The sequence below is a fragment of the Pinus tabuliformis genome, chromosome 7 (assembly GCF_031772625.1).
Source record: "Pinus tabuliformis cultivar Carrire ecotype Pingquan chromosome 7, CPIR1, whole genome shotgun sequence".
Taxonomy (NCBI): domain Eukaryota; kingdom Viridiplantae; phylum Streptophyta; class Pinopsida; order Pinales; family Pinaceae; genus Pinus; species Pinus tabuliformis.
The window spans coordinates 586503369-586572943 of NC_142293.1; the positions used below are offsets into that span (position 1 = coordinate 586503369).

The following is a 69575-nucleotide window of genomic DNA, read 5'->3' on the forward strand; positions in this document are numbered from 1 at the left end:
TGAGGAACATAAAACTACGTTCCCCACTATGGTTGCCACTATGTTATCACCTAGATTGACCTCATGTTGAAGGGAGGCAATGCTAGGGTAACCACAAACAAAGCTTAGCCAAGTAGCTAGCCCTACTAGGCCGGGAGTGGGATCTCTCCATAAGAATCTCAGTCAAGATGATTGGATCAAGTAAAGGATTTTAGACTAGGTATAGTAGCATGAAAGTTTTGATTGGATTTTGTAGGGGTTTTGCCAGATCAGGAGGAGCTGGGCAGTTTAGGTCTAGGAAATTAGGTTAGAAATGCAGGGTATTCTATGGGGCAAGGCAGGCATAGGCTTTAGCACTCTTAGGCTTGGTGGGGTGAGATTTTTTAGACTGGTGAAAGGCTAAGAAGGGCATGTGACAATCATTGATCCTTCTTGGACTGCAGAAAACATGAAATGGTAAATGGTTTCCCAAGGCAAAGCATTGATGCAATGGATTCTACCTATCAAACTTGAAAACATTCAACTAGAAGCAATGAAATGATTGATGGCATACATAAAACATATAAAAAAATATAATCACAGAAGAAGAAACTGTACTAGAACTCCATACCACATGGATCCCATAAAAATAGCTACAATTCTTATTAATCTCCTGCCAAACTGCTTAGAAAGGTGTACAATCAAGCTCTGAGCATCCACACTGAGTCCAACCAATAAAATGACAAAGAAACTACATTATATAGGCCTCAATATAACTAATCCTAGCCTCAGGGGTCGAATCCATGAGAGGAGGAGAAGTTGCACAAAAGACTGAACTGATAGCTAAAGACTAGGGTGGTCAAACTGACTCATCCCACATATGAGGCAAATTAATTTATTACATGCCACTTAGGCCATTCATCTGATGTATCTACCCTAGGTAACAAAAACACACTTTAATTACATCATCATTATGGATTACATCAGTGAAAAATCAAAATCCCACTGGTGAAAAGTATTTTCTAAGAGAAACAATGAAAAAATCGGCTTCCTGTCAAATGTACAGCGCCAGTGTCAAACGTGCAGCGCCTGAAGGAAGTGCGCGGTGCCATCTTCAGGGTGAGTTTGACTGCCTTCCTGGTGTCCAAATCTAGCTCAGGATAGCTCATTGGAAATATTATCCTATCTAGTTTCCAAAAATGCCCCTAGTTTCCAAATTGAGCTTTATTTGCCCCTTCAAAACTGCAATCTCCAAAGACTTCTCAAACGTGCAGTGCCCGGCTCAGAAAATAGGCAGAAACATGATTTTTAGGTGGTTTTTTGCCTTTTCCTCCTAGTATTTTTGACTTTCAAATCTGGAAACATGGTTTTCTTGAGTGTATATGGTATTCTGAATCCAATGGTGGTGGCCATTCCTCCAAAAGATGTCCCAAAAAAGTGCGCAACACCCTAGGCACTGCACATTTGACCAAAGGATTGATACAAAAATTGCTTGAAGAAAACAGGAAATGCTAAAAAGAAAAAAACTAAGTTTAGGGTCTTCAAAAATGGTTGACATAGCTGATGTTAAAGGTGACTAAGCATGGAGTGAAGCCTCCACCAATAGGTCAAGCTTGTCCTTCTCCTTCTGCCTTATATGAAAAAACCACTTGTGGACTTGTTATTCCGATAACATTAATTCCACTGCAAGTTTTCCTTTCATAGCTTCAGTCGAATATTTTTCCTCCTGAATAGCTACAACATTTTCTTGAGTGGATTTTATCATGGAACACTGGAAAGATAATGACATTTTTGTCCACATGGATGCAATCTCATCGTTCTCATCTTCATCACTTTCACTCTGCACATTTCTCTGCCATGGTAAATCCATTTGGGAATCATCGGCAAAATCAGGTTCCAGCACCATACCCTCTACAACCTTTACAAGCTTCCCCATTTTAATCTCAACTGGTTTCTCCATATTCCATCAATATTATAACAACAAATACAATAGAGACTGCAAAAAGGAAGCCAACCTCCATGTGAAATTTTAGTGAGCCCAAAAGAAATATATAAATTTTGCCTTTGCATCTTTCGTCATCAACATCTACCCCAAGATTCATACTTATAAATCTCCAAGTAATTCCTCTCTAGAACCATGAGACTAGCAACTGTAAACCTTTCACCAATAATATCACTGTCACAGGAGAAGCTAGGAGCTCTTTGAGATCTGTGGGCTCAAACCTATGGATTTTCCCTCCTTTATGTGGTCTTCTCTACTTTATGTTTCATTCTCTGTTTGATCCCTCTTCTTCACTGCGTGGCCTATATTTTGTTTTAAGGCTGACAAGGTATTAGGAATGCTGAAGAATGAATATGGAAAAAACTGGCCAAATACGCAGTGCCCATAGGAAGTGCACAACACTTCTGCAGAGTGCGCAGTGCCCAGAGGAAGTGCGCAGCACCCAGAGGAAGTGTGCAGCGCTTCTGCAGAGTGCGCAGCGCCTGAAGGGAGTGTGTAGCACCACTTCAAGGCAAATTTTGACTACCTTCCTGGTGTCTAAATTAGGCATGGGATAGCTCGTTGGAAAGCTTTTCAAGTCTAATTTCTAGCAATCTAGAGCTCATTTTCCCTGTCAAAAGCTCAATCTCCCAAGACTGGTCAAAATGTGAAGAATGAGGCTGCCAAAATGTAGAGTGTTGTTCCAGTCAACTTTTGGAGGTCTTCCTCAACTCCAAATTGAGCTCATGATAGCTCATTGGAAATCTCTCTATGTCTAGTTATCATTTGACTCATCAAGAAAGTCTTTTGGACATTCCAGCTAGGAGAAATCTTGATTTTCCCAAAGTCACTCCAGAAGTGCAGCAACTCTCCTGAGGCAAATGATGTTTTGGACATTTCTCCCAAACCATGAGACCTGTGTAAAAATTGAAGGACATTTTTCTTCTTGAGTCTATGATGGACAAAAACCTCTCTCACTTTTGTCAAATTCATCTTTTCTTGCTTAGAAACATCATTTTAATAAAACCTATCCCGATGTGTGGAACAGGGGATTTGTAGAAATGAAGGGAAATGAAGGGGATGAGGGGATCTTAATTTCTTGAGAAAAAATTTTGGAAGTAGGGAGGGATGTTAGGAAGCAGGGGAAAGTGGAATTTCAAAGATTGAGTGAGGGGAAGGGGTCCAAAAGGGCAAAACACAGGCCTAACCTAGAAAAGTGTCAAATTGTAGCAATAGGCTAGGGTTTGTGGGAAAATGATGAATTTATTGGATATCAGTGATGGAAAGTGTTTAAGAAGGTATTTTAAGGGTAGGGGAAGGTGTATGAGCATCGGGATATAAGTTTTGTTGATGATTTGACCATCCAAGGAAAATTACCCTCAAAACCCTAGGAGAGGTAAATGAGCCTTACCGAAGCACAAACAAGGTGTAAATGACCCATTGGAACTTGAAATAATGATGACAACTCTTTGAATGATGGTACACTCAGTCAAATGGTGACATGGACCAATATTTGGAAAAATTTGGAAGGAGTGAAAACAATCCTAGACCTAATACCTAGTGACACCCTAAGACCACTTTTTATGAGCATGTTTGATCGCTGGTGGAAGGTTACAAATACTAACTCTAACAGGGGATTGCTTATTTTATGCTTATGTGTTATGGCTTAATTTATTGTCTTCTTGATTTGATATCATTTTGTTTTAGAGTTGTGAACGGTAATGTTGGTTTTTTGTTTTGGCTATCATGTTGGTTTTTCTTCTTGGTTATAATGTTGGTTTTGGTATTGTTTATGATGTTTTTTTAATTATTATTTTGTGAACAACTATTTTTGTGAATTTCATGTCCTTTTGAAATAACTGCCTTTGTTTTCCTCTTGCATTGGTTTTCAATATTTAAATTTCGAATTGGATGCTTTGGGGATCTTGGACTAAAGAGGTTAGAGTGGTAGGAATGCCACAAAATCCTGAAAAGGGTAGTGCTTGATAGGCATGAAGGAGAACATGTCGAGTAAAGTTCCAGGTAAGATGGATTGTTATTGGGAAATGGAAATGAACAGAACAACAAGTAAGAATGAAAACAATATCAATGCGAAGAAATTGTACAGCGTATGCTTGGCCTCAATTAGGGATCCATTTAAACCCTAAATCTATTTGGTCACAAGCTAATGGATGTTGTGGCCATGATTAAGTAATTTAACTGCCTAATGGGCTTATTGGTTCCATGAGAATAATGGATAAAGACATGTGCAACCAGGAAACTGGAAAGAAGGGAGTTCTCTTAACCCTTGATTATATTTGCACACGTACTTATATGTTGCATACATGATTATGTTGATGGACACTTATATATTGCATAATTGATTATGATGACAGATACTTATATATTGAATATGTGATTATGTTGATGGATACTTGTATGATGCATCCATGATTATGCTAATGGATGGTTGCATATGGCATACATAATTATTTTGATATATATATATATATATAGATGAAAATTCCATTTTTTTCTAACTAGGTTGTTAGAGGTCATTTGAATGAAGGCATAACTGCTCAAAAGAAAAAGAAAAATTATTCAAGAATATGGATGGCACGAAAATATTCACACTATGATGAGGAATTTATTGGGTAGAAAAGAGAGTTCTGCTAAATTATAATCATGTGAACATATCTCTTACATTATGCCCATGTCAAGTTTAAGAACATGGGAAAAATAAATGAGGCAGTATGGCCCAATTCACATGCATGGAGGCAAGGTGGTCTCTGGATTATTGTGATATTGTGTAATGTGATATGTTATGTGTATATGTGTTTTTGTTGTACATGTGCATGTACCATGCATGGGAATGGGGTAAATTTGTATTATGTGCGTTGTGTCGTACCATGTGTATAAGTGCCTGTTATGCAATGTGTTCAGGTCAAACATATATGGGGTTGTCTAGACCTATGTGTCATGTTTATGTGTTCAGGACATGCATGTATGGGACTGTCTGGGCCTGTGTGTTGTGTATGTGCAAAAGTGTTCAGACAAGTATGGGACTATCTAGGGCCTTGTATTGCATAGTGCCACACATAGGCGGGTATGGGACTGTTTGGGCATACACAGGTGTGAAACACACCTATATTCCTGTCAACAAAAGACTACCTGGTTTGGTAGTGCCAATAATCATTGGATAGTGATTGGGCTTAAGTACTCATCTTGAGGCCAATGAGTCACTTAGTAAACTTTAAATCAAAGAGAAGAGAAGAGAAGGCATTAGACCAATCCATTATGTGTACGTGGTCAAAGTGAAGAGAAGGCATTGGATGCTTGTGGACTGGCAACCAATATGGTGTGTGTACGTGGTTAAAGTGAAGAGAAGGCACTAGATGTTTTCCAACTGGCAACCAAAATAGTGTGTGTACGTGGTTAAAGTGAAGAGAAGGCACTGGATGCTTGTCGACATGCAACCAATCTGGTGTGTACATGGTTAAAGTGAAGAGAAGGCATTGGATGCTTGTTGGATGGAAACCAATCTGGTGTGTGTGTGTGGTTAAAGTGAAGAGAAGGCACTGGATGCTTTCCAATTGGCAACCAATATGGTGTGTGTACGTGGTTAATGTGAAAGGAAGGAACTGGATGCTTTTCGACTGGCAACCAATCTAGTGTGAGTACGTGGTTAAAGTGAAGAGAAGCCATTGGGTGCTTGCCTGATTGGCTACCAATTCAATGTCCGTAAAGCAACAACAAGAATCAAACCAAGGTAAGTATCAATATTTCATGACTTTTAAGATTTTTTTTTATGAATCTAACTTCAATGATCTGATCTATGATGGTTTGGGTTATGAGTTAACCTGTTTTTCCATGATAGGAATTAAAGGGGAATTCCAATTTCACCTCATGAACGAACTAATAATGAGGTATGATTTAAAATTATTGCATTTCCTTAATGGTGGAACTTATGGAGGCATACATTCTATGATGTAGGAAAGCATGTTATTACCTAATTGGGTGGATGGACTTGGCAGCAAGATAAATAGTTAAAGTTGAAATATATCAAATGTGTAGTGACACATAGATTAAATATTTCAAGTATGAGGCCATTTTGCTACACTAAAACCAATGATGTCAATTGATTACCATGAAGCATGTTATGACTATATGATGGTGTTGAAGGTAAGGATGTACCTTGCATTTGAACTCCTTCTAATGCGAGGAATCCTTACCAAGGGATGGATCACCAAAGGGACTAACAAGTAGAGAAGGGGATGTTTGAACTTGGGAGGTGAGTGATTGCACAACATGGGAGTAATCAGATTTCCTAAGGGACTAAGAAGCAAAGAAGGGAAGGTAACAATATCAAATTTGGGTTTGTTGGTCATGAGCATGGCTACTTGAAATTAGAAGCACATTGGGATTGTATTGGAAAACAATGAGTCGGGAATTGTTCGCTAATGGAATAAGAGCTCAAGGAAGAGAATTGTTGGATATTGGAGGCATACTACCCTCCAGAACAAAGGAAAGAGTCCAAGACGAATTTGTTGCAACAAAAGAACCAAAAAATTTCAAAGAGCCACAGAAAGTGGTTGATCTAATTAAATTTTCTTTTATAATTGCTTAGTTGTAGAGCACACAAATGTATGTGTGACATGTAAATATATGTAAATTTTGTAAAGAGTTGTAAATATAAAGATCCAAAGACAATATGCTTTTGTTTCCATATTTAGTATGTTTCCTCTATGTATATGGACAGAGAACACCGAGGATGGTTTTCCCCCAAGGGGGAGGGTCTATAACATCCCAACCATGAATGGCTCGATTTGGCCATGTAATATCATCATGTAATTTAATTTTAAAAATTAAATGGGTTGAGTAAGGGACACAAATTCCAAGAGGTTTAGGGGAGGTCAAATTGCTTGGGAAACTCAGTTTACTTGCTAAAGGAAGGAAAAATATGAAATATATGACAACCATTAAAGGTTGGTTGTTGAGATTTGGTTGGTTGTTGAGATTTAAATGCATAGGGATGGGATTGTTGTTAGAAATTAATTAGGATGCAACACCAAGGACAAGCCCACGTTGGCTTGGAAACCACAACAAGGAAACAAACAACAAAAAGGACAGGAAAATAATGATACATAAAGTGTTGGCATGGAACTGCATAGTAGAAAAAGACAAGGAGTGGAGGAAGTCACTCTCAGACGGAGGGAGGAGATGGATTCTCATTCATTGAGAGAGGAAAGTGAGCAACAGTGGAAGGAGGCACCACCTTGGAGCATCCAACGAGAGCATTCAATAGGAAGTGACGAGAAGAGAAGGGGATTGGTCATCATATTCCCTTGAGGTTGTGGGTTGAGATAGTAGGCTCTAGAGCCCTAGACAACTTTGGAAGAGGCTAATCCCAAAGCAACATCAAAGGAAGACTTGATTGAATACATTTGGTTATTACCTTATTGTTACAGTGTATTTTCTACTTCCTAAAAGGGATTGAATCACTGTGTCCGCGCGTGAGGTGAGGTAGAGAACCTTTGGACTCCTTGTGTTGAAGAAAATGGTAGCAGTCAGCTTGTGGGATTGACGAAGAGGTCCTTGGGATTTCCTATTTTTAGTTATCAGTTGGTGATTGATTCCCTTAAGAAAACACCTCCCTCAGACTCTAGAATCTTTCTCGAGGGTGGCAACTGCGAGTAAGTGTGGCTACAATTGTCTATGGTTGGGTGGAGTCCTTGTCCTTAACTTAGTTTCCCTGCAGATTTGAAAGATAATTAATCTACTAAACTTGTTTAAATGAATTTATGTTGCATTCTAGCTTAAATGGACTACATCTATGGATAAAAGGGAGACTATCAATGCATGAACATGTGGTTACACCCTTATGGGGATATGGCACTGATGGATATGTTAAATATATATGTTTTTGTGTTTATTCTCTGAAATGAATGACACTGTTAAATAAACTAAGTAATTGTGTGCTTCTGAATTGGAAATGAAGTATTGTGTGAATTGCTTGTCAGTGCTGATCACATAACATATGATGCACAAAATGTGTAATAAACCACGTGATAACGAGGACTATGCTATATCACAAAGTTGAACCTTATTCTGAATGAAATGTGCAAATGTGTTGAAAAACACTTATAAGTAGGTAACACAAATGTATTATGAAATATTATAGGCAGTGCTAGAAGGATCCATAAGGATCTAGAATAAACATGGAAACATTGGGCATATGAACCCGCTTATTATTATTTTCAAAAGGTTACATGGGAGACCGTCTACCTAGTAGGGTCTATAATAGTATACATCAATTTATTTGCCTAAATTACAAGTTGCTAAGTTGCACAACAAGCATTGTATTAACGTTGAGGGGTTTGTTCCCCTTTGGACCCAGTCGAGCCCCGTATGCTTTACTTAAATGGTCTATCACCCATGTATCAATAATTGTATAGTTGTCTTCCACTAGCCTCATGGTGTAGCTGGTTAGGCACATGATGACTCTGTATAGCATCAGAAGACTGTCGATAGGCATGCTCAGAAGTTTGGAGTCCCTTGCATACAGCATGTAAGTTAGAGCTTTTTGGGTGTTCACTACAATTCCATAACAGAGTGTGGCTGCAAGAGTATATACATTGGCACCCTAGAAATTTCCTTATTCTAGTGCAAAGAATATCTGAGGGCTAGGAACTCGTTGGAGAGTCATTTTTATGTCAACATTTCAAGTCTACAACAAGACTCGTCGTCAGGACAAATCCCGAAAGAAGAGAAATGAAGAAGGGAATAAATAGTGAAAGGAAGGATGAGTAGAGAGAAAATGGTTGACCAAATAGCCCTAATTTATTTATTAAGGATATAATGAAGAAATATATATATATAAGGGAAATTAATTAGAATGGAAATGTTAAAGATAATAATAATCATTAATAAATCTTATATCTAGGATAATGGAAAATTAATAAATTTAATAATCATATTATTATGATGAGAATTAATTATCATCATTATTGTTAATAATTATTACTAATAATGAAGTTGAATTAATAATATAATAATTATATTATTTACTAGCTTAATAAACATTATACTACAATAAAGTCTATACTAATAATAATTATTAAAATCAGAATGGAATATAAATATTGATAATAATGGTTTATTTCAAAGGGGAAATAAATGTGGAGCTAGGGATTAATTATTATTAATGTACGTTATTATTAATTATTAATATTAGCCCCAAGGGATAGCTTAGTTGGTTGAGTTCTTGTTGCTAAGTACCTCGCCTATCAGGAGGTCACGGGGTCAAATCTTCTCGACACCCTTGGGGTTAGGCCTGGCAAGTTTGGCCGATGAGTAGATCCCTTTAGGTATATCTACCTGGATTTTCCCGTGGATGTAGCAGCCACTCAGTGTCCATGAACCACCCTTAAAAAAAATATTAATATTAAGGATTAAATTTAATAGTTATTATTAATGAAATATTAACTTAATCTTATAATAAGATATTAGTATATTATTATTATATGGATGAATTATTCATATTTTTAGTTAGGGAAAATTAAGGAAGGAATGGAAGGATTATGGGAAGGGAGTGCAGGGAGAGATTTATGAGGGGAACTATGAGGAAGAGGTGGGAGGAAAAGGAAAATAGGGAAAATACATGAGGGTTTAGTATTGGTTGAGAGCTCTAGTCTTTTGAGTGAGTACAGGAATCCAAATTCTACTTAATTCCAAACCCCTATATCTATTAAGATTGTGAGGATGCTTTATAATTTCAAGAGATTCCCGAATTTTCCGTTTATACTGATGCTTCTCTTTACATATTATTTTGTCTTCAAGGCATATGTGGTGACATGTATTAGTTGAGTTTTCTGCAAGTGCAAAGGACCTAGTTTTGTTATTTTTGGTGTCAACACCATGCTCTTTGAGCCTTATTTTAAAGGACCTTCCTATCTCTCCAATGTAACAATTCCCACATGAACACATGACTTTGTAAACACCTTTTTGTTGGAGGTGATACAGACTATCTTTAAGGGTTTAAAAGAGGTTTCAATACCTTTCTTTCTAAGAACCTTGGCAATTTTATCAGTGACTCCTTGAATGAAAGGTAGATAGGCTTTATTGTTAGAAGCTTGAGAGTTTGTTATAGGGGGTCTTACTTGATTTTTTGTTCTAAATCTTTTGATTGTCTTAATGATGTCTTTATTTTTATACCTAATTCTTGAAAATACCTTTCTTAAATACTCAATTTCTTCTTCAACATGATTGGCATCAGATATTCTTAAAACTATAGTGAAGAGAGTTTTGAGCACCCCCATATTTTGAGTTGGGTGATGGTGAGATTTCGCATGAAGGTAGTTATAAGTGTGTGCTTTCTTTTTTAATACCTTGTGTCCAAGTGATCCATCTTTATTTATAATGAGGAGAATGTCCAGGAACGGGATGTTGTTGTTTTATTTAACTTCCATAGTGAATTTGATGTCATTAGATAAATTGTTAAGGTGGTCTAGGAAGTTACTCAACTCCTTGTCCCCATGAGGCCAATTTACACTAGTGTTATCAACGAACCTGATCCATAATTTAGGTTTCAGTGGGAAGGTATCAAGCGCATTCATTTCAAATTTCTCCATAAATAGGTTGGTTACTATAGGGGAAATTGAGGGTCCCGTAGCTACTCCTGATGTTTGCTCAAAGAGTTCACCTTGGAAGGTGAAGAAAGTAAAACACAGACATATTTCTGAAATCTTTGCAGTTTGGGGGTCCATGACTTCTTTTACCACCTGGACAACTTCATCTAAATGGATCTTTATGAAGAGATGGAGCACATCAAAAATAACAATCTTATCACTGGGATCTAATTTTTCTTTCTTCATAAGTTCTATATAATGGTTGGAGTCTTTAATGTAAGAATTGGTCTTGCCAACCAGAGGTGCAAGTTTTCTAGCAACATATTTTTCTAATTCATATGTGGGTGCCCCAATAGTTTTGACAATGGGCCCGAGGGGGGGGGCTGCTTTATGAATTTTTGGGGCTCCGTAAATCTGCGGGACTATTTCACTGTCAGGGGAAAGGAATTTCTTCATTCTTTTGTCAAGGTTGGAATCTTTGATGGCCTTTTTAACCATCCTAGTAATCTTGGAAATAGGGTTATCCTTAAGCTTCTTGTATTTTCCACTATTGTACAAGTGGTCTCTCATTTAGTAATATATTCTTGTTTATACATTACCACAACCCCCCCTTGTCCACCTTTAAGATGACAATGTTATCATTATTCCTCAAGCTTCTTAGCGCCATTAATTGTCCATGGTTCAAGTTTTTCTTTGGAGGTTTTTATTTTCTTAAGATGACCACACAATCTTGTCTGATTAGCTCTTTATCCTCTTCTCTTAGATTTTGAATCCCATATTCAAGGCTATTAGTGAGCCACTTTTACCTTTATCACCATTGAACGACGATGTTAGTCTAAATGTTTATTGAACCCCTGTAATACATCCCTAGGCAAAGCAACCAGAGAGAAGTGATAGGTGAGGAGCTAAAGTGAACAATCTCAATGCCAGACAAAATCCAGAACAGACCGATAACTCAAAGGTTGATGGGGTTTCCCTGGTTAGGCCATGGGGAAGCCATGAGCAAGCTCGATGTGGTGTAGAAGGGAAATATTTAATCTTATAATGGAATTCAAGTGAACCTTATCCTTGCACAGATTCAAACCCTAACTGTGAAGGCATTTCCTTAGCACATCTTGATTTTTCCCTAAGGAGATTGGTAGAAGATGTGTTGATGTGGCCAGGGGGTGGATCCCAAAGGGTTCACTCCAAAAGATCTTGTTAAGCAGCAGAGGGTCAAGGTCCCAGGATGAGATGACAAGATTAAGTGTGTCTGACAACTATGACATTAGATGGAAAGGTAGCCCACTAACTACATAAGCCTGAAAGCTTAGCCCAGAAGAATGAAAGGAAGGCGCACAAGGGAGCGTCGGGACTAAAAAGGTGGGATGAAATCACCTAATGTCACCCTGAAAGTCCTACCCTAGAGAAATGATGGGGTGAAAGAATTTAATGTGTTGGGCAAGGCCTTACAAGATGACATAAGGTACGTGTGAGGCAAGACCTTCATTATTGTAGTGTGTTATTGGTCGGGAGCTGGTCCACGTGTCAAGTCATTCGACGGGTTCACTCTATAGTATCCATAAGCAGTATCATAACTGAGCAACAGGGCTGACTGAGTGTTGATCCAGTTAGGCCTAAGACTCGGAGGTGAAGGGGAATTCCCATCGGCTGGGAGTGGGGCCACTTGGGACAGTCATAAATGATAATTCATGGAGGTGAGACCCACCAGTACACGTAGGCCCGAAGGTCTCACCTCGGAAGTTAAATGGAGGAGTCAAATGTAAGTGTCGGGTGGAGACTTGCGAGATGACGTAAGTCATACCACGCTGGCATAGCGCATACCAAATTGATGGAGAAGGGGGTCCCACTGGCTAGGTCATCCTGATGTTATGACCCCAGAAAATTAGAGAGGTGTAGTGAATGAGGCACAGGTATGAAGGAGTCAAGATGACATGGGATAGGCCACAGTGGCAGGAAAGAGTGGAAGGGATGAGGTGGCGATACATCCCCACCATCATCGTAAGCCTGTAACAAAGGCCTCAATGATAGCTAAAATGTGCACTTAGGGGATAATTAGGAGTAGGTAAGTAGGGTGTCATCTCCATTAGAACCTTCCTAAGAGGCATAAGGAGAGCTAATGTGAATGCGTGGGATCGAATGGTGACTGTTGGATTCTAATAGGCTGATTAATATGTGTGTGTGTGTCTATATATATATATATATATATATATATATATATATATATATATATATATATGTATATATATATAATCATATAATCATGCAGAGTGAAAGCTCTAATTGTGAGGCTCAGATGATCATTTGGGTAGCCGAATTAAAGATTAGATTGCCTAAAAAAAGGGGGGTTACCCCATTCCTCTAAAGGTAATTGAGGGGTTTAATATGTTACACAATCATTCAATGTATACATAATCAATCTCAGTAACTTGTGCATCCAATAACAAACCCTGGTCAACCCCAGTAACCAATCAATTATGCTCAAAGATCAACCTCATAACAACAACACACTCTTACTTAGCTAATTCTAAACACTAATGTTCATACATGACTCATCTCATCAATTCTTTCTTTAATAATCAATCCACTCATTGAAATATCGCTTGATCATCAATATGTATTTATCTGACAACAACATGTAAAACATCTCTTTGTTCATCAATATAGTCAAAACTATAGTAACCTCATTATAGCATAACAATACCAACCATTCTGCCCATCATAATGCATCAAATCAACATTTTCTCAGCTGCATGCGCCAGCTCATCAATCCAACAACATATATAATGACAAGTCAGATCTAGTAGTTACCTCATCAAGCCCTCAAACAAACTTCAGTGCAATCATTATTAAAAATATTGTCTTTGCATAATATGAATTGAAAAGCAAGGGTTAATCAAAGGCATACAACAAGCCTTTACATAAACATCTCAAGCATACAATACTCAATCTCTGCAAGATAGGAAAATACAAACAACAACAACATGCGAACAATATAAGGTCATAATTTTGTCGCTACAACTATCATCATTAGTCATATCAATTTCTGCACTATTGAACTGATACTTTTCCTCGTATCACTCCAACGCATTGCAATAAAGAAGCCTCGAATCTATGTACTAATTTAACCTCTACATAAGAGTGAGCTCTACAAATAACTTCGTTCTTGCATATACTATTATAACTCTAATAGCCATATAATGTAAATCAACCAACAAAACTTCATTGATCACATATCTCTGCATAAGTTATTGCTAGCATACAAAGTTAAGATTATATGAACATCTCTGCAAAATTTACTACTATCATATAAAGCTAAGAGTATATGAATATCTCTGCAGAACCCTAGTCACAACCTTTTGTCACATACACCAAGGACTTGTCAATGAATTCTCAATGCATCCAAGCATAAACAATGTGCTCATCACAATACTCTGCTCTACAATATAGACAAATTTCCACTACAATGCCTACACTTCTCTCTACCCTAGCAACAACAATAGTATTACAATGCCAAGTTCATGGACCCATAAAATCAAGATTCAATCAATAGCAACAACATATGAACAACATAATAAGATATGTAGAACTTACACTGCATCAGATCCTTCTTTACAAACCAATATATAAAGCTCTATCAAAAACCTCCATGAATATCAACCTCAATTTGATGCAATGAATAAATCTAAGGAGAAAATTAGTAAAATACATGGGGGTATAAGCCTCCAGCTAAAACATGGTGCATAGAACAAAAACATGTCTCTAGTGATTAAAACATGATGCACATAAAGAAAAAACCTCTAGTAACCATGCACATTTACTAAAAGAGTCTTCAATTTTTAAATGATGTGCATGTTGCACAAGAACTCCTACATTCACATTTAAAAAAAAGACTTGTGTTATGGTTAAATGCAATTTGTGAATGAAATCAAATCAGATCCTCCTTCAAACCTTCAATGGTTAATATCTAAAGTGAATAAATGAATTATCTGGTGACAATGAACCTTCATAATATGGACCCTTTAGCAATTAAACACTATGTGCACTTTATCCAAGTAAGGAGGCAAATAACACTTATTGTCTATAGTTCATATTTTTTCCTCAAAGAATTCAGATACCAGATCAATGCATGGTTTGCACTCTAGTGAAAAAAACCACTTCTTACCATATCATTGGATTACTGAACCTTGAGATCGCTTAACCTATGCCCACTGGTGCAAATATCTATTCTAAGAAAAATAAAACACAACTCATCCAATGCATGCATTATTGATTGAGCTCTTTTATTTTTTAGGATTTTTTTTCCTTATGAATACCACAAGAAGATTCGTTGTTGGTATTATTGACCACATCAATTGCTCGTTGAATAAACCATGTGCGTTCAAATTCCATGGGAAAATCATCGGTTTTTCCTTTGGTTTTTAAATTTCCATTACCTATAGGCATTGTTGCTTGGACAATATGACCTCCTAGTGAAAACCATCACATGGTGCTAAGTAATCTCCTAGTGAAAATCACAATGTGCATTGTTGTTTCCCAACGAAGATAGGGTAAATATACCTAAAATATGAGATCCTATCTCCATACTTTGTTATACTACTCCATTAGTTCACCAATCTCTCCCAAACAACCCCCTGCAACTCCTCTGCATTCATTAAATGATTGTGTGATCAAGTCATGATGTAGGTTGACATCAAGGCCAATGCACAAGCCATAATGCCAACATTCTTGTTATGTTATTAACTAATGCATGGTCATGTATGTTCATGAATGAACGTTGGAGGTTCATTATTATATACATGATATACAACTATATTAATATGTCTATGGTTATAATGAATGCTTGAATAGAGTGGTTCACTACCATACTCATGAGTTGTAGGTTAGTGTATGTTATGATTTGAATGAATTACCTAGGTTTTGTTGATAAATACTAGCTCATGAATAATGTGATAATCCACGTATTCATGCTCTAGCTCTCTATTTCTTTATAGTAATGGATTTTAATAAATAGCTCAACTTGTTTAATGGACTTGTGATGTCTAAGGATAGGTTGTAATTGTCCTTGTGTAGTTTATGCATTTATGTGTATTCCATATATATGTGATTAATAGATATACATTTTTGAATATGAATTCAACCAGCCTATAGGAGGTTGAAGAGTTGGCTTGATCAAGAATAACTTCCTGGTGTAAAGCTGTGAAAATTGGTGTTGGTGCTCTATTACCTTTCATCTTTCTAAAATCACATAGTGGGTGTTTAGCATCTATCTTCTATTAGTGGTTATCAGGTAGAAGTTGAGGTTCAAGACCATGGCACCTCGTGCTTGAAAACCAAGGAAGTTTGGCATTCAGGTTGTCGCCCATTTTCTTTGGAAGAATTTCCCCTTCTTTCCTTTTTCCTTCGTTCATTATTGAAATCTAGGAATCTAGAAGTCTGGGGGTGGTTAGCAAGGGTCAATGTCTTTGTGTAGTTCATATTGCTCCTAGGCCAAATTTCCTTCAAGCTCACTTGTATTTGAGGATTCGAGTGTGACAAAGGGTGTACACCTTTTGAGGTCCCAAATACATCCTAGGGTCAGATAAAACCTTTCTAGCATTTGTATGGGGCTTGCATCATATAAGTGTTGTTGGGCCTTTTGTTGGTTATATTACATGTGGATTAGATCCAGAAATCTAAGGTTATGGGGTGGCGAGGGTCCATACCTTTTAAAAACCCAGATTAATTTAATCTAGATATTTCTCTCATTTCTAAAGTGTTGGTCCACCAATAGAACCTTCTTATGACATAGTCCTTTCACTAGGCCATCAAAGGAGTCCAAGGATATGTGAGTGGTAAGGGACTTACACAAATGTGCAGGTTTGAATCTATCTAGAGACAAATTCCCTTGCGACATAGCAAAGGACTTTGTGACCTCATGTGGTGTTAGCATGGTAGTGCCGCAGGGCCAAGCAAGGGCCATGTGGATGCCACATGGAACAATTTAATGGGAAAAACTCTTAATAGGCATAAATTTAAATCTAAGATTCAGGTTGAAATAAAGTTTATATCGCTGGAAAGCTCTAGACAAGTTGAACGCAATGGTGGTATCCAGATTGAATTCCACAGACTTTGAAAAATGAAGTTGTTGTAACATCATCTTCATAACAAACCTTGGAGGTTGGGTTAGAGAAAATAAGTAACACCTCCCACAACTCGAGATTGGACAAGGGAGTGGGAGGGTGGTTACAATTTTTTGGTATGAGGCTACCAGGTTTGGTACCTTGACCTGATTATGATGGTATTAGATGGGTACCTTTCTTAGAAAAGTTGTTGTCCATGTGGAGTCGAGGCCCCAACTTGGGGGTGACTCGCTGCCAAGAGATTATGAGCAACATGATCTATGGTTGGGTGGAACATATGGGGTTTGTGATCTAAAAGAAATCGGTCGAATCAGAGTCCGAATGAGGGAGATATCGTTGATTTAAAATTAGTTGTGTTGCAAAAAATTTTCTGATGACAATTCGTGGACAATGGCTCTCCTACCATTTTTTGTAGTTTTTGTGCATAATTTAAAAAATGATTGCATATCTGAGCTCCTCTTAAAAATCACCCAATTTCAAAAAAGAAATTGATCGAATCAGAGTTCGGATGAGGGAGATAACATTGATTTAAAATTAGCTATTTTTTCAGAACATTTATGACGGCGGGACAGTTGCAGCATGAATATGAGTTTCCAGAGTGTCCAGATAGGAATTTCAATCTCATAAGAAGATGCAGAATGGTCATTCTATTTCCAAAAACATGTTATAGTAAATATTTTGAGTTATATTGACCGAGTTATGTCCATTTTAAATTAGTTTTATATCTAGAGCAACATTCGGAGCGGGTTCCCTTTGGAGACGTGCCCTCCTACCCCACTTTAGTAGGCACCTGCTTCACATTCATCAGTTTCAGCATAACAACATCCGACTTGGATTATGTTATGAAACCAGCTCACAAAAAGATAGAAAAGATAGATCAATGCCTTATAATTCAGCCTCTTCGAGGGGGGCAACCTCCTTTACATTATACAAATGAACAATTCTTGGATGATACAAATGACAAGACCTCCTTTCTATATATAGGAGTCTAAGGGGTCATAATATAATCAGAGCCGACATAACAATAATAATGTAAGGGCACAATAATAACAATAGTGGGCTTCTATGGGGCACAATAATAACAATATCGGGACTACATGGGTACAACGATATAATAAGGGGGTTGTACTAATAACAATAAGGGGTTACACTAGTAGTATAGGGGCCTAACATGCCCCTCTCATTCAAAAAGTGTTGTCCTCAATGTTTGAGTAGTTTTTGATGCTTCTGTATAAAGTTCTTGTCCTCCCATGTGGAATATTCGACCGGTAAGTTCTTCCACTTGATGAGATACTCTGAAATTGATCGATTTCGTAGCTGTCGGGTTCGTGTTTCTGTGACTGCTCCAGGTTCCAATTTGATTTTTCCTTCCTCTTCAAGTTCTGGCAATATTGTTTGAATTGGAATATTCTGCAACTTTTGAATGAGTGGTCACACTTCTTTGTCCTTCTTCCATTCATCCCTTGCTTCGTTTATCCAATCTGGTTGGATAATAGAAATAGCACAAAACAATGCTTCCACATCCTCATTATTTCTTGAAAGTGCATCTGCAACAAAAATTTTCTTCCCTTTTCTGTAGATGATGTCAAAGTCATAACCCAACATATTTGTGACCCATTTTTTCTATTCTTCTAAAGATAATATTTGTCCTAAAAAGTATTTAAGACTATCATGATCCATTTTTATCTTGAAGTGTCTTCCCATTGGGTAAGGTCGCCATTTCTTAAGTGCATGTAGTATTGCCAACATTTCCTTCTCATAAATAGCTTGCTTGAGATGTCGCCATAAAAATACCCAATCACCTACATCAAAACTTTTTTCATTGCAATTTTGATCTACCTATTGTTTCATTCGATTCTGCACCAAAGTGGCATTATCCTTTAAAAGTTGGAGAACTTGTTGTTGATGCTCGATGTGATCTTTCATTGCTTGAACCTTTTTCTTCTTGATATGTCCTATCTTAAGAGTTTGAGGAGTGGTAATTTCTTCCAATGCTTTACAAGATATGGTCGGATTCATTTCTTGATGCTTGATGTGATCTTTCACTTCTTGAACCTTTTTCTTCTTGATGTGTCCTTCTATCTTAAGAGTTTGAGGAGTAGTAATTCTAGCCAATGCATTACAAGATATGGTTGGATTCATTTCTTCTTTCTCGATGTGATCTTTCACTTCTTGAACCTTTTTCTTCTTGATATGTCCTTCTATCTTGAGAGTTTGAGTGGTAATTCTTGCCAATGCTTTACAAGATATGGTCGGATTCATTTCTTCCTTCTCGGAGGTTGGGTCCTGGCATATATCCTCTTCTTTGATGTTTCTTGATCATTTTCTTCTTCCTCTTCATACTCTATGTAAAATAATTTCTTCTCAGCACACTTATGACCTTTAGTGCATTTTCTATCACAATTGTAACAAAGCCCTTTTTCTCTTTGTATCCTCATAATGTGCTATCATTTCCTCCGTGAAAATTGACCACGTGACAAGTGGTTGACGAGAACAAAGCCCTTTATACCATAAAAATTGATTCGGTTCTAAATAATTAGATGCAATACATACCTTTTGTAACAATGGTACACCATGTAGATCAAAATATTTCTCCATTTGTAGTATCCAATTTACCGGATCCTTGCCATCAAACTTCCTCATCTCGCTTTTTCTTGATTTTAGGAGCTCGATCTTGAAACGACTGTAACTTTGTAATTTCAGATCTTCTAATTCTGGAATCGCGATTTGCAGTAGCCCTCTGCGTCCTGTTTCCAATGCCACCAGTCTAATCCAAATTTGATTCTCCAAGGAAGAGTTATGCCAAATCTCCCATGGTGACCTGATTATAGACTAGTTCAGTAGAGCAAACTTGTACGACGTGCCACATGTCACTGTTTTGACCTTTGGATCTAAAAAAATGTACACAAGAAACTATAGTCCATCCTCTTTCTGTAACTTCTGACGAAATTTCAATGTAATGCTCAGAGAGAAAGTTATGATGAGTTTCCCTAGGTCACCTGTTTGGAATGTAATTCAAGAGTCTGCAAAAAGACCAACTTCCTCATATCATATCTCCACAAATATTGTGTGAAAAGCTCTGAAATTCAGACCCGAGGTTCAGTGCAATTTTGTCTCAAATGGGTTTTTTTTCGCTTCTGAAACGTAGCAAAAAAAAAGCTATAGTGAAAATTCCATGATGACCTATTTGGAGCAGGAAAACCCTAGAATCCAAAGCTCTGATACCAAATGTTATGAAACCAGCTCACAAAAAGATAGAAAAGAAAGATCAACACCTTATAATTTAGCCTCTTCGAGGGGGAAACCTCCTTTACATTACACAAATGAACAATTCTTGGATGATACAAATGACAAGACCTCCTTTCTATATATAAGAGTCTAAGGGGTCATAATATAATTAGAGCCGACATAACAATAATAATGTAAGGACACAATAATAACAATAGTGGGCTTCTATGGGGCACAATAATAACAATATGGGGACAACATGGGTACAACAATATAATAAGGGGGTTGTACTAATAACAATAAGGGGTTACACTAGTAGTATAGGGGCCTAACAAATTATTTGGAGATGTTCCCTCCCACTCCAGGCTATGTAGACACCTGCTACATTAACAATCAACATCACGGTTATGGGTCAACCACACAAACTCCTTGTCATTGAAGTCCATTTACAAGGCCGCACAATGTTAGTATCACAGTCGGTCATAAGAATTACAAGGTATATTTATCCTTGGATCTTCATTTTTCATGGTTATGGATCATCCACAAACCCACACTTCATCGAATTCCATTTGCTAGGCCACACACTGTCAGTATCTCAATTGGTCACAAGCATTGCAGGGTATCTTTATCCTCAAATCTTTATTCATCACGGTTATGGGTTAGCCACACAAAACCCTTCTCTCCATTGGTTCTTCATAGTTAACAAAGGCTTCTTAGGAGGTAACTTCACACAATGGGGACCATTGCTTCTTAAGAAGGGAGGAATGATCCGAATGGAAATTGGCATCCACCCATGGTATTCATCGATCCATGGTATTTATACACTCATGGAATATACCCATGGTATTGTAAGTGGCATCCACCCATGGTATTAGTCCGCCCAATGTATTTATCCACCTATGGAATTTACCCATGGTATTTTAAGTGGCATCCACCCATGGTATTCATTCACCCATGGTATTTAATCACACATGGTATCTACACACCCATGGAATTTACCTGTGGTATTATAACTTAAAAAAGACCATAAGTAACAAGTCACATTTTGTAAAAAGACATATTGTCTAACACAATGTAGCTTTTACAATTATTCTCTATTTTAATAAAGAGTTTCTTTGTGGTTTTGTTTAATGTGTGTTCTCCTATTTTCTTCTCGCATTATAATTTTTTAGATCTTGGGGGTCTCGCCCCCAAGATCCATTTCATTTTTTAAGATCTTGGGGGCCTCCCAACAAGATCTGGGTCAATTTGTAGCTAGTTGATGAGTTCTTGAAAATATAAGTATTTATTTTTAATGTTTATATGTTTTTTTTGTAACTATTTATGTATTTTCATGTGGTGTGCATGAATTGTAATTTAAATGGTGTTATTATGTAAATTGCATTTTGGTAAATGAGTGCATTGCATGATAATATGCATTAGCCATCTTTAACCATTATTATAGAAAATTGATTAAAAGGTAAAATTGTAGAAAAATCATGTTACAGAGATAACAAGGGTAGTTATATGCCCCAGTAGGTGGTTGGGGCATTATATAACTAGGGTGGTAGCTCCCCCATTCAAGGGAGTCATAGTGGGGGGAGGAGGGGTGAAGGCCTCGGTACTCGAGGTGTTCATAGGGGTGACAAAAGCCCCCTTGCAAAAAAAATGGTTTTTTTTTGCATTTGTTTTTCGTTGTTTTTTTACTTTTATCATTTTTTTGTGCATGGTGGTTTAGCCTATGGTTTTGTAATTTTGGTTAAGGAACTACGATTGTATTCTAACATAAGGTAAATGTATTGGTGGTTTATGGATGGAATGGGATATAAAATATTTTCAATATATTCATATTTACACTACTACAATACCATATATATATATATATATATATATATATATATATATATATATATATATATATATATATCTGTCTGTGTGTATGTGTGGTATTGTAATATCGTAAAGATGCATATATTGAAAATCTTTTTCGTTTTCCCAGTCTAGGTTTCCAAGCTAAAATCTCTATGTTAATGTGTGTATGGTATTGCATCTTATCTATATTATTAAGAATCTATTTTCAACAATTAATTTTACGAGGTTAAAACCTGGACAACAAACACACACACAAAAACTTTACAAATCTCAAATTTATGTGATGAGTATTTTCCAAGTGCAATTTTTTGGATAATAATCCATAATGGTTGATTTTGCATCAATGTTTTGAATCCAAATCATGATTTTTCATTAGGACAACAAGCTAAAGGTGAGGAATAAGGATTTGATCAATTAATAATAAAGGCATCGGATAGAAAAGGAAGAATATACTTTTAAAATCTATGCTAAAGAATTATAATTGGAAACTTGAACTTCTTGAACGGGGGAATAACAATATGACATGAAGGAAGGTGGTTGGTTGTTTCTTAACATGAATAACGTGAAAAGGTGGTGGTGAGATCGATAGGAGGGAAGGATGATGCATCAAACAATGGCTTAACTAGAATAATCTACGTACACACTCATCATCTAATCATTGTTGACCTAACAACACAACAAGTTTTCATAGCTAAGGGTGACATCTAATGAGCAAGAAATGGAGTCATGGAATCTTCAACAACAAAATCCCCAATGCTTAGCTAATACGTTCAGGAAGGTATCAGTGATGAATCATGACCTTTCTATAAAGAAAGGATTGAATTTATATACTAATGAAGATATATCTTAACTCCAAATCTATTAAACATTAAAAGAGATTAAAAAAAAACTAAAATACAAATCTCTCAAAACTTAAAATATCTAAAATTAAAATATATTTATGTTGATTCAATATATGTTAACATCAATATTATAAATATGTGATAAACATTATAATCTCTTAAACGCTAGGTTGTAAAATACAACTCACTTTTTTTTCACGAAATTAAAAACATAATTTGTAGTAAAAAAAAACCAAATAAAAAAATTGTTTGTAAAAGAAAAAGAAAATGAAAAGAAACTAACCATCATTATGTGTGAATATTTTTAATAAAACACATTTTTAATAACATTTTTAAACTAAGATTTATAATTTATTTTTATTTTTATTGTATTCAAATTTTCAATAATAAATAAAAATGATGTAAATAAATTATAATTATATAATTATGAGTGGTAGAATATCGTAACTCAATCTTAAAAGATTTTAAGATCGATTCCTTAGATGGACTATCTTTAGAATCGTAAGTCTCTCTCAATAATCCCTTTCGAATCAAATATCGTGATTATATACGATTAATCTACTCACCATTCAAAAGTTGCAAGGAAAAGAAAATTCAATGAAATTTTTGCGCTTTTAAAAGCCCTTGACTTTACCATTCAAGTACAAATTAACCTAATATTTGCAATTGATTGAGTGATATAGATGTTTTTACAGAACCATTTAATTGTGACATTGACCTACTTTATTCCCTTGATACATGGAATTTTTAATTGACAAATTTATATTTGTACATTGTGTTTAAAGTGCATACTTTAAAATTACCGAGTGGATGTAGTTATTTTTAAAAAGAGTTTACAATTTTTAGAGTTTTACTTGAGGTTGTTAATTATCATTATCATTAGGAATTAGGAATTAAAGATTTGTTATTCTTAATTTTTTTTATGTGTATGTGTTATATATGTTAACAAATGTGATAATAGTTAGGTGATAAGATGGAAGGAAAGTATATGAGTTGCTATAATGGTATTCTTTGAAGGTTTTTTCTTTGAAGCTTTTTCATGAATGGAATTGAATTTTTAGGGGTCACTTGAGATCATATATGTGTGGTATGTTTAGTTTTTTTTGTTGTGATTCATTATAAAATTATTCGTTTACATTGAAGATTTTCAATTTTTTCTTTCCATTTATTGTAGTTATTTTTTTAGGGGATTCAACTTAATTGGCAATCCATGTTTTTCAATAGAACATTTACCAAGGTGTTTGGTAGGTGAGGATTCATGACTTATGTCTTTTAGACATAATTATGGTTGGTATTCTCAATCCTACATAGTTATATTTTGGTATAACATTAAATGTAACACCCCCTCCTCCCAGGTCTACCCAAACAATCGGCCAGCCAGGTTAAACATGTGATGGGAGAGGCCACTATAAGGGATTCAACCTCTTTGGTGACCTTAAGGAGATGGAATCAACGGAACACCTTAATCAAACCCATCCACATCAGCAACAACACCCTCAAGAGACATGTCAGCCACTCAGACATCATGCCCCTGGGTCCCACTGGTGTTTTAAACCTTTTAACCCTGGTCGATCTCATGTTATAGGCATGACATTGTCCAAAAACCCAGAGTCGCTCTCACAGGCTTGCCTGCCAACGTCCAGAGACTCATTTTTCCAATTATGTGTAAGTGTCCCTGAGATTTGAGCCACTTTTTCAGTCCCAAAGCCTAGGTTACTACCCAGAATGGAATGATAACTTATGGGCAGTAAAAGAACAGGGAAACAATGATGCAAAAATAATAAGTTAAACAAGACCTTAATCAAACCCCTACTAGTCATGACAGGGATTTCGTCAAACATGTCGCAAACATGTAATCTACAGGTGTAACCAACATAATTAAACATAAGCATCGTGTACTTATATGAGAATCACTAAGAACCATTGTTCCCTCATGTCATTTGTTGTATTACCATCTATTATACCATAGATACAATATCCATTCATTTACACATAAAGACATGCTAGGAGTCATACATAGATGATGTCATAAAAAACACATATAACCAACATAATAGCAACAAAAATACTCATGAAAGTACATCCATATAGACCACATATAATCCATCAAAATACTCATAGAAATACAAGGATAAATGACCTTTCATTAATGATGCAAAAACCAAACTCGAGATAGGACTTCCATGTTCCACCCGACCATAAAATGGCTAAGACAAACCTCTCCCTAGCCATTCGCCCCCTGTGCCATATTCCAAGCATGAATGTGGGACTCAAACCAAAAGAACCAACTAGGGCATACCGAGGCTAAACCACCTCACCCTCATCAGTAGAAACCAAGCTTTACCATAATCCATCCCGGATCACTAGGCCAACACAATGAACACATCATAATAGGCTTTAGTGTGATCTCCACCCGATCACTATGTCAAACAAGCATGGATGCCACCAGATTTCTCCACCTACGTCGTGAGGAATTTTTGTGCCTCCTAGTCTCTCAGGCTTTACCGCAATACAAACCTGAATCACTAGGCCCTAAAAACGAGACCCCACCCTCTTAGGCTTTACCGCAATCCACACCTAATCACTAGGCCCTAAACTGAGACCCACTCTCCAGGTTTTACCACATATCCCAACCTAGGATTATTAGGCCCAACGGAGAGCAAACCACCTCTATGTTTTACCGTATATCCTGCCATTCACCGACAAGGATTCCTAGACTATCCAAGGCAACACAAAATACGACTTTACCACAACACGCAGTCCGGTTCAAGGGTTACTAGGCCATGTGTTCTAGCATTTCAAAGATCCACCTCGCTTAGCTTCGAATCCAACCATTGCTATTCAAAAATGGAAAGGCTAGGTTGAAAACATTGTTACACATGGAAAAACCCATGCCATAACAACAAAAGAACCACATGCAATACCATGCATGGAAAATATAGCAACGAAATCACACATGCAAAGTGATACTTGCAGAGAACCATGTTGTAGATGCTTGATCTGACTCTTCCTTGCTTTCTCCTTCCTTATTCTTGCCTTCTTTGCCTTTCTTGATCCCAGACATAACCATAGAAAAATCTTGATCCAAGAGATTACACTGACTAAGACCTTGCCCACTGATCCTCGGAAGCCTTTATATCAATGAGGCCTCTGTTTTCTTCATTTTCCATTATTTTCCTTCAATTTCCTCCTCACATGCAACCTATGACCTTTCACCTTACTTTTCTCCAAATTTCCTTTATTTTCATAAATAAATGTGCCAAAAATGCCTTTTTTTCCTTTTATTGTCTTTGCCTTTGCCAATTTTCCTTAGCCAAAACACACATCCAATGATGCCCACTAGGATATCTTTTCCCAACATTAAGCTTGCAATACATGTCCCTTACCCATGGTCATATTTTGCCTTTATTAACTTTTATTACATGAACTTTTCACCAGGGTTGTTACATTAAAGTTTTACTTATCTCAAGATCATCTTGGTGTCGCATATTGTACACTTTATTTAATATAATTTGGTGGGGCTTCAATTTTTTTGATGGTGGATTTATTATCTTTCCCATAATTTGATATGTCTGGTCCTTCCATTTATTAGTCGTGGTTAGAAAATTTAAATCGGCAAACCCCCTTTTCTTTTGTTAGTGTGCCACGTCGATGGTCTCATGCTTTCACCTATTCTCACTCCTTATTTGGGGGGTCCTAAGATTTTTTGTTGTGATACTTTCCTCATTAATTGTCTAGCATTGATTCTTTTCTATCTTCAATCTGCCAATAGAGAAAATTTACACTCATGTCTTGATATGAGGAGTCATTTTCTCTACCACCTATGATTTTTTGGGTTTATAATATTCTCTCCATAACAAGGGATTGTTTCTGAAAAGTTTCGGGAGGGGTCACATTATCATTTCTGGTAATTTTTGGCATTCTTTCCTTTTGGATTTCGGGTGTCATTTAGTTGGACTAGTGAAGTTGTCATTTTTTGTGTGCCTTGGGTTTGTTGGTTTCATATGCTTCTAACACCTGGAGCGGTCATGTAGGGTACCAACACTCTAGAGCTGGATGAGCTTATTGAGATTACAATGGAAGCGGAAAAAAAAACGAGGAGTTTTTCAGGGTGCCTCTTTTTCGACTCATCTCTGGGTACAAGTGATAGAACATGTTTTACGACTAGTTCTGCTGGTGTTGAAGGTTGTTGCAAGTCACAAAATATTTTATAGTCTAGTCTGATTGCGCATGGTAGGAGAAATAAGATGGTAAGACTTGTAGAAAATATACAAAATCTTATTTTTGGCGTGGATGTATATTGGGACAAGGTGGAAAGGCTTAAACAAAGGGTGCTTATTGGGCTTTGGGAATTTACACAGATGAATGGAGTACAAATGAAGGGTTGGGTGGAAAAATCTTGGTCCCCTATCATAAATTATAGGTTGAAAGTAAGTATTATCTTTAATGGATGATTTTGTATCCATTTTCTACACACTGCAAACATGGAGAAAATTGTTGCAATCCCTTGGGTAAGGGTATGGGCTTCCTATCACTTCAACACTAGTATGCGGGTTTCAATCCTTTTAAGGAAGTCTCGCAAAGAAAAACATTATGGGTAAAGTTGTCCAGTCTTCCCTTAGAGCTATGGTCCAAAGAAACATTTATGGCGATTGTGAATTCTATTGGAAAATTCTTCTATATGAAGGAATCTGGGTGTATTGGATAAGGATAACATTGATGTTGGTTGAGGTGGATTTCATTAAAGGGTTACTAGCTAGGATAGACCTATTTTGGGACTTAAATTATTTCCAATAAATGATTAAATTTTGGGGGATCCCCTTTCATTTCTTGTGTTGTCACTCGACAGGGCACTTAATTGAGGTTTGCTCTCATCAGTTTGAGGTTTCTCGTCGATCGCAAGGTTTCCAATTTGATACATGGAACGATATATTGGAGCTTGCATAATTGGAGTCATCATCGATTCAGGACACTTACAATCCTTGTCGCTCAACCTCAAGTACTATTCCTAAAGATCCTCCCTCCCTTCATGAAGGTGGTTGTGTAATTGATCCCGATAAACATGTGGCTTTTTATTCAAATGAATCATTGGAAAAAGATAATTTACCTTCAATTTTTTTCGAACCTTGTAATTCGAGAAGGAAAACATCAGATTTATTTTATATTATCTTTTGTCTTCTCTGCAATTTCGGGCTCTAGATCTTCGACTCTCTTTTGCACTGAGACCTCCCCGGTGGCCACTAATCTTCACTTGAAGGTGGGGGTTCATCATATGTCTGCTAATATCCTATCTACTTCTATATGTTTTGGGTCCTTCTTAGGAATTCCCTCTTCACCTGATTCTAATAATTCGAATTTGGGCTTTTTGAAACAAAATGTGTTTATTTAATTAGAGCCACTCACCATTAAAAAAATAGTTTTCCCTTCAGAGGACATTCACATTAGCTCTAATTCTAGGAGGAGTGTTACCATCAAGAAGAAGAGGGGATCAACATTCAAGAAGGTGCCACAATGCTCTCCTCTAGCATCTGCTTTGACCTCTACATTCCAGGAGGTTCAGGCTAACCCTATTCTTTCTCCTAGTGCATTTGTGGGTTTTGTTGCTTCTGGTTCCCGAGTATGTAAAGGGATTTCACTTGTTTTAAACTCCCCCCATGACTATTTTTTTCCATTAAAATTGGGGTTTTGGTAATTCCTTGAAAATATGTTCCCTGTGATGTCTTATTCAGATCTAAAAGACTGCGGTCATCCTTATACAGGAGTCTATGGTGCCTCTAGAGAAGGCATGGGCATTTTTATTAAAAAAAATTCTCGAATGGAATGTTTATGCAACTAGTGATATAGGACATTCGAGGGGTTTGACAACGCTTTGGGACCCTCAAATCATCAATCTTCGAGCTTACAACTCTTTTGCAAGAATAATTTTTCTAGGTTTTACTATATGATCAATTATTTGTCTTCATATTCTCAATATTTATGCTCCTTATTCCGTCATAAGGGTTTTTTGGGATCACATTAACTGTAATGGTTTGTTGAAGTTGAGCTTTATCATATTGGCTAGAGATCTTAATATGACCTTTTTTGTAGATGAGATTTAGGGAAATAAAAGCAAATTGGATATGATGGGATATTTTTCCAAGGAGGTGTTTTCTCACAATATGTTAGCGGACATCTTTCTTGACCCAAAAAGGCCTACTTAGTGGAATGGATGTATTGGGTCAGATAGGATCTCTAAGAGGTTGGATCACTTCTTAATAAAAGTGGGATTGGTTAAGAGGTTGGGCAATATGCGATCATGGGTTAAAAATTCCAATATGTCAGACGACGATCCTATTTTTCTACAATGGATTGTGTTATCACTAAAAATCCTAATGCCAAAATTTCTCAGACTAGCTTGAAGACAGTTTCGCAGCGCAACATCTTCTAGGTGATTTCGTAGCGCATAATCCATATTTTGCACTGACTGCGCTGCGAAATTGGGGATTTGTTCGAATCCATAGCAACTGTCATGCAAAATAGCTCTGGGGTGGATGCATCTTACAGGTGGCATGTTCTCAAGCTCCTACATGTATGCTTGTCATCAGTTCTGAATCTGAAGGGAAGTATTACAGGTGAAGGAGTGTTTTGAGTGGGATGGTAACTTTTATGCTTTGCATCCACCACTGTTGCCAAGCAGAGACAAAGGAAAAGTCTGAGGTATTGCAGCTGCAAAACAACCTAATCCCCAAAGGTGCAGACATAACAAGATACAGGGACTACATTAAAGATCTTGGTAAGAATGAAAGGGTTGAAGTGATTGCACTGCCGAGTTCCTTAGTGCAGCGTTCTGTTTTTCAAGATGCACTAGATTTGTCGGTTTCTTTAGATGCTCTGAAGGCACCATCTCATCATAGGGGAAAGTGTGAACCAACATTATATGGCAATTTGCTTGGGAGTCTTCCCCTTTCTTTGGAGGCATCAATGCTTGTCATTAAGTTTGGTCAGTGTGGGTTTCTTAGAGAGGGTGCAATAATTGGTTTATTGATGGATGCATGACCAATGCCTATCATACAGCCATTTGGGCAGCAATCTTTGTTCAATAAATATGTGGACAGCTATTATAATGATGCTAATGGATCTGTTGGTTCTTCATATCATACAAAGACTCTTATGGCAAATTTTTGTGCAATTCTGTTTTGGCAACGGATTTTGAAGGACAAACATCGATTGCAACGACTCATTCAAGTGGCTGGCAATGAGATCTTCACAACTCAGACACATGATTTTGCTTCAATTTCTCCTAGGCTTGAGTAGGAGTGGTCTTCTTTCCACCATTTGGTGCCATCATCACTTCGTGCTATTGCTGAGACATGCCCAAGTTTCTCTGCATTTTGGAAGGTTCACCATTGTATTACAATGATTATGATTTCAAGCACACATGCTTTCTCTCTCCAAGACAACGTGAAGCAAACTTGAGTTTTGACCGTTGGCACTGAACTAGCAGATGATATTGTAACAAATGTTTGCATTCAGGCTTCATGTGTTGACTCAAGGTCTTGTCATCATGATATTGAAACAAGGCAAATAAGGCATATTTCTCTGTTTTAAGTTGTCAACTTCCAGGAGGTATTTAGAGCAGCTGAAATAATATTTTCGAAAATTGAAAGAGGTTTTTATTCCTAACATACTGAACTAGAAAAACCTCTTTCAGTTTCTTCAAATTGATTATGAGCTGGGAGAAACAAGTGACTAAAGTTGCGCTACGAAACTGCTGTAGATGCAGTTTTTAATTTCCTGTTTTATACATAGTCTTCAAGGATCGATTCTGGGCAGCTGGAGTAAGGTTTCAAAAAAATAAAAGAGGTTTTTGTTCAGAACGGATTGGTCAACAAAAGCCTCCTTCAGTTTTTCCAAATACGTTTTCTGTGAGAAGTTATGAGCTCTGTCCCAAGAGCTATTTTCAGGCAGAACAACAGTTTCGTAGCTGTAAGGAAAGGTAGCAAAAGCTTTGCTAGTCAGGTAGATGCAGTGGATGAGGTGTACACCTGGACGGTTTCAGCCATCAAACAAGCCAAACATGTCAGAAAGATGAACATAACCCTGAGAGCTAGAAACAAAGGCTTTGAAGAAAGAGGTTAGCAGTTTGAAGAAGAAACTAGGTAAACTAGCTGATTAATCCAAGGGGAAATTTGCTTTTCAAGTTTTGATAAATTTTGGCTGTCATCATTTTGAAACTTTTTGGAGCCTTTACACCTGTACAAAATAGCTGAAGAGATCACGGAGTTAAGTCATCAGTGCTTTAAAACTCATATGCTTTGTTTTGATTACCTACAGCAGTTTCGTAGCGCGCTACGAAACTGCTGTAGATGACTGTTTATGTGAAAAAATGAAATTGATGCTGAGGTCAGCAAATCTTAAAGGGATGACTCGAGGCCAGCATGAAGATTATACAAATCTATTCAGATATTCAAAAGGTGACAGGTGTGAGTATTTAAGGAAAAGGTGAAATTTTTGTCTTTTGTTAAAATCTTCCTAAAGTCACTTTATGACCGAATTATTAGGGTTTTGGTTATAGTCTTCGGTGATTTGGTTTGAACACATGTTCAGCTCAGAAGGCTTCCATCTCATTGAATAAGTATGATGATATGCGTTGTTTGGGAAGAATTAAAGAGCAGGGGACATGTGATTAAAGTGATGAAGAATAATGGGAGACAAAGACCGTAAAAATAGAGCACTTCTCTTGGTTAATTAAATGAGCCATCTACGCAACTAGAATCCAAAGCTAGCTCGTGCAGTATATTCTCCTTCAAGATACCTCAACCAAAACAAAAAGAGGACATGTGGTAGCATTCACAAAGGAATCAAGCATACGAGGAGAATGGAATTAGTGTTTTAGTTTGATTAGGATTGTGTGCAATTACAGTTCAGCACTTTGTAATTAATGCATTAGTTAAATAGCATGTAGGAGTAGTTAATAGGGCCTTCGAGCTCCCTCTAGAAAGGGAGGAGTGTATTCCTATAAATGGAGGAAATTAGGATGTAATAGAGGTTGGACATTTTATACAAAAACAGAGTTATTTGGGCCAATGTAAGACTTGTTACAGTAATAGTAAAACAGTGGTTATTTCTTCTCAAGATTCTCAATGGATTATTTTGTTCAAATATGATGGTGGTGTTTTATCTTATATGTTCTTTTACAGCCTTGTTATAGCACAATCACTCAGAATTCATATCTTATGCTCTGACTTCCTGTGTGTTTGGCAAGCTGTGGTTTTTGTGAAATATATTTGGACATCTAATGCAAAGAGCCTTGACTTCCATGAAATGACTGTGCTTTTGTTTATTAAATGTATAAGACTCCATAGCCCAATGAAGACCAATTTGATATGTGTTCAACCAGCTGTTGTTTTCATGTATGAGTGAAGAGTTAGCCATCTTTTGTTCTAATTGATTTCTATTATAAATCTGTGAGAGAGCCCTCTCTGATTAGGAAGGCTAATTCCTAGTCTAAAGTTTGGTTGAAAGAGTTACATAAAATCTTACTTGGTTGCAGCCCTTAGTAGTGATTTTGTGATAACAAATTGGGGAAGTGATTAGAAGGATTTTTTGTTCAAATCTAACCATTCTTGGTTAAAGGACAAGGCTTTTGAAGGTTTGGTTAGGGATTCATAGACCAAGTCAATTCCTTCTATAATGACCTCTAGGATGGACTTCGTCTGTCACAAGTTACAAAATTTAAAATAGGAGGTGCATAGATGGAAAGGGGAAAAATTGACCATTTAAAGGAATTGATCTTTGTAGACATTAATATAAGGGCATTAAATGATCCATCAAAACTAGAAGATTTCTCTTAAGGTTCTAATTAGAAGATTATTCTTGAGGAGCACAAATGATATATCTTAAAGTATCAAGAGGAGGAATGACAGTTGAAAAGTCATGCAATATGGGTTACCAAAGGAGACAAAAACATTAATTTTTTTCAAAATCATGCTTCAGAAAGGAGAAAATAAAATTCCATTTGGGGCTTTATGGATGGCGAGGGAAGTTTTATAGCTTTGAAAAAAGATATTCAACATGAAGTAGTGTGATATTTTAGCAACCAATATATAACAAAGGAAGGTGTCAATATAAAAAGCTAATTGGAGTACATTCATCTATGTCTAAAAATGTTTAATGTAAAGGAAAGTGACCATATTGGGAGGCCAATCATAAAGAGGAAATGATAGGGATTTTGAAATCATTTGTCAGGGACAAGAGCCCGGGCCTAGACGAATGGACAATTGAATTATTCCTACACCTTCTGCATATTATGAGTAAAGATCTTCTTGACATGGTTGAGGAGTTGTGGTCTCTATGTTCGATTATTGGCTCTCTCAATGCTACTTTCATAACTCTTATTCCAAAAGTGTCAGTTACATCCACTTTTGCAAATTATAGACCCATTTCATTATGTAACAATACATACAAAATTATTTCAAAGACATTGCCTCCTTGATAAAATCATCACTGTCAAATCACATTTCTTTAGAGAAATTTGGGTTCCTGGACAACAAGAAGATACAACATGCAGTAGCTATTACTTAAGAATGCCTTCACTCTATCAAGGTTTGTAAGATGGATGTGTGTCTTATGATAATTAACTCGATAAAAGCATATGATTGTGTTGATTGGGATTTTTTAAGACTGTTCCTTCATAGGATAGGTCTGGAAGTGTGTGTAGTGGACTGGATAATGGCATGTATCACATTTGTAAATTTTGCAATCATAGTTAATGGGTCTCCTATATGTTTTTTTAAAGTATTAAGAGGCTTAAGACAAGGTTGTGCTCCTTACCCTCTCTTGTTCATGTTGGTCATGATGGATTGAGTAGGAGGATCTTAGTGGCCCACTTTATGGGTATTATCTCTAGAGGCAGGGTAACTAAAAATATAATCATTACACATCTCATGTTTGTGGATGATGTCCTTTTAGGGGAGATATATGTTCCTGAATGATGTGCTTTTCATCAAATTATTTCCTCATTTGGTGATGTATTGAGCCTAATATGAAAAAAACTAAATAAGCTCATATCGTAGCATCATTGGATGAGGTATCAATATCATAAATCTCAATTTTTTTAATGTGGAGATTATCTCTATGAATTGTGGTTTCAAGTATCTTGGTTTCATTTTAAAACCGAGTAATATGGGATTAAAGACTAAGAATGGCTAATAGGAAAATTTGAGAAGAGGTTGTCTCTTTTGTCACATAAATGGCTCTCGATGGGAGGGAGATTGGTTCTAAGAAAGTCAATCTTGCATAGTATATTAATATTTTGGATGCACCTCTTTATGCTGCCTAAAAGCATCATTAATCAAATTGATTCCATTATCGCTAAATTCTTATGGGTTAGGATAAGGGATGTCAAAAAATCCACCTCATTCTCCTGGAAGACATTTCTCCACATATGGAATATGGTGGATGGAGTATAAAAGATACCGAGTGTTTTAGTTGAGCTTTGCTGGTCAAAAATTTATGGAGGGATTTGTATGGAAAGGGTATTTGGCAACTGATAATTAAAGAGAAATATGTAAGAAACAAACATTATGTGACATGGATAAAAGAAGGAGAAAAAGTTCAAAAATCAATTGTGTTCATTTGGAGGAGCTTTATGAAGATTAAACAATGGTTGCTAGGGAACCTGCGGTGGAAGGTTGGCAAGATGCATCTTTGGTGGAGATCAGATTATACCCATTACTGGATTTTTTGGTGATCATTCGCTATTTGTCCCACTCCTCAAGTATATTCATAATAAAGTTTTTTTTTTTTTTTTTTTTTTTTTTATCTAAACCAAATCTATGGATTAGGTTTCTTTTTTACTTTCACATTCATGGCTTAAAACTAGGGATATTGGCCTATCTGGGATGTTGGTAGAAGAATGGGAGAAGTATATTCTCCATTTAAACTTGGTAAGTTTAGGTCTGTCAGGTAATGTGGAGAATATTACATGGGATGGCATATCTTACAATGGACAGATCCTGGTAAAAGATGCATACAACTATTTATCTCCCATTTGTAGCTCTAAGGTGGGTCATTTATGGTTTCAAAGAATTTGGAAGTAGGATATCCCTCTAAAGCTAAAATGTTTTTCTTGGCTAGTTTGGCAGGACATAATATTTACTTTGGATAATATTATTAAAAGAGGCTTCATAGGTCCAAGGAGATGTGTTTTATGCAGATCAGATCGCGAAGATGTGGTGCACCTTTTCCTATCCTATCCTTTTACAATATATGTTTGGCATGGGGTATTGAATATGCTTACTATTTCAGCTGATTGGGATAAATGTTCTATTGAGAAATATCTCAAACAATGGTTCACGAACTATAAGGAATATAATGCACTGCCTTTTTACTTTCTATGGAATATTTGGAGATGCCATAATGCTTACATTTTTTAAGACGTCACGAAAGACATTAGAAGCACATGCCTAAAAGTAACAACTTATTATATGGATATTGGGCCTAAATCGAAGCAACTATCAAGGAGGCATTTCCAGCTTATGGATGTGTGGTATAGATTTCCAGTCAGCTTCTTTGACGGGGTAACATCCAACAATGTTTGTGGCAGCAGGAAATATATTGTTTTGAAGCTTGGAAACTATTATATCTTTAGTTGGAATAGTGGGATTGGATCTAATAATCGAATGAAGATTATAGTGATTTGGGGGGTCTTAATATGTGCAAGATGGCTTGTTATTGGATCCATGGATGTTTTTGGAGACTCCAAAGTGGTTATCGATTAGGTTTCGAAGAGATCAAAATTTGAGTCGTCCATGCTCATAAATTAGATGCAACACATTAGAATGTTGATCAATAATTCCCATAGACTAACCTTTTCACATATCTACAGGGAGCATAATATTGTAGCAGATTCTCTATCCATGGAGGGATGCAACAGGGTACCGAGGGAGATAAATTTCTCAACTTTTTGCAATGAATCTCTCCAAATATTTGGGAATATTAATATCTCATAGGTAGTCATTGAATTGACGTTTCAAGCGTCATGGTTATGTTGTTTTTCTGCTTATTAGTTTTTGATGGAAACATTCTTATCATGTAAAAAGATAGAACATATAACATGATAAACGGTCAAAAGTGATAGACTGAAAATTAGATAGTCATACAATTTTTTGTAAGAAATCGAAGAATCATTTCTAGATGTATAGTCTGCATAAGGGACAATATTTTGATGCCCATATTTTCCAAAAATTTGGATCATAGGAATATGAGGAAGATACAAGAAATCAAGTATATGTAAACAACTTTTATTCCAATGAAAGCTTGTTGGTTTTTTCTTATTGAAAAAAAATAATATATATCCATATTTTGTCTTCAAATAGAGTAGTCAAAAAATAGGTTGATATGTTAGAGCCTCTTTATTCTTTCACCTCATTGACCATGATATTAATAGACCATCCCATTGAACTTCTCATTGAATGCTCCCATTCTCTCTAAGGCTGAGATAAACAAGGGTATTCATATTGATACTTATGGAGCTTACCTTTGGTCAACATAATTTGAGCCTAGAGGTACTTTTTCCTAAACTTCATTGCTACTAAAATTTCTATTTCTAACATAGAGATGAACTCATTCAACCCCTTGAGTTACACCATATTGACTACTTTTCAATTAGAGGGCTCCTCTTACCCAACTCAAATTTTGCTCCCACTAGTTTAGTAAGAACATATGTAACCATATTCCTTAAGAGCACCATATTTTATAAATTAGCTCCTTAGAGATTGAGAACGGGATCAATTATATAATGAAACTGTCCTCATTGCAAGATTAAAAATGAGCTCTTTTGTCTCTTGAAATATTCTTTTGGCTCTCTCCAAACACTTGTTGCATTTAAGGATTAAATATGCTTAACCCTTTTCCTTTGAGGGATGTTAGACCTTCACCAACAACTTACCAAAGTCCAATTCCCCAAATTGACATGCACCAAGTTGATTAACTTTTACTTCCAACCCTTCAATACTAGTAGGAAGAGGTTCCATGGCTATATTCCAAACTCACATGATAATCTTGTGAGGTATCATAGACCTTATCACTATGATGGCCTCATGACCATGATGCCTTTCCTTGTGGTCCAAAATATTACAAGTTTTTTTTGTGGAGAAACATGTCTAACTAGGGAACCTCCTTCTTCTTGAGCTTCTTCATTGTTCCTCATCTTATTGTGCTAACGTTTCCTAGTTATCTCTTCTTTTTTTCTCCCTTTAAGTTATTTTTCATTGAAGATATTTTCTTTGTCATTTTTAAATATTACATATCTTATAATGTCATAGGACAACTTTGGTTTTTAATGGACATTAATATCTAAATTAAATAAAATCATGTTTTGGAGTTATGAACCTTAGCTCCACATTAATCTAATACAAATACCTATTTTAACATCAAGTATGTTAATAAGTGGACAAACTCAACTCTTTTTTGGTGTAAATCTTCTCTAAATTTGATACAAATTTTATTAAAAACTATTGGTCTCCTAATTAATAAAAACTTTAAACATAAAGCTTTACTCCTAAACATTTCAACTTATTTTTAAAAAGATTTGCCTCATCCTAAAGCAAAAAACTTAAAAATTTGTTGTAGTCTCCTTTAAATATGGGATGAAATATTTGGCACATTGTGATAAGGCTCAAGGAATAGGCTCCCTCACCTTTGTGAAGTCTCAACTCTTGCTAAGTCATGAATTCTTGGTATATCTAGATTACAGGTTGCTGAATATACTCTCAGTGTTATAGTGACAATTTGATCCAAAATTAAACCGGAACGCATCAACTTACATATATAATCATAAATATAGAGATGCAGTAGAAAACACTTCATTTCATTGATAGAAAAATACCGAACTATGCTTACAAACATAATGGAAATAGATAGCTTCGACGATGGTAGCTTATCTCTGAGAAGAGATGTGGTGGCTACATGTCTCTAAATTGCGTTACTATGAGGCTTAAGGGCCTATTTATTATTGGAAAACATGAGAAAACCCTAAACAACCAAAACCCTAATCCAGGAGATGTAACACCAAGAGTTTGTGGGCCCTGTTGGGGTTAGTTTGGCAACCAACTTCCCAGGGTCATAACTTGGTCATATTATCTCTGTTTGGAGCGTACGTTACCTTGTTGGAAAGGTCTCTTCGAGTACTATAGGTTTTTCCGCAAGCCCACACCTACAATTATGGGCTTGCCACAAATCCCAAAAAAATGCCTTTTAGGGGATCAAAACTGCTTCGGAAGTTCAGGACCCAGAAAACTGCTAAAAATAGTAAATGCTTAAATGAATAAGGAAATAGATGAAACTGACTAGGGGATCTAGGTGGAATAGGTGGGTGGCCACCAATACCCACCTGGATCACAATTGTTAGGTTTTTTCCTAAACCTTGTCTAGACTACTCTAACAACTTATCGATTAACCATAATTAAAAAAATAAATAAAAACAAAATACAAAAATATAGATTAAACATACTAAAAAAAGGGGGAAACGAAATTGGAAAATTTACACACAATTTTTCATAAAACAAATAATTTAATAGAATAATCATACTCGTAACCTTAGATACTGCAAATTATAAATTTTAACATTCCAACTTCTTAGATATCATTTGTTTTTTTGCGTCGTAATAGAAAATTCGTTGTCACATGTTATCACGTAATAGGATATTTTCCACAAGGGATCAAAGTATGAACCATATTTAATAAGTAGACATGGATGATGGCATAACATTAATATGACACCATAAAAAACATGAGTTTAAGAAAGGAGAAAGAAATGGAAACTATGGGGGCGCTTTGATCCCTATTAAGCACATTTACTTTCCTACAAGAGGCTTCAAGGGCATTGGTTGGTAATTTACATAAGTGTTACATGCATTATGTATAATTGCTATGGTGCGGCTCATAAGATATCTAAAAGGAATTGAGAAAATGGGAGTAGGTATATGGCCTAGTGTTATCTTCAATGAAGGCATAAGTGAAAGATCGAAAACATGGATGAGACAAAATTATGCATGGATGCAAAAATGGAATATCTACCTCAATGCATGTCCCACAAATAGCAAGGAGCTAAAGAATTTTTCTATGGAGAAATTTCGTAAACGGATATGGGGAAAAGAGTTGGGTAGAAAGAAGAAGTACTACATTGAGGAATTCAGCCCTACGTGTGATCTCCAACAAAAAGAGTACATTGCAGCTAAAATTTCGTGAAGGGAAAAGGTTCTTATTGCTCAAGTAAGAACCAACTCGCATCAACTTCGGTGTGAAACAAGATGGTGGAAAGGGCCTAAAGAAGCTTGGGAAGAACGGGTGTGTACATTTTGCACATCTGGGGTAGTGGAATCAGAAAAGTATTTCATTTTGGAAATTGATGTGTTCAAAGACATCAGAGAAAGTTATGGGAATATGTTAGCATTGATTTCTTAGCATTGTCTTTTCAGCGAGGGAATTGTTGGAAGGTTGGGCCAACTCATCATCAATTTGAATAAGAAAAGGATTGAATTGCAAAAGGTGAAAAACATGGAATTGATGGTCCCATAGACTATGTTTAGTCTCATGGAAGTTAAAATATCATTTCATTTCATTTTATTATGAAAAGTAATATACATTTTATGCTAGGTGAGGTGAGGTATAGAGTATTTTTAAAGTAATTACATTTATAAATATGATAATGGAGTATGATATAAGTAACTGTGATATAATATGAGTATTATGTAAGTGAGTGTTTAGATGTATTTGGTTATATATTTTTTAGTTGATATGGGTATATATAATTTTTGGTTAATTTGGGTGCATATAAGTTTGGAGGTCACAAAACATGGGATGATATTATTTCAAGTTAATTTAGTTTTTTATAATTTTGTTTCCAATTATGGTACTTATAATCTTTGGTTTATTTGGTTGATTTGAGTGTATATAATTTATGAGGTGCCATATGATGTAAATATGTTCTATTTTTCTAGTCCAAGAAAATTGTGTACCACCTTGTTACTCTTAGGATCATTGTAGATGAATGTCAAAATAATGTAACGTATCTTTTATATTATTTCATTGACTTTAGAAAAGATTTTGACATCATTCTTAGAAAAAATTATGGAAGAGGTTGGAATAGATAATGGTCCCTCTTGAATTGAGGGTTGTTGTGGCAAGGTTGTATGAGAATGTTATTACCAAGTGTAGGACCATTTAAGGTTGGTAAGAAGAAATTAACTACAACGCCAGAGTCAAGTAAGGGTGTCCCTTATCCCCTACCCCTTTTTTCACATATACATAGATAAGCTAAACGTGTGTTTAGAGGACATAGGTTGTGTTCCCCCCCCACTCATTGCTATAGTCATAACTTTTTTTCTTTATATTAAGTATATTAATTTTTTTGGCACAATTTCACTATGATCTTGGCAAGCAATTAAGAATCCCCCAAGATTGATGTTCCAAGATGGCCATGATTGTTAATTCCAACAAAACCAAAATCATGATAAATAAATCTAGAAATATCACATATGTTACTTTCATATATGGCGACAACAATTTGGAGGAAGTTCCTTCTTACAAATATCTTGGAATAAATATCCATCACAAGCTCAATTGAAATTATAGCATCAAGAAAATGATAATTGGAAGAAGGAAAACTTATTATGGGCTTGAAAACAATGTAAGTTATAGGATCTTTAGATATAAGATTAGAAAAAAAACTCCTCTTTGGGACTCTCAGCCCTCCTGTTATGTTATATGGATGTGAGGTTTGGGGGTGCAATATCTCCAGAGAGTCATGGATGTAGATAGAAAAAGTCCAAAATAAGTTTATAACCTACAATCTCAATATTAAAGGAAATACCCCCTATCTTATCCTCCTGATTGAAGCAACCCTTTCAGTTGGCATTGATGTTAATAAGGCCATGATGTTGCTCATCATATGCCTTATGTCTACATGATGATATTAGTCCTCCTCATGATGTGTGATGAGTGTGTTGAGTGTTTGACTTGGTAGTCCTATTGGTTGGCATTGATGTCAACATGGATTTGGAGGCTGAGTAGAGATGGTTGTTGCTACATGTGTTGAGATGTGGCTGCATGTGTTGGAGGTGCTTCTATCAGTGTTGGAGGTAGTTGGATGACTTGATGTTGCTACTGTAGGTGTTGAGGATGCTTCTATAGGAGATAGAGATGTTGCTACAAGTGTTGGATGTGTTTAGACAAGTTGACACCGCTGCTTGAGGAACTGGAGGTGTTGGTCTTGGTGATGAGGTTGGCAGACTAGGGATTGCTTGTCACTGACTTGTTGTAGGAGTCCTTCACCTATGTCATCAGTTGTATACTCATCACAAAGGCTTGGAGGTATGTTTCAGAGTTGATGAAGGTGCCCTTGAAGTTTGGCAGAGCTTTGAGATGTTTTTATTGTGTTTTCACTTCATCCTCTACCCAATCGTATGGATGATGAGTCATGGGAGCGACTGAAACTTTATAGACGCTGGAAGGAAAGCCCGTGGGAATGACTAAGGAGATCCATTTGAGTTTGTGCAATGTTGTGCGTGTGAACGAGACTTTCACGAGTTTTTCTCTGCATTCCTCGTGCAACTCAGCTAATTTTGGTATTATGGCGACATTCTTATTCAGAACTTTTCGGCATATTGGCGGAAAAGTTAGTGGGACCTCCAGAAGCTAATCAAAGTTGAAAGTATCAAAAGGCAAGTGGAGTTAGTGGCTTGATCAAGCCAATGAGCTGAATCCAGATCAAATCAAGCATATGAACAGAGTTTGTGGAGCTCAGTAGTTCTTAGTAATTATTGAGTTGAGAACCTCAGTTCATTTATATATTGGAGGAAGATCAATGATACTATGGTTGATTCTCTTATGTGTGGAGTCAGCTTGAGTTTAGAGGATTGTATGCAAGCTATGAGAGTTGTCTAATGCAGAATTTTTGAAGTAGTTTGCAGGTGTTGCAACAGTAACCAAAATATGTTTCAACCATCATGTTTATGTAGTGAGTGAGAAGATGAAGTGTGGATTGGAGAAGTGTTTGGTGAGATTGTGATGCAGTTTTTGGTGTAGTCTTGGATTTTGATTGTGCTTTGATGATATGTTGTTGTAGTGCTCATGTTGAGAAGTTTTCAGTTCCAGTCTGAAACATTTTGAAATGAGAACCACATAGAGGAGAGGAGTTGGAGGACTCCAACGAAATCAATATAAGTGAGTATTTTTCTCAATCCAATGGTGGTTGGATAGTTCGACAGAAACTGGGTGAGGCTCGTTGGTCATGGTGGCTTCCAACATATCGAAGTCTGTAGAGTCGATTGATAGTTCAGGAGTAATCGGGCAAGGATCATTGATCATGGTGGCCTTCAGTGGATGATAGTTCATAGATCCACATGAGAAAGTGTCTCCATTTTATAGTAGCCATTTATATCTATATGTAAAGAATTTGCTTGACTAATAGAATATTTGAGTAGCGCAGTGACAACAAATGTTTTTTGCCTTGGAGAGGGTTTTCCACCAGAAATATCTATGTCCATTGTGTTGATTTCTTTCATGGTTTCATGTTTGTATTTGATGCTCCGATCTCTGCTTTTGTGTTTCAGTTTATGCTTGATTAAAGAATAATTAATTGGAAAAAAGTTTATAAGTGCCTTCACTACTGATTCACCCCCGCTCTCAGTAGTGATCTAGTTTCCAACGCTTCCCCCCATTAAAATCATGGTTATGGCTAAGTATTTTATGTAAAAGAAGAAGCTAAACAACATATAAGACGAGGTTTCCTACAATTGCTTCTAACTCTAGCCAAAATCACCACCTCTGACTCGGGAGATGATAACATAAGGATGCTCAATATTGGCTAGACCATTGGGGGATTAAAAGAGGAAATAATTTTGCAGAGTAAAAGATAATATTAAAAATATTATTACATCAAAATTTAAGGAGAAATGTGGGGCGATAAAGAGCTAGAAGGAACAAGGAAACTAAGATATTATAAAAAGGTGATCGACTCCGATCTTGAAAATAAAAAATATCTATTTTGTCTTAACTGGTACAAAAATGAAAATAAACACTACTAAAATAAGGAGAAATTCTCATGAGTTTCATAGTGAAATTGGACATTGGCCAATTCCCAAAACATGATTGAATGAAATATTTATCACCTTTTCTACACTAAGAGGGTTGAAGATGAAAATCACTTTCTCTTATAATGTCTAGCCTATACACACATTTGATCTAAAATTCAAAATATTTGTCACACTACCAACCTTGTTGACCTTTTAATTCAACAAAACTCTGGTGCACTTAGAATGATCCTCTTAATGCTTCTAAAGCATAGAATTAAATTGCTAAATATTTTTGAGTAATATTTTACCTTCTTAAGGTCTGCTAGACCATTTTAGGTCTTAGTGGACATTAATAATAATAATCATCATCATCAATAACAACAACATAAATACATGTAAAATAAGTAAATATGATAAGCAAAAATAAAAATAAAAAATAACATATAGGATGCTAACAAAAGAGTCTCAAGGAATGCGACTTGAATAAGAGTACCAGGAAAAGTCTATGTGGGTAGAATGTACATGACATGAGAGCACATGACATAAGTTAGGTACACTAATTATGGTTTAAGGGTATTAGAGACAAGTGTGCATGATAAATGCACGATAAAAAGCATGTGTGACAATAATGAGCACGACAAGTGCACATGACAGAGGAATACCTCTAAGGGACATTGAAAGATCACAATGATAGTTGAAGAGATTTGAATGAATATGAAGATCTATGAAGGAAGGCTAAGAGCTAGTTAGACATGAAGAGATGCAAAGGGGAAATGAAGACTTGGAAGAAACCAAATAATTAATCAACAAAGTAATTAAAAAGCTATGGTGGTCGTCATTTGTGTTGAGTTAGCTCAACACGTATCCTAAGAATGATAAGTTTGTAACCATAGAGGCTCAGTTAAGAGTTGGAGAAGAGCAATAACACATAGGCTATAATATACATGTATATTGGTCTCTATGGATGAGAATGAGTATACCTAATCCCCTCACCACTATGATATGATTATGAATGTTGTCTAAGTGACTTCTATGATCGTTTAATCCCCATTACCATATCTATGTTCTACTACATGCGTCAAAGACTTTTAGCCTTAGTTTGTAGAATTCAAAATATTGGATAATTGGGCCCATTTTGTTAGGGTGAGAACAATTCATAAACTCTTCATATGCTAGTGTAATGATGCATTAAACTTAGGAGCTATCTAAGTTTGTAACAAACTCCCTCTAGTTGTTGGAATATTGAAAGTTAGACTTTTCATCTATTCATATTTTTAATCAAAATTTTGACAATCTTAATTAATCTAGAATGGAAAGAAACCCTTAAAGACATTGTTCTACCATGCATAAAACTTAAATCATAGTATAACTTTAAATATACATAGATTCTTATCAAATTTGTGATATGAAAGATGATATTTTTATTATAAAATTAAAGTTCTCAATAATAAATAGATTAAATATAAACACTTAATCAAATTCATCAAATCCATATTTATACTCGCCTTAAATTACAATTATGCATATTTCAATTTCCACCATGTCATATATAAAAAATTAAGCTTATAGTCTTGATCGCCACAGCAGGCATATACTAGCTCAACAACAGGCATATACTAGCTCAACAATATAGGTTAAATGTGCCATGAACGTGGATAGGCATAAGGTTAATGCACGCAAGAAAGACAGGGTGGGCAATAATTCAAATTTTAGGGTTGGAAATCTATTACATGGCAAAAACAATTTTTAATAATGGAAATAATCATAGGTTAATGCAAGCAAGAAATTTTAGGGTTGGAAATCCACTACATGGTAAGAACAACTTTTAGTAATGCAAATAATCACAAATTCCTATTAATAGAATGCAAGTAACTTAATAAAGCTAGGAGTTGTCTTTTGTGCAACTTGCCACTGAAAAAATTGCCGTAGTCTAATTAGCTGGAGGAATTTCCTGGAAAGTTATGAAAATTCCGGTCATATTTAGAGAAAATAAAAACACGATTGAAACACCGCCTCTACAAGATTTTTTGAAAATTTTTTGGCGGATTCCGACACTTTTGGCCGTTTGCCTCTGCAGACCACTCCAAAAAAATTGAGGTGAAATCTTGATTTGTGTTATTTAAACTAGTTTTTTGACAATATATATGGATTCAACACCCTGGAAAACCATTTGGGCACTTCTATTGTGCAGGGGTTACCCATCAAGCTTGTGATTTCAATGAATTTCTGCTGGATTTTAGAGGAATTAGACTGGAAAAATTCGGGAAAAACTTCCAAAAAATCACACTAAACACAACTCGATAAATTTAATCACAACCTTTCATTAAACATGACAACAAAGAATATTCCTTTTTATTAAATCTTAAACATACACATAATATTTGTAATAAACGAAACTATTAAATCTTGAACATACACGTAATATTTGTAATAAAAGGACTATTAAATCTTGAACATACATGTAATATTTGTAATAATGCAAATCACAAATCCCTATTGATAAAATAGAAGTAACTTAATAAATTTAATTACAACCTTTCATTAAACTGTGACAATGAATAATATTCCTTTTTATTAAATCTTAACCATACACGTAATATTTGTAATAAAAGAACTATTAAATGATGATGAACCACACCGATTGGTTGGAAATGCGTAGACAAATGAATTTTGATATGATTATCACCGAAAAAGATTTATCAGAAACTAGATATGGATCACAGAAGAACTATAAAATTTCATATTTGTAATAAAATAACTAGTGATAAAATAGAAGTAACTTAATAAATTTAATTACAACCTTTCATTAAACTGTGACAACGAAGAATATTCCTTTCTATTAAATCTTAAACATACACGTATTCCTTTTTATTAAATCTTAAACATACATGTAATATTTGTAATAAAAGAACTATTAAATGACTTGGTTCGAAATGTGTAGACAAATCACAGAAAAGATTTGTCAGAAACTAGATATGGATCACAAAAGCATAAATTCGATCAAAACCATTAAATCTTGAACATACATGTAATATTTGTAATAAAAGAACTATTAAATCTTGAACATACACGAACTATAAGATTTCATATTTGCAACAAAAGAACTAGTGATAAAATACAATTAACTTAATAAATTTAATCACAACCTTTCATTAAACCATGACAAAAATTTAATCACTTTCATTAAAGTGTGACAACTAAGAGTATTCCTTTTTATTAAATCTTAAACATACACCTAATATTTGTAATAAAAGAACTATTAAATGACGATGAACCATATGGGTTGGTTCCAAATGTGTAGACAAATGAATCTTGATGTGATTATCACCAGAAAAAGATTTTTAGAAACTAGATATGGATCATAGAAGCCTAAATTCGATCAAAACTTTTCATTAAAGTGTGACAACTAAGAGTATTCCTTTTTATTAAATCTTAAACATACACCTAATATTTGTAATAAAAGAACTATTAAATATTGAACATACACGTAATATTTGTAGTAAAAGAACTAATAAATCTTTAACATACACGTAATATTTGTAATAATGCAAATCACAGATCCCTATTGATAAAATACAAGTAACTTAATAAATTTAATTACAACCTTTCATTAAACATTACATTGTGACAAGGAAGAATATTTCTTTTTATTAAATCTTAAACATAAATGTAATATTTGTAATAAAAGAAAAATTAAATTAGGATAAACCACACCGGTTGGTTCCAAATGCGTCCACAAATGAATCAAATGATTCTTGATATGATTATCACCAAAAAATATTTCTCAGAAACTAGATATAGATCACTGAAGCCTAAATTCAATCAAAGCTATTAAATCTTGAACATACATGTAATATTTGTAATAAAATAACTATTAAATCTTAAACATACACATAATATTTGTAATAAAAGAACTATAAAGTTTCATATTTGCAATAAAAAACGGAGTCGTCTACGGGGCGGAGGAAGGGTCAGAATCCGGGCAAAAAAATTTCAAAAAATCTTGTAGATTTAATATTTGAATCATGTTTTTGATGGTGGAAATGGATTCAGCAACGTCAAAAACGTCTAGGACACCTAAAATTTTGAAGTTTAACAACTATACCCTGGATTTACAAAAATACTTATCGAATTTTCTTTAAATATGACCGAAAGTTCCATAACTTTCCGGGCAACCCCCCCCCTCTTTAGACTACGGCTAAAAAAACTATAAAATTTTATCTTCTTTTCAATACTAAATAAAAATTCACTTTTTTTTTTTAATTATCTATTCTCCATCAAATGATAAAATTATGAGATGTTTTTTTTTCAAATAATTTTAATTATAATATGTAATTTTTCTCTGGTTAGATTTATATAGAATTTATATTTTATTTAAAAGAATTTAAATATTAAAATATAAACTATTTTGTAATAAATAAAAAATGGAATTGTCCTTAATGCGAGTTTTTGGAGTTTCCGTTGCAAAATTTGGGGAAACAATTATTGTTAAATCTTGATTTGTGTTATTTAAACTAGTTTTTCACCTATCAAATTTGTGATTTCAATAAATTATTCCAAAAAATAACACTAAAAACAACTTGAATAAATTTTTTAAATCCTCACTATTTCTTTAAAAAAATTTAAATATTAAAAGATAAACTATTTTATAATAAATAAAAATTTTAAATCCTCATTGAGATTAAAATTAGAAATAATCTAAAATATAAATAACATTTTATTATAAAATAAAATTTATATACAATAAAATAATGTTTTAAATTATTTTTTACTTCACTTTAAATTAATTTAACTATAAAAATTAATTTTATTAATTGAAATTTATAATTAGATATATATTTTTTTAATAAACAAAATCTAGTAATAAAATAAAATATAAATATAAATTAATTTTAACTGTAAAAATTAATTTTATTAATTGAAATTTATAATTAGATATATATTTTTTTAATAAACAAAATCTAGTAATAAAATAAAATATAAATTTAAATGCATACATAAATAGAATATAGATCTCTATGTACCCTCTTTCACCCATAACCAGGTGTGATATACCAATTTAATTATAACATTTAAATTGAATTATTATTTATTAATATTATAATAAATTAAAATATTATTATTTATTAATATTATGATAAATCTCACCATGCCCACCATTTTCATATGGAATCTAAAGAGCAAGTGGGATTAAGCACTCACACACATTAATAACCGTAATGGTGCACCACCTTCATCAAATTAATACCAAGCTGAAACGAAAAAGACATGGCCATACCACTAAGAGATTTGATTACGTGTAATAATAGAATTACCGATATTAAATAAGTAATTAATGATGTACCATGTATGGTCATGGTATGCATAAATCGTGTATTGTCCCTTTGCCTACGTGGACTGCCCGCGGGCAGCAGCTCAAGCGGTCAATCATGTGATCCGCGGGTCATTTGGAGGACTAAAACGGCGGTATCTGGAAAGGAGGTCGTGGGTTCGGAGATTTAAAGCAGGTTTGGGGCCAGGTTTTGGGGTGGTCAGGATTGCTTTAGAGGAAGAGAGTAGCGGGGATTGGAGGTATGTAAAGATAGGGGCGGTATCAGGAAGGTGGGTCTGGAAATTAATGCAGGTTTGGACCCAGGTTTTGGTGTGGCTGGGATTGCATTGTAGGAAGAGAGCAACGGGGATTGGTGGAATGTAATGCATAGGGATTTGGAGGAGGGAAGGGAGGGGAAGGTTTTGGAGGGGTTTTGGTGGAGTGGGCAGCGAATCAGACGCTAGACGCGAGACGCGAGGATGAAGGTCCAGCTATAAAGGGGTTGTCGTATTTTAAGGCAAATGGGTGAGCCCTGCAGGAAATTCGCGAGCGTGGAATGGTGGGATTGCGATTTAGCCGTGTAGCCATATGACCGATATCGGTTTAGCTGCGATTTAGCTACTTTTAAATACCCGCCGAGAACTTGGGGCAAAATGTGTGCAGTATAGCTGCAGAGAGGACAATACCATAAACATACGCTGATATAAGGTTCTTTGTATTTCTGGGTCTCTGGAATTTAAACCAGTTCAGATGCTGTGGGCTTAGAATTTGGAGCTCTGATAATGGCTGCGGTTGTTTTGGACAGTGAAGCAGCCTCAGCGTCTGCGTCTGCGTCTGCCTCTGCCTCTGCAGTCAAGGAACAAGCAATAGAGGAAGTGGGTACCTTGAAAAAGGGCCCATGGACCTCTGCAGAAGATGCGATTCTGGTTGAGTATGTCAGAAAACACGGTGAAGGGAATTGGAATGCAGTGCAGAAGCATTCAGGGCTGTCCCGGTGTGGGAAGAGTTGTAGGCTGAGGTGGGCTAATCATTTAAGGCCTAATCTGAAAAAGGGTGCCTTCACAGCGGAAGAGGAACGCATAATTCTTGAACTCCATGCCAAGCTTGGCAACAAATGGGCTCGTATGGCTGCTCATGTGAGTATCCACTTCAGCCAACAGCTCCTTTATGTGCATTTAATATTAAGTTATTGTTTAACATCTTAGTACTCACTTCACTCAACAGTAGTTCTCATGCATATTCAATTCGAAGGTCTTGTCAGATGACTTGTGTTTCTTTTATATATTTTTTATCAGCTACCTGGGCGAACAGACAATGAGATAAAGAACTACTGGAATACCCGTATCAAGAGAAGGCAAAGAGCGGGCCTCCCTCTGTATCCGCCAGATGTACAGCTCCAGAATTCAAATCAAAAGGCCCCACAAACACCGTCTGAGCCTAATCATATAGATTTACCATATGAGAGTCGCCCTTCAAATAACCCCTTGATCTTCAGCTCTAAGGTTGAAAATGGTACTCCTAGCTATGATGGTCTGAAGGATGCTAATACGAATCCTATGCCATTTTCTGGGTTGGGTAATGTTTCCATGGGCCCTGTGTTTTATCAAGCAAATCCAATCCAGCGTCTCAAGAGACTTAGGGACACTAGTTTCATCATGGGACCCCCTTCCAGCCCTTTCGGTCGCATGGGGGTGAATGGTCACATGGGGATGAATGATGTCAGTAAGAGCTTGCAGCCTGGTTTTAAGGCCAGATTTCCTTACCCCCTCCAAGCTGCTAGATCGGATTCATTTGTTGCTCAAGGCTGCTTTTCCTATGACCATAATCTCAGCAGCACTAGTAATTTGCCCCTGGGAGGGTTTTCATCAGGCAGCCATGCCGTTATGAATGGTACTTTCTCTGCTTCTAGGCTTTTTTCTGGCCAGAAGCTGGAGCTCCCTTCAAGCCAATTTGCTGAGTCTGTGCAGACAGCAGGCTCAAGCATCAATCCAGTTTTAAATAGGAGCACTCCTCTTTTGCTGCCGCCCGTTCCTACTCAGACGATCAATCAAGTAGACTACAGCTTCCCTACGCCAAAAAATAGTGGGTTGTTAGAATCTATGTTCCAAGAAGCTCAAACAATGTGTGGGGTTAAGGCTCATTCCTCCTCAAATTCCTCGATTGACCTGCAGGGGGGCTCCAAAAGCAGTATCAGTAACCCACTGGACAATGGGTTTCCTATGCAGATCAAGATAAAGCATGGCGATAACAGTGACCCAAATACTCCCTTGGATGGTCATACTTTCTCCATGTTTAGCGAAAGCACTCCTCCTTTGGGTACTAGTCCATGGGATGATTCGTCATCCGCACCGTCACCAATTGGTATGCAGCTTATTCTTAATCAACCTGATTTTTTTTATTTTATTTTATCTGAATATTTAGAACATAATTCTAACAATTTCTGCAAGAAATATTTGTTCTCACCAAATCTTTCCATCCATGGTATTCTAATCTGGAAGCGCATTCATTCAGAAGCACTTTTTCCTCCTTCTTTTTCTGCCTTGACAATATTTTATGTAAAAACTAGAGCTATGTCGATGCTACTTAAAATTCTGGATCTGGAACAGTATTTAATAGTATTACACCAGTCTAGATAGTCTGACGATTATTTGTCATTATTTTAAGCAGGATAAAAGCAAACACAATTGATCTTAACTGATAAGTTTGTTTTAATCTTTGTTTGAATCATTTTTAGCAATCTGTTGGTGTTAATAGTTAGTCACTAACTGTAACTTTAACTTCCAATGAATTATTTCACACTAGCTCTTGGTAGGAACAGTAATGCCAATATTGGATTGATATATCATTGGATAAATACTTTGTTGTGCATGGCTATCTTCTGTTGAGATTTCTTTTTCTGAATTTGAAATATCATTTGTTAATGTGAGAAATCTGCTGAATTTAAACTATAGGAATCCTGATATGTTAACCATATTTTTTATTACAGGAAAGGCCATGAAGTCAGAAGAGCCAAATGAGGGGTATATTTCTAGTGGTAGCTGTGGAGATGAAAACGTTTCTTCAATGTTGGATTTAACAGCAGATGTATTGCCGGATACAGATTGGAATGCTCAAATTTCTGGAATAGAGAAAGACCAATCCCTTCTTAATGAAGCCCTGACTACCATGTTCAATGATGATTTGGGCATGGGTGTTCAACAGATGCCATCTGAAACTTCACCTTCCAATCAAACATGGGTACTTGGTTCCTGCCCTTGGAGTAATATGCCTGGTGTTTGTTAAGCAGCAAATCTTCATTGACTGTTCAAGTACGTTGGTAGCAAAATGACATTTTATTGAGAAGTCATACTAAAGTAGTGTGCAAATATGGGTTAGTATTTTGTGATTTTTGATGAATGGTGGAAGTTTTGATGGACAGTTAGAGCTCTTTGGAGGGCCAACTACCAATCGTGCTTCGATGAGCATAGGGAATTAAGGATAGGTGTCGAATACTATGCATATTTATGGTGTTCTAGTGTTTTACTCATGTGGTGCAAGTAGGCTGAGTTAGGTTTTCACCAGCAGAGATGCATATTATGTAGGAAGTTTGGTTTAGATATATTGTGACTAGGTAGCTAATGTGAACTTAAGCGGTGGTAAATTCTAGTCAAATTTGAAGGTTGTGACTACCTCAAACTTATCTGGGGATAGATATCCTACCATTCGTGCTTTAAGGAATTTGTATGGCTATATTTTTAAGTGGCCACTCTTTCAAAGCTGATATAACAGACTTTGACATTTGATATGTTATGCTTGAGTTTTTGGCTGTTTGCCTATATGTTCATTTTTGTCATTTTTGTTTCGGTCATACGCTTGAATTGTATGAGAATTTAGATTTGAAGCAGATTGCATATGATACAAACTATGAAATGTTGTCTGACTATGCAACAATCTTTTAAAATATTTGATTTGCAAGTTATGTGTAATGCTTTGATGCTTGTAAAATTTTAAAAGGCATATGTATTATATTCATTTATCTGAAGATTTTGTTGCTTTGTTTATTGGATTGTGCTTAAAACTATTTCAGAGTCTTCGAAATCAATCTTTAAGTATTAGGTGTAATGTGTACCATAGTAATTTTTCAATCTTTAGTAGCATAATGTCTAAGAAGTAAATATTACATTTATGATTGGTGAGTCAGTCAGTGCGCTCTTCTCAGGAAGGGCCCCCCAAAGAAATCTCAATTCCTCAAAATTAGAGGTATGTCAATATAAGTTCCTCAGTTGGTGCCCTGAAACAGGATTAGGACTGCAGCTCTGAGCAAACCTTCCTTCTTGTAGTCAGTGCGCTCTTCTCAGGAAGGACCCCCCTAAAAGAAATCTCAATTCCTCAAAATTAGAGGTATGTCAATATAAGTTCCTCAGTTGGTCCCCTGAAACAGGATTGGGACTGCAGCTCTGAAACCTTCCTTCTTGTAGTTAATAATACGAAAAATGGATTTCCCACTGCTGAAACAAAATGGAATACGTTACACACAATGATTGAACAAGACCTCTTGGAATAGTATAACAAAGCCTGAGGTGAAAGGATACATGCCTAATGTAGCCCAGAAACTGATCGACTCCAAAACAGCAAAGATGTAAAGGGCCAGTCTCTTATACTTCTGACAGTGATGTCTAGGTTGTACAACTCGAATTCTGTTGAAGATTCAATTGCCTTTGTCTGCCCCCATGCATTAGGAATTTTCACTGTCAAACTACCTAACCCAGTCCTCACATGGAGAAAGTTTTGCAAATGTAAAAAACTAACCTTGCTTGATGCCTAATGAAGACTCCATTTGCTTTGGCTCGAAAGTGATCTTATTTACTAGGTATTATTTTTAATTTGTGAAAACTTGGACACGTGATTAGGACTTGGGCTTTCTAAATATTTTCAATTTTCATTCCTGGAAGTTAAGGGGTCCATGGAATGAGCATGTTTTACAACAGCTGAAAATAAGCTAGTGCAATATTCTTCATTATGATTTCATTCTTGCATTATTTCTTAAATTTTTATTTGAATACTGATGGCAAATCTTCATGATGATTTCATTCTTGCATTATTTCTTATATTTTTATTTGAATACTGATGGCAAAGATGTGCTTCTGACATTTTAGCAACAGAGGATAGATGAGAATGACAAGGTTAATTATATAGCTGTGAATTTAAGGTTTAGAACGTATGAATTCTTTTTTGGAATCAGTAATTAAGTTGGTCTTGTGCTTGTGTAATACAAAATTGATTTCAATTCTTACTATTATATGAAATTTATTTTTTTGGAATCAGTAATTAAGTTGGCTTTGTACTTGCGTACAATACAGGATTGATTTCAATTCTCACTATTATAACTTCTAGGGCTATATTGTTAAGATACAAAGTTTCTAAGGGATGACCATAAAGCAAAAATGTTTTATTAAATTATGCTTTTTAATTTTAATTTAAGATATAAATAGAAATATTAATATTATTAATATAATGGTAATGGTAATGGTAATGGTGGATGTGTATAGTGTATTAGAAATATATTCTTAATTTTAAATTAAGATATGAATATTCGTTATGGAGATATTGATATTATTAATATAATGATCTTCTCACTTGTAAAATAAATATATATACTTGATCGGAGTGTTATTTATTTATTTTTACTTTGTAGGTCAAACATGTGTTAGGTAGATGCGTATCATTTATATTGAACAATGAGAGTAGTTTTACAATTTAAAATTCTCATTTTTATTTTTTTAAATTATAATTTATTAGTGTTAAAACTGATAACGGTTTTACCATTTAAAATTCTCATTTTTATTTTTAGATGATAATTTATTAGTGTCAGAACTGATAACCATTATAAAAGATTGTCTTATTGGTTTAAATTTTAGTTTTAGATATGGGTGATTATTTTTAATTTTAATTTGAGATATGAATCTTTATCTATAAAGATTGATATTGATATTATTAATATAATTAGTTGTTTTTAGAATGATTTTTTTGTAGTTTTTCTTGTGGGTTTTTGCAGTCTAATATTTTTGGAATCCGATAGGAATTTATTGAAATCATAAGCTTGATGGGTAATCTCTGCACCGAAGTGCCTTACTAGTTTTTCAGGGTGCTGAATCTATATATACAGTCAAAAAACCAGTTTAAATAACACAAATAAAAATTTCATTTCAAATTTTTCCATAAAATTTTGGTACAAGAAAGTTCAAAAAATTACACTAAAAACGACTCTTAATATAATAATATTTTAATTAAAAAATAAATATGTATATTTTAAAATTTTCGTATCTCAATCTAAAATTACTATATATATAATTTTAAAATTTATCTATTTTTTTATAACAGAGATTTTATTTGTTATTTTTTAATTGCTTAATAGATTTTGAGGTTAGCATTATTCCTTGTTGTCAGCAAATATTATAATTTGCCCTAATCCACATTTTGACTGAACTAGCATATTGAATGCGACACTTCAGTTTTTTTCATGATCACCATAATTTGACAAAAAATCTAATGAAATGATCACGGCTCAACTTGGAAATGCCCAAAACCCTAGGGCAGTGAGGAATTATGAGCACATCATTTCTGAGGTAGAACAACATTTGGCTACTGGATTTCAGTGGAAAATGTGCTGGAAAACGCTGTATTCATGTTTTTTTGAGAGCCATAATGCCATGTACCTGGTACATGGGATTCTGAAAGTGAAACCTGGGCAAGTCCAACCGACAGAATGAAGACACCATGATACTGGGCATATTCTCTGAAACAGGCACGGAAAATCCATGTGGACCAACTAGCGGTGATAAAATGGATCTGAGTGGGGGCTAACGGTTTTCTTTCTATAAAACTGGGTAATGATGGTTGTCATTTTCTATTTTTGCCACACTGGAAATTTAGGGGAAGAGTTGGGCAAAGTACAAATGGACAGTCACCATTGGTGAGGATATATTGGTTTGAGCATAATTTAGGCGCAGGAAAATGCGGGATCACCAAATTTGGGTATTCTACAAAGTTGGGGAAAATGCAAGTCCCCGTGGGGAGCGCCCCTCTTAATTTGGGAGATGCCCTGTCGGACCATTAATGGTGATCGTTATGCATCGACCGCATGATCATGAATGCCCATGTGGAGATATGTATGGCGGCATGGGATCAATGCCCATGGTTTCATTGGCACAAGTCGACAAAAGTGGAGGATTATTTAATAACGAATCAAATTCCGCCAGTCGTCTGTGTATTTTGACAACGAGAAGTTCACTGAGGGCAATGTAATTGGGCGGGGATAAAGTTAGTTAAACCAGCGTGGGAGGCTGGCTGCCTGCCACTGTACTCACTGTACAACAAATGCTGATGTTTTTACTGTGGGCAGTGCAATGTGTACTTCCTCTTTTTTTTTTTCCTTCACATGCAGTGGATTTCTTAAATCATACAACTGTGGAAATCTTTACTCTTAAAATTTGTAATATTCAAACTAATACAATTTTAATGAGATTTTTTTTATAATTTTGCTTAAAAAGCATTCTTCATTATTAGCCCAAATATTTATAATAGCCCAAATGTTTACAATGCTCTCTAGCCAAATTAAGAGCTAAAATAAAGGAAACACCAAAGCAAGGCACTAGTACAATCCGTTTATGCTTCTGTTGTTGCTGTTACTATTGGGGTTGAAGATGTTTATGGAGAGTGAAGAAATTGATCTATATGATAGTTTTGTAACTTTTATTAATGATCTTATTTTTAAGAATAGTGGTTATGATTTGTTATTAGTGATCATGTTGGTTTATTTCTAGTAAAGCTAATAACTTGTAACATGGTTTTGAGTTATAGAGGCAATTTAGAGCTTCACTATTTATATATTTTGCTATTGATATGTATAATATTTGATGTTATTTTGATATATTCATTTTTTATATACGAGACTCAAAAATAAATTTTGCTTATCTTTTTTTAAAGTGATTTTTTAAAAATATAAATAATTTAATTATTAACATAAGAGGTTTATTTTACAGATTAGTGTGAGGGGATGTGTAAATTTGTCTGTGCCCCTTTAAAATAAAATTATAAATTATAAATTATGTTCTAAATAGAAATATAATGTAGGCTATAATTTAAAAAAATGAATATGCTATAAAGTAATTAGAAGTAAAAAAAATATTTTTCAAAAATGAAGATCTATGCTAACTATATTATGTTGATATCAACTTCATATATATCTATATATTGAAAAAGATAATTTTTTACGGTTAAATTTTTTGTTTGGTCATGTATATACTCTATTTAGCATTCAAAAACACAATATACGCTGGTAACTTGCAACATGACTTTTGGGTTTTGAGACAATTTAGAGCCTCATTATTTATATATGTTGTTATTGATATGTATAACATTTGATGTCATTTTGATGTATTCACCTTTTATATACAAGACTCAAGAATAAATTTTGCATATCATATTTTTAATGGTTTGAAATCTTTCATATATATAAATAATTTGATTATTGAGACGAGAGGCTCATTTTACAGCACAGTGTGAGGGGATATCAACTTCATATATATTTGCATATAGGAAAAAAAGTTTTTATGGTTAAATTTTTTATTTGGTCCTATATATTCTAGTTAGCATTCAAAAATACAATTTAAACAATGAAAAATAATACATTGTATTTTACACTTTAAAAAAATTTACACGTGAATAAATAAATCTATGCTAGTTTTATAAAAAATCAAATTTTGTAAAAAAAGATATTTAACATTCTAATTTTATTAAGTGTTTGATAAAACCTTAAAAAGGTAAAAAAAACCAAAGTAAAAAAGATACAAGTTTGAAGTCAAAGAGAAGGTACTTTTAACATTTCTATATAAAACGAGGGAAGTTAAGACTCTGAAATAGGATGGAAAAAGAGATTTTTGAAAATGTTAAAACAATGGGTTATATATATTATAGATGAAATTTATTATTTATTTAAAAAATATATAAATATTATAATTAATATTTTATTTAATTTATTTAAATAAGAAAATTATTTCTTTTAAATAATAATAAGAAATATATTTTATTTTTTAAAATTAAAATAATTATATTTTAAAATTATTGAGTCTAAAGGTTTGTTTACAATTTAATATGAAGGGATGCATAAGTATGTCTGTCTTTTAAAAAAGAATATATACTTTAAATAGAAAAATAATGTAGGCTATAATAAAAAATGAATATGCTATGTTTGTAAAGAAATTTCATGTAAAGTAATTAGAACTAAAAAAAAATGTGTGAACAAGATGTTTAAACCTTGTACTTAAAAAAAAAAATTTCAACACAGGGTTTAGTAAAAGAAAATTAACTAAATTATGTTGATATCAATTTCATATACATCTATGTGGAGAAATTTTTATTAAAAGAAAATATTATAATGTTGTATATAATAAAATACTCAATGTGGGTTGTCCTTAATTTTTTTTTAATACTAATTAATAATGACCTATACTTAAAAATATAATAATAATAAAAAACCATTTTAATTTGTGTTGATAAAATATTTTATCAGCACAAATTATGTATATATCAACTCCGTGCTTAAGATGGATCTATGTTGGTTTTATTAATATTGCAATAACAAAAAATTATTGTATTTATACCCTTCATTGAGATAATGTCATAAAATGCATTTGAAAGCTCCACATATTTTACTGACATCATTGCGCCCAAAGGCGCTCTAGACCAGTATGGGATAGATCTCACTTAAAAACATAAACGTAAACATTTAACATGTAATGTTCAACCTTTAACATTTTTAATCTAATGCCAATCCTATTTAAAAATCAATCTAATTATTATTATGTATAAACACAATATAAATTTAAAATACAAAGAGGTTTTGCTAACACTAAAAAAGAGGTATGGTAAATAAATAAAAATATAAACAAGCTAGAGGTATGGTAAATAATTAAAAATATAAACAAACAAGAGGTATGGTAAATAAATAAAACTTATTTTTATATTTACTTTATAAAGCTCTTTATATTTACAAAAACTTAAAAAATAGGTTTTATTTAGGTGAAGCCTATGGACCAAATACCCTGGGACAAATTATTATTAATACCATGGGCCAAATACCATATTTATAAAAGATGCATGGTAAATAAATAAATACAAAAAAAATATAAAGAGGTATGGTAAATAAAGAAAAATATATCAAATAGGATTAAAAATCAACATCTAATTATATACCAAGCTTATGGGCTGAATACCATAAACCAAATTATTATTAATACCATGTAAAAAAACATTATTAACCCTATTATTATTATTATTAAATCTAATATTCATATTAATATATTATAATATTAATATTATTAAATTTAAAAACTTTGGATTAATACAATATTAAATTTGTTATATATATATAAACTTTAGATATATATGGGAGGGAAGAACAAAAAGATAGAGTGATAGAGGTTGAGAGATAGGGGAAGTAACAAGGGAGAGATGGAGATAAAGTAAAGGGGAGAGGAAAAATGAAGAGAGAGAGGGGGAGAGGAGTGAGAGAGGTAGAAAAGGGTAAGAGAGGGAGAGAGGGACATAAATATGGAGGTGGGAGAGAGGGAGGGCGAAGGAGATAGGGAGGGTTATAGTGAGAGGATTGGAGGGCAGAGAGAGAGAAAGAGAGATGGGGGGAGAGAGAGGGAGGTATGAGAGAAAGGGAGAGAGAGGACTTGAGAGAGAGGGGGAAAGGGAGGGATAGAGAGATGAAGTTGGAGGGGGAGAGAGGGAGTGACAAGGGAAAGATGGAGAGAGAGAATGTATGTTTAGTGGTGAGATAAAGAGACAAAGGGGAGATAAAGATAAGGGGGGAGAGAAGGAGAAAGGGAGGGATATAGTAACACGGAGGGAGAGAGAGAGAGAGAGAGAGAGAGAGAGAGAAATGGGGAAACAGAGAGGGAGGTAGGAGAGAAAGGGAGAGAGAGGAAAGACGAGTGAGAGGACTTGAGAGAGAGGAGGAAAGTGTTGGAAAATCAAAGATATTATTAGGGATGGATTCTCCTTTCTTGATAATTACTTGTGAGTGTGTTGGCTTCTTTTACTTTTTTATTATCTTATCTTTCATCAAGCAATTATACATATATGAAGACCACAAAAACAAGATACACAAGATATAGGAACATGCCAGGGAAAACCTTCCCTCGAGGGCAAAACCCAGTCAAGATAAATTTTCTTTTCAATAGTATTATTTGAGACTCTTTACCCTAGACCAGGACCAAAGTTTCCCTCCACACCATCTCAACCTCCAAGATCTTCGATACCTTCTAGAAACTTCGACTAGGCAAAAACTTTCGGCAACATGCAACTTCCGATAACAACGAAATCTTAGGAGACTTCGATCTACCAAACTAGACCACGAAACAGAGAGAGAGAGGCACCAAAAACTCGATTTTCTTCTTCTGAGATTCCCCCAAACTTGCACTTCTTTTGTCCTCCTAGAAATAGACTTCGCACTTCCTTAGCTCTTCTTGAGATATCGAACTACCTTGAGTGAGTGATCCAAATGATTTCAACCTCCTTCAACATATAGGCTTCTTGTGGGTCGAATGGGGGTCCTTAGGCCGACATGATGTGGAGGACACATAATTCATATTTGACTTGATACAAAACTTTTTTACATGATTCGAAAGCCCAAGAATGGTCTCTTCGAATATACAATGACTCTATAAACTCAATATTAATCCTAGGTGTCCACAATGGGGACTTTGACTAATATAATGATGACCCAAGCATGAAACTCATGCTTTAATAAGTCATTGTTACAATAATGAAAATTCTTTTCTTTATTCTTTTGAAAAGTACATTACATAACGACTCAAGTACATTATTGAAAACTAAACATAGTTACATTTTCTAATACTCCCTCTTAACTAGGGAGGTATTCATAATGTACATATACAATGGAAGATCTCAAACTATATGAAAACATGAAGAACTTTTAGGCACTGCAATGCCATGGACTAGATTCCTGACCAGGGAAATCTATCCAACCAATCGATCAACAATTTAGGTACCGTAATGAAATGGATTAGATTCCTGACTAGGGAAATCTATCCAAGTGAGACTAAGGTGGACTAAAGCATTCAACCCCTCTAGGTACCATCAGGCTTACTTGCTAACCACCAACCCATACATACATGTGTGTATCCAAAACAAAGCTCAATAAACAACACCACCGTTTCAATTTCGGGATTCCAGACATCAACAAAGAGCACCTGCCAGATGTCTCCCTAGGCAATGCTTAACTCGCAAAGCCTCAACAAATATCTTCCAATTCCTTATCATCAATACAATCACCAATATCTACCAAACCTAGCAGGTTTCTTAGATATTCAAACTTATTATTAGGGAGATCCTTTGTCAGAATGTTTGCTACCTGTTCATTTTCCAGAACATACTCTAGCTTCACGATCCCATCCTGCACCAAGTTCCTAATAAAGTGGAACTTGTTATTGATATGTTTCGTCATAGAATGAAACAAAGGATCTCAAGACATCTTGATACAACTTTGATTATCACAATTAATCATAGTAGGACCTAGAGACTTCTCGAACAAATCTGTCAGTAGATTCCTTAACCAAACAACCTCTTTTCCTACTTCACATGCATCCACATATTATACCTCAACATTACTCAATGCAACAAGATCTTGCTTCCTACTAATCCATGAGATCATAGCAGCTCCTAGGCTAAAGCATCCTCTGGTAGTACTCTTTCCATTGGTCTCATTGCCACCCCAATCAGAGTCTATGAAGCCAATTAGCTTGACTTCCTTACTATCATACTTTAGGTAGTGATGTAAAGTGCCATGAATATACCTCAATATATGTTTGGCAGCTATCCAGTAATCATGACGAGGCTCCAACTAAAATTGACTAAGGATGTTCACTGCAAAACATATATTTGGCTTAGTATTTACCAAATACATTAGGGAACCCACCAATTATCGATATGAGGTAGGATCCACAAGACTAAAGTTGGAGCTCCTCAACTTCTTGAGATTGGTGATCATAGGAGTAACCATCAACTTGGAGTCCATCATCCCAAATTTATGCAATAACTCAATGATGTACTTTCCTTTCCCTAAAGATATCTCCCTAGGTCTCTGCCATACTTCTAGACCTAGGTAGTCGTGCATCAATCCTAGATCCTTCATTTAAAATTCAACTTCCAACATCTTCTTGCATTCTTGAATTCTTTGTTCTACACCAATGATGAGTAGATCATCCACATATAGTATAATAATGACAAACTCATTATTCACAACTTTGATATATAGATTCGGATTAGCAATACTCTTCACGAACACAATTCTGAGAAGATATGCATCCATTCTTGCATACCATGGCCTCGAAGCTTGCTTCAAGCCATATAGGGCCTTCCTTCTTGAGTCTGCAAACATGAGAGTCCCTACTATTCACTTTAAATCCTTCAGGTTATTTGATGTATACTTCCTCATCAATGGTCCCATTTAGAAATGCGGTCTTAACATCCATTTGATGGTTATTCCACCCCATTGTCGCAACCAATGAAACCAATGATGTAATGGTAGTGTACCTTGCTGTAGGTGCAAATGTTTCTTCATAGTAAATGCCTTCATTTTGAGGTAAACCTATTGAGATGAACCTTGCTTTGTACTTAACTATATTTCCATCAACAAATTGTTTGATCTTATAGATCCACTTTGATGTGACAACCGATTTTTCACTAGGTCTAAGAACAATTTCCCAAACCACATTCTTCATGATGGATTGATATTATTCCTGCATAGCTTTCTTCCAAACCTCTTCATGCTCAGCTTCCTGGAATGTAGATAGTTCGGTTTCAATCAATTTTGTCATATATATGCAGCATAACCAGAATACCTTTCTAGTTTCTTACTTTCCCTAGAGGACCCTTTCGCAGCTTCATGTACTTCAACATATTCTAATGTAGATCTCAATAAATTTGGCATCTTCCTTGTGGTTGGGATAACCACCGATTGAATAGGCTCACTTGGTCCTTCTTCTTCACATTAGTAGGGTTCTCATGATGAATTTCATCTTATTCAAATACGAGAAATTCTTCATCATTAGAATCAATAGGAATGTCCTTTGATTTCCTGTAAGCTTGATTCTCATAAAATATGACATCCATGATTACTTCAACGTGTCTTCCTTCCTTTATATAATTTTTATATGCTTTTGAGGAAATAATATAACCAACGAATATTCCCTTGATGCTTGTCAAGTCCAACTTATTGTGCTTGTCTTTCGGAACATGGACATAGGTTGGACTTCCAAATATGCGGAGATGATCCACACTTAGCTTCTTTCCTGTGAATACTTCTTAGGGTGTAGTATTATCAAGAATCTTATGAGAACTTCTATTTTGAGCCTACATGGCAATAATCATTGCTTCACCCAATAAGAACTTCAGTAGATCTTGATCAAGGAGCATAGTTCGAATGCTTTCTTCAATTGAACTATTCTTCCTTTCAGTCAATTCATTTTGTTTAGGATAGTAGGGAACAATGAGCTCCCTCTTAATACCTGCATCCTTACAATATGCAATTAACTATTTAGAGGTGTATTCCCCACCATTGTCAGACCTTAGAGTCTTTGTCTTCTTTTCGGTTAGGGTTTCCAACTCAGCGCTCACCTCCTTGAACTTATCAAATACTTCATCTTTAGTTTTGAGTAGGTAGAGCCATGTCTTCCTTGAATGATCATCAATGAATGTTACATAGTAAAGATGACCTCCAAGTGTTTTTCCAGACATGGGCCCACACACATAGGAATGGATGAGATATAATATTTCTTTAGATCTAGATTCACTATGATGAAATGGTTTTCTATTATGCTTCTCCAAAGAGCATCCCTTGCACACACCTTCATGATCTAACTTCATATTAGGAATACCATGAACCAATTGACTAAGTGTAGGGATGACCCTATAATAAAGATGACCATACCTTGGATGCCATAGTTCAATGGGACTTATTTCCAAATGAACCAAATCTTGAGGAGATGGAGTGATAACCCAATAAAGAATTCCTTCATGAACTCCAATAACCCTGGCTTTGTCAATACTAGAGTTATTTCTCCAAACCAATACTTTTCCATCAACAAAAGCAATCCTTTCCCCCTTATATTGTAAGCAAGAAATAGAAAGTAAGTTCTTTTTCAAACATGGAACATAGAGAATGTTGTTGAGATGTAGCTTCAATCCATTATCCAGCTTCAATGATGTAGATCCATACCTCTAACAACATAGCTTTTATTGTCACCTAATTCCACTGCATGAGAGGATGACTCCTTTGATAGTGTGTGAATTTTCTTTCTTTCACTTGTCATGTGTATCGATGCTCCACTATCAATGATCTAAGCATTGTCATCAGTAAGAGAACCTTTTAGGGCAACAAAGAATCCTTGACTCTTGACTTTGTTGAATAAGTAGTAGATGATCTTCTTGATCCATCTTCTAGCGGAGTTGAAAACCAATCTTATGTAGTTCACCATAGAGGGAGAATCCATGCCAACAAAGTGATATTTGACTTCTCTTGACCTTATGTCTAATACCATGTTGGAAAAACAAAGATATTATTAGGGTTTGATTCTACTTTCTTGATAATTACTTGTGTGTGTTGGATTATTTTACTTCTTTATTATTTCATATTTCATCAAGCAATTATACATATATGAAGATAAAAAAACAAGAGACACAAGATTAGGCACATGCCAGGGAAAAACCCCCCTTGAGGGGAAAACCCAGTCAAGATCATTCTTCCTTTGAATACTATCCTTTGAGACTCTTTACCCTAGATCAAGAAGAAACTTTCCCTCCATACCATGTCAGCCTCTAAGATCTTACACCCCTTCCAGCAACTTCGACTAAGTAGAAAATTTCGGCAACATGCAACTTCCAACAACAATGAAATATTAGGAGACTTTAATCTCCCAAACCAGACCACAAAACAAAGAGAGAGAGGCATCAAAAACTCGATTTTCTTCTTCTCTAGAGATTCTGCCTAACTCGCACTTCTTTCATCCTCCCAAAAAATAAATTCGCACTTCCCCAACTCTTCTTGAGATATCGAACTTCCTTTAGAGTGAGTTATCCAAATGAATTCAACCTCCTTCAATATATAATATTATTGTGGGTCCAATGGGGGTCCGTAGGCTGACTTGATCTTCCTTAGGACGACATGATGTGGAGGACACATAATTCATATTTGACTTGATAAAAAACCTTTTTACATGATTTGAAAGCCCAAGAAGGGTCTCTTCGAATGTACAATGACTCTATAAACTCAATATTAATCCTAGGAGTCCACAATGGGGAATTTGACTAATAAATGATGAACCCCATGCTTTAATAAACCATTGTTACAATAATAAAAATTCTTTTCTTTATTCTTTTGACAATTACATTACATAATGACTCAAGTACATTATTGAAGACCGAACATAGTTACATTTTCTAACACTCCCTCTTAACTAGGGAGGTATTCATAATGTGCATATACAATGGAAGATCTAAAACTATATGAAAACATGAAGAACAACAAGAGAGAAAGGGATATATCAACCCTGGCTACCGGCTCACAAGGGGAGGAGGCTTCAAACAGAGAACAAGCTTCCCCAACCCCGTGCCTTCGCAAAAAGGGGGGAACTGCAGGGGACGACGATCGAGAAGGACTAGGGTGGCCACCCTGGGAACTCTCATTGCTTTTCGTCCTTCCCGAACACCAATCCACAACAATCCCACCTTTTCTCCATAAAGCTAGGGGCCGAAAGAAGGGAAGAAAACAACATGAAAGAAAGAGAGATATCAAACGCGTCCACCGGCTCACAGGGGGAGGCTCAAACAGAGAACAAGCTTCCCCACCCCCGTGCCTTCGCAAAAAGGGGGGGAACTGCAGGGGACGGCGATTGAGAAGGACTAGGGTGGCCACCCTCGGAACTCGCACTGCTTTTCGTCCTTCCTGAACACCAATCCACAACAATCCCACCTTTTCTCCGTAAAGCCAAGGGGCCAAAAGCAAGAAGGGAAGAAAACAACAAGAAAGCAAGAGATATCAAACGTGGCTACCGGCTCACCAGGGGAGGCTCAAACAGAGAACAAGCTTCCCAAACCCCGCGCCTTCGGAAAAAAAGGGGGGAACTGCAGGGGACGGCGATCGAGAAGGACTAGGGTGGCCACCCTCAGAACTCACACTACTTTTCGTCCTTCCCGAACACCAATCCACAACAATCCCACCTATCCTCCGTAAAGCTAGGGGCAAAAGGAAGAAGGGAAGAAAACAACACCAAAGAAACAAAGATCCCGAGAAAAGAGAGAAGCTCAACAACACCCCGAGTAGATGTCCGCTAACCAAAAAGAAATCAAACAAGGCACCCAATCAAAAAAGTGTCCCACCTCTTCACACCCTCCCACATGCATTCAGCACAACACCCTTTCCAGCTTTACAACATAGCAAACAACCAAGCAAATAAATCACAACCTAAAATTGACCAATAGAAAAGACAAGGGCCACGATGAGACTAGTGTCTCACTGAGAGGCAAACAACCCCCCAACCCAGCGGCACAAGGCTTCAAACGACAAATAGACTGCTGCCAATAACACAAACCCACCCCGCCATTGCACCCCTCCGTGTACAAAACACCCAAAAACCTTTCCAGCGAGAGAGTCAACGGGGGTCAAAGAATCAAACTCCAAAGAGGAGTTGTCACGGGCCGACACTCAACGCTGGAGAAAGCCGCGGGCCACAAATACATCGATGGTGCAAGGCCACTAGAGAGAGGGACATTCGCAAAGTGCACACCACGAAACAAAGAAATGACGCAAGTCCCACAAAAAACCCACAATCCAAAGGGAGGAACAAAGACACAACCCGCTACTTCTTTTTCCCTCAGAAGGGGAGTGGGTCACGAGAGGACGAGGAATTCCCTCGACGGCAAAGGCACGAGATAAGATTGCCACCCTCATGCCGGTCGGCGGGGAAAATTGCGATCTCGATGGAGCTCAGACCGAGGGATGGGTTTTTCATTACCTCGACACCCAACCCTTCCGCGAGGGCATGTCGAGGAACGGTCGGGAGGGACTAGGGTGGCCAGCCCAACGGGTTGAACCGCTCTTCATCCATCCCATACTGACCGCACCCCAACAATCTCCCCTCACGGAAGGTTTGAGCTACCAGGCGCGCGCGCAACCACTCCCTCGACCCAACCACCAGCGAAAAAGCTCACCCAAGCAACACATCAACCGCCGCCGCCTTTTCGAGAGAACCAACTATGGAAGCCCGCACCCTTGGCCCATGCCTTCCAACGAACAAAAGACCGAGCACTGCCACTACGAATGAGTCCGAATTTATCCATCATATTTACCGAGCACCTCAACTCTGCAGCAACCATGCCCGGCCGAACAGATCGTCGGAAGGGCTCCCAAGAAACAAGCTTCTGAACCCCCTGCAGAAACACATTGGGGGGAAGAAAAACAAAGGATGGGTGGGACAAGCACAAGCATGGCTTGCAAGCACACACGAAAAAACAAGCGTTACCTCGAGACAAGCAACCAACAATGTTCCCGCCAAACACCAAACCCGCTCCCCTAGAGACGCACCACAAAGTCCCACATTGCAATCGAAACCCAACCAACCCGAACCAAAAAATAAAACCCCTGCTATCAATGATCCTACCGCAGGTTCACCTACGGTAACCTTGTTACGACTTCTCCTTCCTCTAAATGATAAGGTTCAATGAACTTCTCACGACGTCGACGGCGGCGAACCACCATCGTCGATGCAATCCGAACACTTCACCGGATCATTCAATCGGTAGGAGCGACGGGCGGTGTGTACAAAGGGCAGGGATGTAGTCAACACGAGTTGATGACACGCGCTTACTAGGAATTCCTCGTTGAAGACCAATAATTGCAATGGTCTATCCCCATCACGATGCAATTTGAGAAGATTTCCTGATCCTCTCGAACCAGGAATAAAAACTCGTTGGCTGCATCAGTGTAGCGTGCGTGCGGCCCAGAACATCTAAGGGCATCACAGACCTGTTATTGCCTCAAACTTCCATGGCCTAAACGGCCATAGTCCCTCTAAGAAGCTGGCCGCAAAGGGGAACCTCCGCGTAGCTAGTTAGCAGGCTGAGGTCTCGTTCGTTATCGGAATTAACCAGACAAATCGCTCCACCAACTAAGAACGGCCATGCACCACCACCCATAGAATCAAGAAAGAGCTCTCAATCTGTCAATCCTTACTATGTCTGGACCTGGTAAGTTTCCCCGTGTTGAGTCAAATTAAGCCACAGGCTCCACTCCTGGTGGTGCCCTTCCGTCAATTCCTTTAAGTTTCAGCCTTGCGACCATACTCCCCCGGAACCCAAGCACTCTGATTTCTCAAAAGGTGCTGGCGGAGTCCTTAGAGCAAAGCCCCTCCAGATGATACCAGCGACAGGTTTTATTTCCGTGTGAAAGGTGGGTTGGTAATCGAGTTGTGTTTTTGGGTTTGCCTGAACGATGGCCTTGGGTCATTTGTAGGGCGGCTGATTTTCATCTTCTATCCATCCCCACTTGGTAGCGCATGAGCGGTAATGTTGGCCAGGCTCGGCCTGGGAGGCATATGTGAACAATTCCCCTTCCGCTCTCCAAGTTCTTGGAGCTGTATGGGCTTTTGTGGTGTGGCTCCTTGGCTCGTCCTGGTCCCCTCGTGCCCCTCCCGATGATACCAGCGGTAGGTTTTCTTTCCGTGTGAAAGGTGGGTTGGTGATCGAGTTGTGTTTTCGGGTTTGCCTGAACGATGGCCTTGGGTCATTTGAAGGGCGGCCGATTTTTGTCTTCACTCCATCCCCGCTCGGTAGCACATGAGCGGTAATGTGGGCCATGCTCATCCCCATCCCTCTTTCCCATCCCAACGATAAGAATGTTGAAAGTTTTCTCGGCGCTCCTTTGAGCCTTCGTTGTTGCGGGTCCCAGATGGAAGCCCCAAAACTCCGTCGTTGCCTATGTCGCTATCGTGCCCGTCGGTTGTTGCGAATAGAGAATTTTGATTGGGCTGGGCAGCCATTTGTGGCTCCATTGAAATTGGCTCCTCGTTATATTGTTCACCTCCTCCCTATTTGGTGTGGAGGGTTTTGCTTTTCGTGTGAAAGGTGGGTTGGTAATTGAGTTGGTTTTTCGGGTTTGCCTCAAGAATGGCCTTGGGTCGTTTGTAGGGTGTCCGATTTTCATCTTCTCTCCATACCCACTCGGTAGCGCATGAGCGGTAATGTTGGCCATGCTTGTCCTTGGAGGCATATGTGAACAATTCCCCTTCTGCTCCAAGTTTTGGGAGTTGTATGGGTTGTTGTGGTGTGGCTCCTTGTGATGGCTAGCCTCTTCATTGTTCGGCTGTTTATGGTGCCGGTGTCTTGTGCTTGTACTCTTTCCGTGTTGGCATTGTCGGTTGAGATGCATACATTTAAGAGGGACGTGGAAGGGTTTTGGTTGTAAACCACCTACCCTCCCTCTTGCTTGCTTTTTCCATCGGGCGATGTGAGGCGCTGTTCTCCTTGTTGTAAAGTCAAGGGTTGGCATTCCTTTCAAAGTGCACATTGTTCGTGGTTGCGTTGGCTTTGAGGTTTTGATAGATGTGTTGGCCCATATGTTTGATCGAGGGGTCGGCTTTTCCCTTGCATCTTGCGTGCGTGGCAGGCTTTTGCGGTTGGAAATGTTAAGTCACAACGTTTATGGGCATTTGTTGTTTCAATTGTGTATGCGCTTGTGGTCCAATGGGGAGGAGGCTTGCTACTATAGTCATCGATGGTGGGGGCTATTTGGAAGAAGGATTTCGAGGTGGAATGCTTCGACCTCCCTCCTTTGCATGGAGGTGGCCGTAGGGGAAAATTATTCATCGTCCGGTCGGTAAAGCTGTGGGAAATCTCCTAGGTTTCCTGTACGTAGGGTGCGTGGGGTGCGGAGCTGCCCGATCCCTCCTCCTGTTCGGATATGTGTTCTTGTATTGTGTAGCGACCCTCTTGATTTGCATTTACTTCCTTCCTTTGCCTTCGCATCGTGGTTGCCACAGGCGGTCAAGTGATCGAGGTCCACCATCTGCTGTCGCGGGTGGACTCCTAGGTGGCCTCGATGCGTGGCGTGGAGGGTCGGGGGGCATTTCTAAGAGAGGTTGTGGGCTCGGTTGGTCTTGTTGTTTTGTTTCCTTCCGTTTCCTTTGCATTGAGGCTGCCATAGGTGATCATGCGATCGAGGTCCATTGTTGCTGCTGTCCGGGTGGACTCCTAGGTGGCCTCTCTACGGGGAGGGTTGGGGGGCACTTGTTGTTTCAATTGTGTATGCGCTCGTGGTCCAATGGGGAGGAGGCTTGCTACTATAGTCATCGATGGTGGGGGCTATTTGGAAGAAGGATTTCGAGGTGGAACGCTTTGACCTCCCTCCTTTGCGTGGAGGTGGCCGTAGGGGAAAATTATTCATCGTCCGGTCGGTAAAGCTGTGGGAAATCTCCTAGGTTGCCTGTACGTAAGGTGCGTGGGGTGCGGAGTTGCCCAATCCCTCCTCCTGTTCGGATATGTGTCCTTGTATTGTGTA

General features: G+C 36.4%; 1 protein-coding gene and 1 pseudogene across 1 annotated transcript; one reads left to right on the forward strand and one right to left on the reverse strand.

The window, feature by feature from the left end:
- Positions 1–48174: 48174 nt before the first annotated feature.
- Positions 48175–51745, forward strand: LOC149248796 (transcription factor GAMYB-like). Its single transcript, XM_089458543.1, has 3 exons — positions 48175–49092; positions 49252–50317; positions 50943–51745. Exons 1-3 carry the CDS (start codon positions 48739–48741, stop codon positions 51236–51238), a joined length of 1716 nt encoding a protein of 571 aa, XP_089314669.1. The 5' UTR covers positions 48175–48738; the 3' UTR covers positions 51239–51745.
- A 14932-nt stretch (positions 51746–66677) lies between these two features.
- Positions 66678–67369, reverse strand: LOC149248797 (18S ribosomal RNA; annotated as a pseudogene; the record flags this gene model as incomplete).
- Between the last annotated feature and the right edge of the window lie 2206 nt (positions 67370–69575).

Coding starts and splice junctions, on each gene's coding strand:
- LOC149248796 (XM_089458543.1), top strand. CDS start 48,739: ATGGCTGCGGTTGTTTTGGACAGTGAAGCAGCCTCAGCGTCTGCGTCT. Junction 49,093..49,251: donor GGGCTCGTATGGCTGCTCAT/GTGAGTATCCAC, acceptor ATTTTTTATCAG/CTACCTGGGCGAACAGACAA. Junction 50,318..50,942: donor ATCCGCACCGTCACCAATTG/GTATGCAGCTTA, acceptor TTTTTATTACAG/GAAAGGCCATGAAGTCAGAA.